Below are 57,054 nucleotides of genomic sequence, written 5' to 3'. Positions count from 1 at the left end.
GACCTCTACAAGAAATAACAACCAGTATTATAGAAGAAGATCACCATGAGAATGTAGAGTACGGTCCATAGTGTCCTGTGTACTATGATGACGAGGATACAATTTTAGAGGAGTATAGTTCTCCCGACAACATCGTTATTGAGACTAAAATCTCAGAAACGATGGAGCCCGATATTGAGATATCCTCTCATTGTATCGAACTTGAAATACATTCAGACCATAATGAAGAGTTCACTAGAGTTGAAGATGATTTGAAGTCGTTTGACTCAACTGAGGATGATGAATCATGGTTGACCAATTTGCTAAATGAGAGGATTGACTCGCCTGATTTAGGCGAAGATTTAGAATTCTTTAGGGACACCGATGATAACATGATAAAAGAAATTATAAAAGGACTATCTAACTCGACTTCTAGGGATTGTGAGTCTGATAGTAGGGTTTCTCCATTGAAGGAACCCGAAGTACCTGTTTTAGAGAACCCTAGTTTAAGTCCGGGTGTCATTGATAGTCCTCTAGATTGCTTTGTATTTTGTCCCTCAAAACCATGTGTAGATTTTGAAGCACTCACTCCCTCTGTTGATCATCCATATGAAGACCCATTCTATCCGGTTTGTGATCTCTCTGGTGCAGTACCAAACTTAACGACCTTATTGTCGTCTAAGTTTGGGGATTGCCCTTCTATCTTGATAGTCTCACTTACACTATCATCAATTTAAAAAAGTGTGAGACTATCATTCACTGAAAACTTTGTGTTTTGGGTGGACCCACAAATGTATCGGTTATTGGTTTACAGTTAATCACATATTTGTAATCCAGTAGGTATAATTTTTTTTTTTTCGAACCATTTGTATCGTCTGGCTGAAGACGTTAAACTTAGCGCTTTCTGGGAGGCAACCCACGGCTAGGACTTCCGAACCGGGTAATATCTTTCCTTCATCCTATTATTTTTGCATAGTCTTCAGAACATTGAGGACAATATTCGGTTTAAGTTTGGGGATAGGGGATTGAAATTTTTGCTAAGTCCTTATTTCAAAAATTCAAAAGGGTTCAAAATTTTTCAAAATTTTAAATTTTTGGATTGAAAAATGCGGAGTAGATTTTAGGCATAGACGATTAAATTTATTTTATTGAAAAAAATGGTACTCGAAAATTAATTTCTCTTCTTGTAGGAAAGAAGTTAATTGAGGCGAAATTCTCAAAACCAAATATAAACCAGATGGTCACGAGACATTTTCAAAGACAAATTAGTTGTGAAATAGTACGACGAAAAACCAGATTGATATGGAGGTTTTAAGTTGAAGAAGAAATGGCTAATACTTTTATTAGTCGTTGAAGGTCCATCCCTTTGTCAAGTTGCAGATCATAATGGGGATTATACCGTTTGAGTTTAAGGCAGGATGTTAAAATTTTAAACTCAAATTCTAGTTTGGCTGATGTTAGTATTTAAGAAATTAGTGAGTCAATTTAGTGGTAAGAGTGGTGTTAGTGGGATCATGCTAGTAGTTAGTGGGTTAAATTTTAGTTTATAAATAGATAAATCTTTGTAGTTTATTTTCTATCAAATTAAGTTAAGAGTAACCATCAAATTCAGTTTAGGATTATTTCCCAAATGACCCTTAACTTTGTGACCAGCTTCCTGCCTGGCCCCCTACTTTAGCAATAATTCTCATATGGCCCCCTTTTTCCATTATCTTTAACGACCCGTTACTCTCTCTCCTCCATCTCATTTTCTCTCTCTGCCAAGTCACCTATCACGCCACATCATCATCTTCTCCGGCATAGGTCGCCGGCCGGCGACCTTCAATTTTTTTTTATTCTCTCTTTCTAAATTTTTTTATTCTTTATTTATTTCCTCTCACATCTCTCTAAACTCCGGCGAAGGGGGTTTCCCTTCGCCGGAGGTCTGTTCATCACGAACAGACCTCCCTTCGCCGGAGTTTAGAGAGAGATGTGAGAGGAAATAAATTTTTTTTTATTATTTTTAGAGAGAGAGAGAGAAAAAAAATTGAAGGTCGCCGGCCGGAAATTTGGCCGGTGGGCGACTTATGCCGGAGAAGATGATGATGTGGCGTGATAGGTGACTTGGTAGAGAGAGAAAATGAGATGGAGGAGAGAGAGTAACGGACCGTTAAAGATAATGGAAAAATGGGGCCATATGAAAATTATTGCTAAAGTAGGGGGCCAGGCAGGAAGCTGGTCACAAAGTTGGGGGCCATTTGGAAAATAACCCTTCAGTTTAATATCTTCTTCATTCTTCTTTGTCTGTGCAAAACTAATGTTCCTTTATCATTCACAAATTAAAGTCTTTTAATTTCCATCATGATTTATCTTAAGGGAGTTTATTGGCACCCCTCATTTATATTACTAGCATAGTCTCAGTCCCTTCCACTCTGGTCAATTCATTTGGACCACCCACCCTATTAGCACCTCCCAAGCCCTTATTTTGGTTAAAAAAAAAAATTAATTTTTCTCTGACCTATTCCAACTTTGATAGTTATAATTGTTTATGGAGTTAGAATTAAATTTGAGAACCAAAAATAGTTCGACCCGACCTATGTCAATCAAAATTTCAAATTAGTTTGTTCATTTATAGGCATGTTGATTTGATTTTGTGAGTTAAATCATTTCGACCCTCAAATTCAGATCAAACCTAATAAGAGGAGTGGTTACTTTGAGATGGAACACATTTCGTTCTGAAACATGAGATCGACATTAGAGGGGAAAGTACTTAAAATATAGAGGGCTTCTGTAATGAAAAATGAGACTATGTCTGACCCGTCTCCCGTCCGAGTGACGTGACCAGACAAGATCTAGCTTGCCCGCAGGGCCGTGTGGTGAGGGGTGCGAGCCGTGCGCCCGCACAGGGCCTCCCACCACACGGGGCCCATTTTTAACTTTGAGAGGTGTAGGGAGAAGTGAATAAGTAAAAAGAGTGTCATGTTATAAGCATCTAAATGCAAGCAGCTTAGTTGGTTTGATGCTTCATTACCAATACGGGAAGTCCCAAGTTCAAGTCACACGATGACAATTTTTTTTTTTTTTACGACTTATGTGTTTTATTGCTTCTTTTTAAGAGCAAACCACTTCTTTGCTTTGCTAGTTGTTTCGTAAAGTCAAAGAATAGCTACGTTGCTGGGTGGACGATTTGGGTGTACAAATCCCACCTTATAGAGAAAGATGAATAAGGTAGAGTAGTTGGCGGATTCACAGAAAACCGGAAAGCGGCCCCCGGTTTGCCCCTTGCACCTCTCTCTCTCTCTCTCTCTCTCTCTCTCCATGTTGAGGTAAAAGAGAGAGCTTTGAAAATTTGAAGTTTTCTCCTGGGGACCTCGTTTTCTTTAATCTGTCTTTCTCTCTCTAAAATTTTGAGCTCTTATCCATCTTTCGTTTTTTCCTTTGACGAGGAATGCACTTGACAGGTAGGTGGATTTTGGATTCTCTCTATTATTCTATTTCCAAATTGGATCTTGGATCCTTTTGTTTCTCCTTTTATCTCATCTCTCTATCTCATTCTCGTTCTTTATTGTTCTACTTTTTAAGGTTTGGTTTCTTCCGTTGCTCAGATCTTTGGGCTTCTTCTCCTCCCCATTTAAACTTCTTTCCTTTTCGATTCTTTAATTTCTCTTTCTCTAAATTCTTGTGATTTCGGAGCTACATGTCGTCGTTTCCTAACGTGATTTTCGTTTTCTAGGGTTTCAAGTTCTTATTTTTCTCGTTTTCAGCTTTCTTTGAGCTTAATGCAATTTATCTTTGTTTCAATTTCCAGGTTAGGGATTTATTGTTCAAAAGTGAGAATTGAGGAGTAATTTTATCTTAGGTAAGGAGAAAGCTTATTAGAGTGTTGAAACCCTAGGGGACATTTTGTAGTTATTAATCAGAAGGTGACTGTTTTTCCCCTTTGGGATAGGCCGAATATATCAATTCATTGAGTAGTAACCATCAAATTTTGATCTCTTGGATGTGAAAGGGGGTTGTTTTAGATTGTGATGGCTTGAATCGCATTAAATGTGAGATTTGGGGATCAATTCTTGATTTTGAGAGTTTGGATTTGTCAAGTTTTAAACTTAGGTTATTTAAAAGGTAAAAGATATAAGCTTAGATTTTGATGGACAATATGGTTCTGAGAGAAAGAGATTATGAAATTGATCTTGAAAGTGGTGGGACAACCAGTGAAGAAGATAGAAGAACAGACCCTCTCCCAAGCATTACACAATCTAAGAATTTGTTGGGTAGGGTTTGGAATGGGTTTGCGAGGACCGATAGACCAAACAGAACTGATGGTGGTCTAAGTTCATCTGATCCTATTTCAAGTTCTTCTGAGAATGAACTGCTACTTCCAGAGAGGAAATCATCTGAAGGGGAAGAACAAACAATGGGGAATTTAGAGAAGAAGAAAATCAAGGAAAAAAGAAAGAAAACAATATCCAAAAAGCCTCCTCGACCTCCTAGAGGTCCATCTCTGGATGCTGCCGATAGGAAGATGGTAAAAGAGATTTCCGAGTTAGCTATGTTGAAGCGTGCAAGGATTGAGCGAATGAAAACAATGAAGAAGATGAAAGCAGCTAAGGCAGGTTCAACTAACACTAACCTGTTGGCTATGATGTTTACCGTTTTCTTCTGCCTTGTGATAATCTTTCATGGTAATTTTCTCATCCATCGCATATGTGTTACTTTCCTTATTTGAATATGTATAGCTATTTATTGTTTCCTCAAGGTCCATTAGTTCAGCCTCAAATAGTTAAATGTGAATAGAGTCATAGACATGACGTGCTCTCCCGTGCACGCTCGAACTCAGTTATAGATAATAACGAGTTAGACTTCATTGTTTGAAGGACATAAGGAATGACTTTGGATTTATTATTACGTATCCAATTCTATTGGGCCAATTACCAAAGGGTAATGAATTTATCCACATATTTTGTGAATCATTTTGGGCATATGAAAGGCTTACTTTATTATAATAGCTCGCTCTTTTATTATTTCCGACCATTGTGAGTTAAGACCTCATTATCTATAGGATTCAAAATATACATAATATGTTGTTATTTGCTATTAAACATTCAAATAACAGAGTTTATTGGTAACAACCCCTTTATAGTGTAGCCAGTGTTTTCCTGTCGGAGGTCAAATATGTACAAAGACGTGATCTTGAGATTTCCCGTACAGGTATGTTTGCTGGAGGGCGTTCACATACAACCTTGGAGGGGCCTGTTGAGTCAGAAATTGCAACTACTAGAAGATTAATTTCCGTTCAGTTTTATAATTCATCTGCTTAAGGAAGAAGGCACCCGGTTCAGCTGTCTCAAAGTTTTATAGTTCATCTGCTCGAGGAAGGCACCCGGTTCAGCTGCCTGCCCCGGTAACTGCTCATTTAGACACTTCCTCTTTCTGTATATAAGAATGTGACATAATTTTTTTTTTTTTCTGGTACGCCCCATGTATAACGAACCCACTGGGAAGATTTCCCTTGTACAATGTTGTTAATTGATTTGAGTATTTACTGGTTACATAGCAGACCCTTCATTTTTTTTTTTTCCAATTATCTTCAGCTGCTCCACTCATCTATGTATAGCAGTGACAACATGAGCCTGAATAATAATTATTTCCAGGAGTCAATACCCTTTCTATATTAAAATATAGAACCTCTCAGTTAAAGCCTAGACTTATTTTGCACAAGTTCTCCAGATTACAAACTGTTGGTACATCTAGAGTGATAAATTCATACGGTTATACCCCTACACATTACCAACTTGTGGTATACTTCGAGAATCAAATTTGTTCGAGAAAACTATGATATTTTAGATTCATTTTTGCAGTTCACAGTTTCAATTGGTGTCTTCTTAGTTTATCTTGTACATGTGAACCCCCTTGATTACCTAACAACAGCTGAACAGCAAGTGATGGAATAGTAACACTGAACATCATTTTTTTGTTTTTTGAGAATAACACGAGAACATCATTAAGTAAAAGAAATAACAACCAATAACGGCTAAGAATGTCTATGCCCATAAGCTACTCTTCTGACTATCTAATAGGATGATACATTTTAAATTTTACTTATATATCTCCTAGGTTGATTTTTGAACTGTTACTTGGGTATACTAGAATTAGATTTAGCTTCAACAATCACAGACATGAAATCATAAAAAACAGACTTTTGGAGAGGAGGTAAGATTAAACATCTTTTATTGAAATAGAGGAAGGAATCTTATGGACGATCAATCTTAAATTTCTGGTCTGGTTTAGACTTTGTTCCCTTTGGTTGGTTATCTCCTAAGCAGTTACCCTCTTTGTCTGGGGTCAGATGCATTTCCACAGATGAAGGCCCTGATCCCTTGAAATCATAGTGTAAAACTGTTTGATTACAATAACCTCCATCAACTGTGACACTGTGTTATAGCTAAATGTTGGTGCAATTATCGGTTTGCTTACGACAAATTTGGACCACTTAGTTTCCTAAATCCTTGGGAAATAGAGAGTAGTTAGGTACATCTAGAATTTATTTTTTGGACACCAAGTCAATTAGGCATTTACTAACCAAAAAAATGCTTATATGATATCTAACTTTCTCTGTCCTTTATTTTTTGCCTTGTTTTGTACATTTGTTGTGATTCCCAACATGTAAATTTCTTCACATTAATGAAAACAAATTTTTACACCTCTGATCACAATCTAGCAGAAGGACAGTGAACATTTATACCACATTTTAACTATTTTTATGCAGGGTCCCTCTCCTGCAAATTGGTGAAAATATTTAGTACTTAAATACATGCACCAAACACCTACAAATAAATGAAGATGCCAAAAAGATCAATACTCATAAGCATGCATTTTTGTTATTGAATTTAGTTTTTTTTCATACATTGTTTTTACTTTATTTTTTCTCCCCCTAAAAATCCTAATTACTTCCTGTTAGTAATTTATCTCTGAGTTCTGCAGTGTCATAAATATGTACAGTGTTGAGACATATACATGTGCATCCATGACTACACCATTAAAGAAGTACCTCACAATTCATACAAGAAGAAAGTAAATTAAGAGAAATAGATTTTATTTAGTGTGCTTGAATAAAAATAAACAAACAAATGAAACTAAAATTTTCATAAATGATAAAACTCCATGGGTCTCCAAGTAATCGCCTTTTTTTCTTCGGTAACTTAATTTGTTGAAGATTTGCTGATATCCTTGACAATACCTTCATTACCAGCTAATATCATGTACTTATCTTTCCTAGTAAGATTTGTGCATTCAAATCCTAATGCTTTACCAAGCTCTTTTTGAACTTGATTTGCTACTTCATAACTTGATTTCTTCTTCGTGCCAACTTTAATGGAAGCTTGTGTTTCTGATAATGATCTCTTCTCAAGTATCTTTATACTGTAACTAAGATAAGGATTCATATTGAAGAATATTGGGTCTAAGAATTTATACCCACTAGCTGTAGTTCCATAAAACATACTCACTTGAACATCAATGGCAACAGGAACAATTTCATCACTTACCTCTGCAAATAAAGGACTAAACCTTAACAAATAAGGCTCCCTACAAGTTGTTCCTTCAGGACAAACAACAACATCTCCTTGTTTTAACATCTTTTCCATCATTTCTGCATCTTTTTCTCTGTTTCTTGTTAATCGAACAGTTTTAATCGGCGCTATCATTTCACAAACTCTACTTAAACTGTATGTGACTGCTGTGAGTGGTTTTCTTACTGCACCACAAAGGTATATAGGATCAAGAAGTGTTCTGTGATTGCACACATATAGAAGACCCTTTCTGTTCTGTTTCTTGTTCTTTTTCTTTTTGGTAGGTGAAATTGAAGATGGAGTTGAATCTCTTATTGATTGAACAAGTCTCATTCCACTCAATGCCAACAGAGGAATGCTCATATTATAAGGTAATAAAATTCCAACTAGAAATCTGAAAATGAACAGGAAAAACCCAAACGGTATCCATATAAACATAGCTAATGTGCTTACTGAGGTTGGTTTGAAGGCTAATCTACCATCATGGAATACTAATGGCTTTGGGTATTTTTGCTTTGGTAAGTTCTTCCAGATCCTCTTCTCTGCTTCATTCACCAAGTAGATTTCCTGTTACAGAGTAGAATCATTAGAGAATCAATATTTGTTTTCATATTGTTCGTGCATGAATTTGCTATTCATTTTCTTACCTTGCAGAGAGAGAAATGATAATCTTCAAGAGATTTCTGAAAACTTCCAAATCCAACAGTGGTGTCTGAACCAAGAAATTTCCCCAAAAGAGTTTCCTGCAAATCCAATCTACCCTTCTTCTCTTCCATTAAACCTAAATAATACCCATGAAATACCTTTAGTTCTCTACCAACAACAAAATCAGCTCCTAAATATTCTTTCAGGAATCCTTCAATCATCACTGTAGGCAGTTCACTGACACCCATCTTTCTTTCATACCTCATTAACACCTCAAAACCATCAAACCCAACATCTTCTAAGAAGAATTTAGGTAAAACAGCTCTTCCAACTCTGAAACCTTCTTGTTTGATCCCAAAAAAACTAACCATGACCATAATTTTGATTCCAATATTTTGATTAACCAGCCAAATCAGAGGATAAAGAAGTAATAAAATAAGAGCTCTTATGAGTCCTCCAGCTTCAAATGCAACAATCATGAAGTAAGGAAACAAAGATGAAGACTTCAGTAAAGCTCCTTCAACGTCGAAAATCAGAGTTTGCTTTGAAAACTCCGATTCTGATCTAAGGTTGAGAGATGGGTACTTGTGAAATTTTAAGTTGAATGCATTTGTATTACAATCCAAGTTGCTTCTGTTTTGAAAACCTGTTCTCTTGATCAATCTTTTGTGAAAGATACTACAAATGTATAGAAGAGTTCTCATTGATATTATCTTTCCAACCATTTCTCTTCTTCTCCAAGTTCCTCTTCTGATAAATATTTGCTTCTGATAAGTGTCTTTTATAACTTAGAAAGCATATAATAGAAGGCCTCCACCTCATTCATGAAAAGGGGATTTTTCTAAAATAAACATAAATAAACAAATAGTTATGAATCATGATTTATTGAGCTTGGACCTCATATTGAGTTTGGCCTAATATGTCAGCAAATTTTTACATGTTGCGGTAGAATCCTTCCATGTCCAATAATATCATGTGGAGGTCTTTGGTTGCTATCTCGATCTCAAACAGTTTGATCTCGAGTTCATTAAATCATTTTCGATGAATTAATAAACCATGTCATTTTATTAGAAATCAGTTATAAGTTGCTATTATAAGCCAACCAAAATTAGTTTTGTTAACTTAAACAGTACTTTTCCACAAAAAGTAAGGTTACCCTTGCATTACACTGATTAAGACAAGCATAATATGAACATTAATTTTGGTGATTTTGATGGGACAAGGGGTGGGATTTTGGTCCGTGGCCCGGATCCGCTCACGGACGCCCGAGTCCGCCAGGGTCCGTGGACGCCCGATAACCGGCTCGGACAAATCCCGACCGTCCAGGAAGGGTTAAGTGGACGGACGCGGGCAACAACCCTTATCCGGCAGTCCGCCCGCGTCTGCCTGACCGAGAGACCGCCCGTTAGTCCGAATAGATTTCATCCCTTAGATTATCTAGGGTTTAATATGAATGGTTAGATTAATACCTAGGGTCACATATAAACATGTAACCCTAACCAACTCATTCTAGTCAACCGAACCCCCTCTCTCGCTGTTGCCTCTTTTCGTTTCCTCCTCCACTCTTCTTCTTCTTCAGTCGAAGATCTTCAGTTGCTAAAGCCTAAACATCTCATTCTAATCGACCGATCGAATCTCTTAGTCGAAGATCTTCACGAACTTGATCTCTTCGAGATTTCGACCCCTTTCATCTTTGAATCTCTGTAAGTATATTCATATTCTTCTTAGTCTATTACTTTCTTTTATTATTATTTTCATTCTAATCGACTGAATCCCTCTGTTCTTGTTCTTGAATCTCGACTAAATAACTATTTCCTAAACCCTAGTTCTTGTTCTCTAACCCTAGTACTTTTGATTATCTTTTTCTGTGCGAGGATTCGACCCCTTGAACTTGAAATCTTTGTAAGTATCTTCTTATTCTTTCTAGTCTATTACTTATCTTTTATTATTATTTTCATTTTCATCTTCTTCTTCGATTTCTTGCACATGTTCTAATTTTTTTTTCATCTTCTTCTTCGATTTCTTGCCTATGTGTAGTTGCAGTGTTGCTCCTTGCTGTTGCTACTCAATGCTGCTACTTGATGATGTTTTCTTGTGTAGAATTATGGATATTAAACTGTGTCAATGTGTAATCATTTTTTTGTAAAAAGGAGATCAAACTTCAGATTTGGATCTTCACGACTTCATTCTTATAGTTTAAAGTGAAGAAGAATTTTCAATACATTAATGTTTTGGGCTTTATACCCGGTCTGGTCCGGCAAGTCCGGCAAAACAAACGGTCATGGACGGACTTTTTCACCAAGTAATTTTCGCTTAGTCCGACCGTTTAGTCCGATTGTCCGAGTGGTCAATGGAAGCATGTGTCCGTTTCGCCCGGACCGGAGAGTAGTTGTCCGCGGACTGCCCATCTGGTCCGATTCTCACCCCTAGATGAGATTGAACCCCTCGTCTAACCCTAAAGAGGGTGTCTGAAGTAAAGTGTGGGAACTAATTACAAACTGGAGAATGGATCATGTTGATAGCTTTATGATTGTCAGAGCAACTCCAACCCCAGCCTGACTTAGGTCCAAAAAATCAATTTTTCAATCTAAAACTTTGAGTCTCAGCCCAGCCTAAAAAATCTGCTCTAACCACAGTCTCTCTTGAGGCCTAAAATTTGTGCATGTGGGAAACGCTTGCGTGACTTTTTCGTGGGCGCGCGAAAAACGTGTGTGATCTTGTGTATGTACGAAATACGTGTTTGAACTACTTTCGAAATAATTTTTTTCAAGATGGCGAAATTATTCGAGACCGAGACGTTGATGGGATGTGGTTTTTTTTTTTTTTGATGAATAGGCTTTTGCCTAATTTATTAATTAATTTCAGAGGTTACAAGATTGAGTTTAACTAACTCAAAATCAGTTACATTACTAGAATCAGGGAAATTCCCTATCCACCTCTTATTTAATCTATTATCGAAAGCAAAAACTGCAAGATTATGAGCCACTTGATTGGCTTGTCTTGGACAATGTTGGAATCTGATATTCTGAATATCTGTTGCTTCTTCTTGTACATGTGATATCACATTTCTGATGTTCCACGGTACTTGGTCTAAATCTGATGTACAAGCTTGTATCATTGTGATTGAATCACTCTCAATAATCAAACTATTTGTACGAGTAGTAACCGCCAATCGAACCCCAAGGAGAATTGCTTCTGCCTCAACTAATTAAAGTTTAAAAATAAAAAATTAAAGTAATTATATTTTGTTAAACTTTAAAGTAATCATCTTTAAGAAAAAAGTAATAATATATACAGGAAATTGGGCCGAAGGCCCAATTTTTTTGTTTTTTTGGTTAAAAGACAACCTATCTTTTTAACAAGCTAGGGCCCAAATAACTTTTTAAAATGTTCTTGAAGGACATTTTTACAGGCACTCACTTTTTAAGGGTCAAAATTACCCTTTAACTAATTGAAAATACCTAGAAACCCAATTTAAAAAACAGAAAGTTTTCTTAACGAATGAAATGGACGAGCTAGGGAACTTGGAGAAAACTGAGCTGAATCTCTAGGGGTTGAAATCGATTTTTTCTATAAGATAGGTTGATCTATTTTAGGTTTTGGTGATTTAATTTATTTGGTTGTTGTTTGAAGATGATTTTAAGGGTTTTGAGTTAGTTTTTTGTGAAGAATTCTAGAGAGAGAAAGTTACAATTTCATTCATAATTTGCTAGGGTTTCAAAAGTTTTATATACTTTCAATAAAAAGGTGAATCTGGTAGAGTTTCAAGGTATAATCTAACTTCTTCATTGCTTTAGTTTCATTGAACAATATATTATGAGTTATGAAAGATAATCATGAGTTTTGAATGACAAATTGTGGAAGTATAGTTGATGCAAGGAATATGTTTGATAAAATGCTTGAAAGAGATGCTGCTTGGAATGCAATGTTAGTTGGTTATACAATATTTAGGTTGGTTGAAATAGCTATAAAGTTGTTTGATAAATGTTAGTTCTCATTATGTCTTTTCTTGCTATTGTCTTCATTTTTTTTGATGAGTTATATTTATGTAATTGATTGTGACAGTAGATGAACTTGAGACCATTGTGGCATAAACTGCAACTTAAGTGCAAGGCTCTACAAGATGTTCGCAAGGTGTTCGCAAGGCTCTGCAAAGTGTTTGCAAGGCTCTGCAAGGTGTTTGCAAGGCTATGCAAAAACCATGCAAGGTGTTTGCAAGGATCTGCTAGGTGTTCGCAAGGCTCTGCAAAGTGTTTGGAAGGCTCTGCAAGGTGTTTGCAAGGCTTTGCAAGATATTTTCTTAGACTAGGGTTAGGTTGGTCTTTCCACTGAAATAGAAAATTACATAATTGCCACCAGGGAGGTGAAGCCTAAAAACTTTGATGAATTTTTTTAACCAAAGTCATATTTTCATAGGGAGTTTTGGCAAAATTCCCGAAATATATATTTTAACAAAAATGAATTATTGAATGTGATCCAACAGCCCAGATGTCACATGACTGTTGGAAATCTCAATGGTCATGATTGGGTCAGGTTAAGGGCAGAGTTGGGGCTGAGCCTCAGCTCAACCCCCTCCGACCCAAGCTGCAGGGTAGCAAAGTACTAGGCAAACATTGCAAGCGACTTTCATCGAGCAAAAGGTTTACGTGTTGTTCTCTTTCTAGAGTTAGATGTTTATAACTCTTTTTTCAAATAGATTTTACTTAAACTCCAAACAAGCTTGAATTTGACAAAAAGACTTGTTTTGAAATGTGATTTTATTAAATAAGTACATGAACAAAATAATTCATATGAGATATATATATATATAATCCGTATGTATTTGTATTTAGACTTCATACATAAAAAGAAGAAACACAACCATAATAACTCAAACATTTCTTATATAAGTCATAGTTTGTAGCATTCACTGGTAACTTGGTTGATAACTTTTTTTATTTGAGATTCAATGGAAGAGTGTATATCGCCAACAACTGATAGTCCAGTTGTTAGTGCATATACTCTGCAATACAGAGGTCTTAAGTTCGATTAATAGTATTAGAAATCTAGAATTTATTCAACTTGGGTATAATAAAGTAATTAGATGGGGTTTAGGCCACTAGTTTAGTCGAAATTATTAACATGTTTCTATTCCTTTTCAATTACTTGTTTTTCATTCTAGTCATTCTACTTAACTATCTTTCTCTTCTATATTATGTTTATTGATAACAACCCATGTCCATCTAACTATAATTTTCACCATAAGTAAGCAAAACGGAAAAAGAAAAGAATTTAATTAAAGAATGAAAGCTAAGCAAAGAAAGTACCAAAGACAATATTAAGGAACATAAATCTTTAGCCTAAAGGTTTTGATTTGGATTTTACATTAATTAAGATAGAGAAAGGAAGTGATTTAAAAAAACAAATTGATTAATCTTGTGATGGTTTAATGTCCACTTTAATAATCCATGAAATGAAAGCAAACAAGACACTTGACATGTGAATTTATGTGGTCTAACCACATTTCATCTATATGATCTACTCATCATTAATACTCCTTAAACTACATTATTTCACAAATTTCTGGTCACATCATGTCTGCGTGGTAATTTTGTATAAAAAAAAATATGTACTTGAAATTAGAATTACTTTTGCTTTAGTCAGAGGTATGTAAACATTCATGCTTTTCATATTAGATTATCATTTGCACAATGATAAAGAAGTTTGTATTTGACACATAATACATACAAATAGAATTTCGAAATTTTACCTATTCATTTTGCTGTTGAACAAGAATTATACATGAAAATTGTAAACACTCTATAACCAATAATACTATAAATAAGAAAAAGTAAAAAAATTGATTCCACCTAATATACATCGGATGATTCCTCAACTATTTCATGGCTCTTAGGGATAACGAGATGTAGAGAGTCTGTATATATAACGTGAAGAATAACACATTGTTTATGTCAAAGGTGTTTCTTATAAGTTAACATTTGACTAAGAAGTTGAATAATATTATAGATGTAAAAGAAAAATATATTAACCTAGCTAACGGCCTTGAAGGCAAGCTTTGTGTTTGTTATCTTCTCTTATTGAATAAAAAATGTTACCTTCTACAAACTCATACTATTTGACATATAAGGAGAGCTTCGACCGTCGTAGAGAAGTGTTAAAGTTATAGTGAATGAATTTGGATTAGAAGGAGGTTGAAGAAGTACATTACGTGTAGTATGAAGGAGCCCGCAACAATTAAACCGCTACGTACTATGTGTCGACTGCCCAATTAGATAAACTCAATTCAAAAGAAGTTCATTATCAAATTACCACTAGTATACATATGTACACTATCGTTCATATGAAAGGTATAAGGACAACAAGACTACTTTTCCTAGAAGACATTAAAACGTTATTGACAACGTCCACAATGAGCATTCTAGATGATTAGAAACAAATTGATTACAAATACTTCATTGGACTCCCAATCTCAACCTTGGTTATAAATGTTGTCAAAGTTGTTTGTCATTTTTGTAGAAAACTTAAAAATTCTCAAAAGAAAATTGCTTTACTCAAGTGAGAAATTGAAAGGGAAGACCTTTGGTTAGTGAATTTCATCTTGCTCAATAAGGTAATAGGTTGAAAAGATGAGGATTTTGACTGGCCCAACTCTTCCCAAAGCCCAAACAAAGCCTACCAAACTGCAACTTGGGTCTTGGGGTGTAAAGTAGCTGGGGCAGGTTCTTGCAATACTATATTTGCCAACTTCAATTCATTTCGAGCTAGATATGCAGTGTGTACCTATATATACATACATATATATATATATATATATATATATATATATATATATATATATATATATATATAATCCTGTATATCTTTCTGTTGGAAAAGTAATATAGTACTCGTGTCTAGAACTTGAGATCTAGAGGGTGGAAACCAACTTAGTAACCAATCCAACCAAGAATTGTTGACATTTTATCCCGCATATATCAAGGTGATTATTTTTGCAAAAGTTGATCCATTACATTATGTCTATGAGATCTAGTGTGAACCAAGTGTAAAAAACAAATTGAGTTTTAACTCCCACCCATCCTTAAATAACTATGTCTATCCAAAATTAGATACATGGAGAAAACTCTGGCCTTACATGTTTGTGAGTTTATGGAAATTGATGAATTTATTGCTCCAATTATGCTTGATTGATTGATTTGTCCAATTAGTCTATTAGCTTTGAGATTCCCATTAAGGTTGTACCATAAGTATGAAAATAAGTTATATTTGTGTCTGTTATCATTTTATGTTCTAACCTTTACACAATCACAACACTCCTTGTTTGATTGCATCTCCTCTACTTCAAAATTCCAAAGACTTCATTTTAGAATTTGTATGCTTCTTGCTAAACCGCCTCAATCCCAAATTATGGATAACTAGGTTACATGTTTGTTTGTAGTTACTTAAACCATTCGACGTTGACATTTTGTGAAAATGCAACCATTCATTCACTTAAAATTTCAGATCTACAATGCAATGGTTTGAACTAAGAAGTTAGAAAGGAAGTTCGTATAGTTTTATTCAAAGGGAAAGGAACAATCTATCTAAAAAATCATCATAAAAGGAGGAAAAAAAAAATCTGCATTGGGAAACTTATAAGCACTCAAGGTAGCCCATCTGATTTTGAAAATTTGATTGTGTAGCCTGTTCTCCAATCCACTGAACTACACTCCAACTTCACTAGGGACCTAGGGTGCTTCCATGAGTACAAGTCAAAAGTGCTGGAGGTGCCTATGAACCAGATAAATTGTGCTTGGGATGCCCTATCGCCCAATTGAAGGTGTTCAATGGAATTTTCCAAAAAATATAACACTGTTTGGCCCGACAATAAGTAGCCCGAATAGATCAAGAAAGCAAAATTGTTGATGTTATGCTGACGTCATGTGAGTGTTTTGCCTTCTCATGCCATTATGGGTCATCGGTTGTCGAACAGAAAAAAACTACAGTTGGGAATAGAGGACCAGGCCTCCAACATATTGGAGGGTACCAAAAGCTATAAAATATACCTCACTAGCTGTGAACTTGCCTAATTGAATCCACATAAAGGATTGTTAACATGTGGTTTGCAGAAAAACAAATAAAGAAGTGGTCCATTTTCATATAAGAATGATCACCTAATTTCTGGTTTATGTTCGAAGCTCTGCATTTTGTATTTATCTTATTCTTATTTGTACAGTTTTAGGACGACCATAGTTGTATGTGTAACTAACTCTTAGGTATTTCTTCGTGTCCTTCGTAGTGTGGGTTGTTTCTATTAAAAAAAAAAGTGAAGTGGTCCATTTAGAACTCTTTTTTTTTCTACAAGAAATTCTACCTCTAAATATAAAAAATCATTTTGAAATAATGGGGTTTGTGAACATCCAAAATAGGCAGGCAAGCAATAGGTGGGCATTTGTCCAAGTTTTCTGTAATAGAAGACATTTCTTAAAGATGAATAGGTTACTTGTCAATCAATTTAGGGTTATTTCTCAAATGGTCTCCAACTATGTGACCAGCTTCCTGCCTAGCCCCCTACTTTAACAAAAATACCCATATGGCTCCCTTTTCAGTTACTGTTAACTCTCCGTTAACTAGTGATCATTTTTCTCTCCTCCATCTCATTATCTCTATCTGCCACCTCACCTTCTCGCCACCTAATCATCTTCACCGGCGAAGGTCGCCGACCGACCAATTTTTCGGCCGACGACCTTCAAACTTTGAAAAAAAAAAAAACTTTTTTCCCTCTCTCCTTTCTCTCTCTCTCTCTCTCTCTAAAAAAGTGTTTTTTTCCTCTCTCTAGATCTGGTTCTTGAAGATGATTAGGTAGCGGGAAGGTGAGGTAGCAGAGAGAGGTAATGAGATGGAGGAGAGAGAAATGATGACTAGTTAACGGTAACTGAAAAAAGTCATATGAGTATTTTTGTTAAAATAAGGGACTAGGCAGGAAGCTGGTCACAAAGTTGGGGGCTATTTGAGAAATAACCCATCAATTTACAACCCCCTGTCCCAAAGATATTTTTCTTAACAAATTGAGAATTGAAGTTCAACAAAAAAAAAAAAAAAACAAATTGAGAATTGAGATTGATATAGCAGGGACAATCAAAACATAAACTCCTTCACTTTTTTTTTGTTGAACTTATAAACTCCTTCACTTGAACACCCTTTTTGAGCTACCCAACTTAAATACTAACAAATGTTATTCTCGTGGGATAATCACAGAATTGTTAATAAATAAATAAACAAATAGACAATGCTAGCTGCACGATGAAGGAAGAAATTCCCCTTATCGAAGACCATTGGGAGATTTTTTTTTTTCGATAAAGATAACCATTCCGAGATTATATTACTAGTACTAGTACATTTAACCCTTTCAACAAAAAAAAAAAAAAGTACTAGTACATTTTTTTTTTTTTTGTTGAAAGAAGTACTAGTACATTTAACAAGTCACATCTACCCTCATTTCCTTTCTTACTAGAATGTCCTATAAATATGACAAGTCCGTGACCCCAGCACCCCACCCGCGCATATTAGCATTTACCAGCATATTCCGAATGTTAAAAAAGTTTACCCATTCACAACTAGAAAGAACCTTGTTCATCAAGATCCAAGTGAAACAACATAAACCGATATAAATGAAATAAAACCCTAGAATTTTTGTGAATCTCAATACATACAACAACAAATCAAAACTTAAGGGAAAATGAAAATGAAAACCCTAATTTGCATAATACATACTGATTTTCAGACGCCGGACTGATTCAAACGATTCTTTGAAGTTGGCTTGCCTGTATCATCAGATTCCTGTTGGAATTTTAGAAAGTACAACCACAAAAGAGGAAGAAGAAACAAAGCATAGTAACTAAAGCTAATGATTCAAAAGCAGTAACGAAACTCCAAATCACGTTATCAACGATCGATAAGTAAGATTCAGGTAATCTTAGGTAATCTGAAACTGTCCACCATGACCTTAAATACGAGAACTCAAATCCAAATCCCGGCCACCTGAAAACTGAAGACGTCCATATCCTCCCCATCTTTCTATCTCTCTCTCTCTCTCTCTCTAGAATTTCGCTCTTTTTTCTCTCTCTCTAGATCGAATTCTTCTTGTCTGAGAAAATTTGGGGATATTTGTTTATGAAGATTGTGTATAGTGACCAAACAGTCGTGCTTTTTAAAAATGACTAAAATGTCAACTGACGTTCTTGATTTCTTCTTCTAATGGCCCACCAACAGATAGATCCGACAGTTGAGAATGTATACTCAAATTTAATTTTGTTTGTGGGTCTCGATGCATCATTTCCTGTGTCCCTGTGTAACATCGGATACTTTTTTCTGTTAGAATTTTGTGAATCTTGGAAAAGATTTGTTTCGAGTTAAAAATTATGTACTCCCGCCCAACATGTAATAGAAAATACTCAGTATAGATCTTCCTTTTAAGTCATTGGGGTGGAATGGTGGATTGACTAAAAAAAATAAGTCATAGGGGTGGGTGGATGATCTTGGGACTATTTGAATTTGGTTAAGATTAAATCTAACGGTCGAATAGGGGTTCTGTTTGTTACGTGGGAAATTGTCTGGATACCAGTTTTTCTGACTGAAAAAACAATCTGTAATTTCAGCATTTCACATGTGAAACTCAAATTTCAACTGTCTATTTGTGAAGTGGTGGAGGAAAAGGCGCCTATAAAAATCCTTGCCGGAGGAGTGCCTTTACAAAATCCAACACTAACCCTTTGTTCATCATAAAATCCCAAGTCCATTTCAAATCCAGTCCGATTCTCTCGTTCTAGTCATCATAAGGGCTTCGTCTTCTTAAACTAATTGATGGTTTTCATAGAGAAATGCAAAAAAGCAAGATTAACTAGTTAGTGAACTATGAATTGTCAAACTACAACTAGTTCGCAACTACCGAGAATCATTAACATCGTCATCAAAGGCAACTTAAATGAAAAATCTCCGGGCAAATTTGATGATTAAAGATCAAGAATCAAGATAAGTACTTAACTTAGATCGTGTACTAAAACTGAACAAGTTATTGCTAATTTACAACTAGTTTAGATCAGTTGTCATTTAATCTATTCTTAAGCGATTTGGATAAGTCCGATCCTGGACCAAAGCAAGCAAAGCCTTGCTTTAGGCCACCAATTTTAGGGGCCTCTGGTGGGATGAATTTGATAGAGGTAGTCAGGTGGCGCCCACATAAGACAGGAAAAATTGGGCCACTTAAACCGACTCGTTGGGCCTCTCCCTTCATCCTCCAGTTCCCTTGTCTTTAGAGTAAATACTGGGGCCCATTTTAAGTGTTTATTTCTACCATTCCCACTCATTCTCCGTACTATTCATCTTTTTCTCTATTTTTTTTTTTGGTTGAATAATCTTTTTCTCTATTTACAAACACGTATACGTTGTTATACACTATGATAATTGAGATTTCTATAATCGTTAATTATTTTCTTTGCCATAGGCGAAAAAAAAATTTCTCAAAAAATTTAACCATAAAACTCAGAACTTTAATCTATTTTGTTTGACAACGCGGTTATCCTTAACAATCAAGGTCGACGTTTTTGGGTAATATAAATTTCTAGAGATCTTAAGATTTTTTAGTGGAAATTTTTTTGTTTCTATGAAACTCACTTCTTTTGTTCTCGCCCAAAAGGATTGGAGGTGGACTTCCATCGTCGATGACCTTTTAAAAGTTCAGATCATCTTATCTTTCCTCTACTCCTTCCATAGACACCCACGACCACCTCTGACCACCACCATTTTTCCTTCCCCCTCTCTCTCCCTCTCTATCATCTTGTCTCTCCCGTCTTCCCTCACCCTCCCCTCTTTCTCCCTCTATTTGTTCTGGCGAAAAAGAAGATCATTTTGTCAGGATGTTGATCTAGTTTGAGGGATTTCCCTCAAACAACCAACCGGTTTGGTTTGAACGGGAGGACATCTGGTCTGGAGGGATTCTAAATCATATTGCCGTTCTGACAAATAAGACCTTCCCCTTCGTCGAACGAGATAGAGAAAGGAAGAGAGAAAAGATTGTGGTGGTGGAAGGAGACAATGAAGAAGAAAATCTAATTTTTTCAAAAGGGTTGTCGGTGACGGAATTATGTTGGTGACCCTTGCGGGTGTGAAGATCAAAAGTGGCGGTGGGAGTTTGCATGGGAAAATAAATTTTTTTTTTTCACCTAAAAATTTGTATAACTAGAAAAAAAAAATTCTCCAACGCAACAACCAAAATTAATTAAAATTTTGTGTAGTAGAAAAAATTTTTGATTCACCAAAATGGCTCCCAAAATCAATTAAGAATTTGAGTTCTAGCCATTATTATACTAGAAGTATAAACATTTGAATATTTATATAGTTCAAAAAAAAAAAAGTCAAAGTCGGCCCCGAATAAAAAGATAATAATAGAATTTAGTGAATGTGACAAATTTCTTTCATTTCTTCAAAATTTGAAATCACTAATTTAAACTTATGCCATAATTGAAACTGGAGATGAAGAAACCTCACAAGGAACTTGAATTAAACAACTTAAAAGAAGATCTTCACTTTCAATTTGAAGTTGTAAACGGATAATGCCAAAGATTTTATAGATTTTATTCATATCTATAATCGACTATTTCTCTGACTAAAGAGAGATGCAAATGTTGGGTTTAGAGAGAGAGAGAGTTACAAGAGAATGAAGGAGAGACGATTTCTTGGGCTAAAGAGCGATGCAACTGCTGTATTTACAGAGAGAGAGAGAGGGAGTAACGAAAGAATGAAGGAGTGAGAACATTTTTCTAGGAAATGAGAAATCAGTTTTACCAGCTCTTTTATGGTAAAACGTTTAAAGTTTTTTCCGGTCCTCTTTTAGTACGAGAAGTCGATTTTCAAACTTTTTTTGGTCTAACCAAAGAGTGCAAAGTCGATTTTGCGGCGTAAACGACTCTCAGACTTATTTTCCCACATAATAAATGGACCTTTGGTAAAAACTAGAGTAATATATAGGTGGGGGTTTTGGGTTCCTTAAAGTCTATAGGGCATCCAAAGAAAAGCTTTGGATGTCCCTCGCCATCTTTCTTCTTTTGCTCTTGTAATGGTCGCTGACGTAGTGACATCGCCTGTAATTATTCCAACTATTTTGATTTTTTTTTTTTTTTGTTTTTTCATCTAACCACCACCTACATCTCTACTTACTTCCTCTTTCTCCTCTCTTTGGCGAAGAAAAACATTCTCTGGGCAAGAATTCTCTTCATTTGAGACAAAAGGGTCCTCTATCGAAGGTTTCAGGTACTCTCTATCTTTTTAAGGATATCAGGTTAAAACAATTTTTGGACCAAATGGACATATTTTTAAAAGGAGGAAGCATTTGGAGTCTCGACGGTACAATATCTCTTCGTAAACTCACATTTTTCTCGACCTAGTTTGAATCATCTCATTTTTCCCTTCATAAACAAATTATTGTAATCTCTTATCTCTTCTTTTTTCTTCCCACAAACATCATTCTTCATTTCAGTGCCGTGGCTGAGATTTTGGAGGCTCGGTGCGAACTTTTAACCGGGGCCCTTCATATGATGTAAGAACCGAAAAATACTTACATGCGATATATTAGTAAAGCTAAAATTAACTGAAGACAAAGTTATCATGACTAAAATACATTATGCAGAAATATTAATGTGTTGCATAATACTATTAAGATTATTTAAATTATATTTGATGTAAGTAAATAAGTCCAACAACACAATATAAATATTTGAAAGATGCAATTATATGAATTAAGTATGACATGGAGAACCCAATTCAACACGTAAAGCCTATACTTTATGCATAAGAAATTATTGAAAAAAGACATACAATCCTATTGTATTTTAAAAAGAGAGAAAGAGAAACAAAGAAAAATAAAGACAATAGTAGAGAGTGAAAAGAAATGAGAAACATAGACTCATAGAGATAAAGTTAAATAAAATATAAAAGACCAAATAGAGAAAGAGATTGGAGATGCCTTTAGAATAGTTAAAGAGATATGGGCTATATATATTGGGTTTGGTGCCCTTAAGTATCATATCCTATAAAAACATCTGAAAAAAATGATTTTAGCTGTGTGTGTATATGAGGGGACTCGAATATGAGACCTCGCAGGCGCGTGATTATGTTCCAAACCATCTGAGCTACAGACATTTCCTTGCTTATTTTCCAACGCTCTTCCTTCTATACTCAGAAAAGCTTGGAGATTATTAAAATGGGGCCCTTAGATGAAGAGGGGTCCTGTGCGACCGCACCGGTCGCACCCCCTCTCCCACACCCCTGCTTCATTTCATTGCCTCCAAATTTTAGACTTAAAATTTTGTATTTTTTTCTTGTCCTTCCTCATCCTCCTACTTTAGTTCTGCAAGAATAAGGAGGAAAAGCCCCAAAAATAGGGGGTTCTCAAAGACCTGATAAATACCACGCCATTGACTAAAGTCAGGATTTTGTGGCTCGGTCATTCCTTAATAAGAAATAAGACCGTGCATAAGGAAATTCTAGGCGCCCCCAATTGGGTATACACAGCCCAATGCGGCCTGTCACAGCCCACTCATTTTGACCCATTTTGAGCACCCAAACAGCAGCTAAAGAAGGCCCGGACAGCAGCTAAGAGGGCCGGACAGAGAGCTCAACAGCAGCCCAAACAGCACCTATACACTAGGCTGCTTTGTGCATAGTTGGATAACTCATTTTGTGCACTCTTTGGCCCAGCCCAAGGAGTTTTCTAGAGATTGGCAAGGAGATATTTCCTAGAGATACTTGGAGCCCAAGTAATCTAGAGATTTCCATCACCCTTAGATGTGTTACATGTGGGTAAATCCTAGCCATCCATTGTATATAGGAACTAGTATAAATAGGAGATCACCCCTCATTTGTAAGACATCCAAGCAAGGATTCAAGAAGTGTTAGAGAGAGATTGAGTGACTTGGGAGACGTGCCCAAAAGCTTTCTTGTAATCTTTAAGTTTCATCAACAAAGATCATCTTCTCTCAAACTTGTGCATACTTTGATAACTTCCTTTTCTTGGAGTTATAGTGCTAGATCTTGCCTAATAAGTCAAGGTTACTTAGGCATTTTAGTGAAGAAGGCTTAGACTTGTGCTAAGACAAGTGCCGCACGGTGTTAAAGCATAGGCCGAAACTTTACTCCGTGACAGTTGGTATCAGAGCCACGCCGGAACTATGTCGAGTGAAATTGAGAATGTTCCACAGGAGGGACGTCCAAAAGCCAAGAGGGCTGCCCGGGAGAAGTCAAGAGACCGGGAAGCTTCCCTGGAGGCAAGGTTGGTTGCAGCTGAAGAAAAGCTAGACATGCTGCTGGAACGTATAGAGAAGCAAGAGGAATTTGCTAATGATGCTACTGGCATCTTATCACGCCAGCAAGATGCTTTCGATGGAATGGAGAAGTCGGTAGAGGCGACATTGGATGTGATGAAAAGGGAGATGGCCAGCAAGCTTAGAGCATCGGAGAAGATGCTTGCCGAGTTCGAGGACTTCAAGACTCGATACTTATTGATGGAGAAAGCCGTGGCCAATAGTGGGAGTAGCTCGGCTCAAGTAGGAGCTAGGGTCAAGGTGCCAGACCCTATGAGCTTTAGTGGAGCTAGGAGTGCCAAGGAAGTTGACAACTTCCTATGGAACATGGAGAGGTACTTCAAGGCCCTCCATCTTGAAGACGAGGATGCTATGGTGGATGCAGCAGCCATGTACCTCGTGGAAGATGCAATGCTGTGGTGGCGACGCAAAACCGTGGAAGTCGAGAGAGGGCTATGTCGGATCGATACATGGGAGGACTTCAAGAGGGAGTTCAAGGCGCAGTTCTTCCCGGAGAACGTGGAGTTCCGAGCAAGAGACAAGCTCATGACCCTCAAGCATATAGGTACCATCACTGATTATGTGAAACAATTTAACACTCTTATGCTTGATATTCCAGATATGCACGAGAAGGATAGGCTGTACCACTTCCTTCATGGCCTCAAGCCATGGGCAGCAACTGAACTACGAAGAAGAGGTGTCGAAGATCTGCCCACAGCCTTGTGCACGGTGGAGAAGCTAGAAGACTACTCGTATAGTAGGCCGGAGCAATTCAAACCAAAGAGTAGTCTGAGCAAAAGTGGGGGAGAGAGGCCACCACCGAAGGAGTCAAGGAAGGATGCACCCAAGGAGACTCAGAAAGGTCCCAAAGAATGGAAGGCACGGTGGAGGAGCGGAGGAGATCGCCCAAGGAAATGCTTTATCTGCACGGGAGATCACTATGCATACGAATGCCCGAACCGGACCAAAGTCAATGCCATGTTCACAAAGGAGGCGGAACCGCATCTCGAAGAGGAAGAAGAGAATGAGCCACAGATGGGAGCACTCAGCTTGAATGCTCTAAAGGGGACAGAAGCTGCCATGCCAAAGAAGAGAAGGTCCCTCATGTACGTAAGCATAACATTAAACGGGAAGGAGGCTAAAGCCATGGTTGATTGCGGAGCCACAGACAATTTCATCAGGCCGGAAGAAGCAAAGAGGCTCGGACTTAAGTTTGAAGAGGACCAGAGTAAGATGAAGTCAGTAAATGCCCCCCCCTAAGGCCGTACACGGCATAGCACGGAGCGTACCCCTGAAGATTGGCACATGGGGTGGTGTAGTGGACTTCATGGTAGCCGAGATGGACGACTTCAAAATCGTGTTGGGACTAGAGTTCATGGAAGCTGCCAGAGCTGCAATCATTCCATATCTCAATGTGGTGAGCATCAACGATGAAAAAAGTCCGTGCATGGTCCAAGCTACTAGAAGTGTCTCAAAGCAAGGTACTCTTTCTGCTATTCAACTTAGTAGAGGGCTTGCAAAAGGGGAAGAGACCTTCCTAGCTACCTTGAAGGAGGAAGATGAAGGGACTGATGCCTTAGTCCCACTCGAGGTTGATGTAGTCCTTGCAGAGTACAAGGACGTCATGCCCGCTGAGTTACCAAAGCAATTACCACCTAGGAGGGAGGTGGATCATGAGATTGAGCTGGAACCCGGGGCCAAACCACCTGCATTGGCACCATACAGAATGACCCCACCTGAGTTGGCAGAGTTAAGGAAGCAACTCAAGGAGCTCTTAGATGCAGGGTTCATTCAGCCGTCAAAGTCACCTTATGGAGCACCAGTCCTGTTCCAGAAGAAGCATGATGGAAGCCTTCGTCTCTGCATAGACTATAGAGCTTTAAACAAGGTGACAGTAAAGAATAAATATCCCATCCCACGAGTGGAAGACTTGTTCGATCAACTAGGAGGCGCCAAGGTCTTTTCCAAACTTGACTTGAGATCGGGATACTATCAAGTCAGGATAGCCGAAGGAGATGAACCAAAGACTACATGCGTCACCAGGTACGGAGCTTATGAATTCCTTGTGATGCCTTTTGGTCTAACAAATGCTCCAGCTACATTTTGTACTTTGATGAACAAGGTATTCCACCCATACTTAGACAAGTTCGTAGTAGTATATCTCGATGACATTGTTATATATAGCCGGACTATGGAGGAGCACATCGACCACCTACGAACTGTCTTCCAAGCCTTAAGGGAAAACTCTCTCTTTGTCAAAAGGGAGAAGTGCTCATTTGCTTCTAGCAAGGTGTCCTTTCTTGGACATTGGATCGGGGATGGGCAGATTTGGATGGATGGAAAGAAGGTGCAGGCCATCCAAGGTTGGGAGGAGCCAACTAAGGTAACTCAGCTTAGGTCCTTCTTGGGCCTTGTGAACTACTACAGGAGATTCATTGAAGGGTATTCAAAAAGGGCCGCCCCTTTGACGGATCTTCTAAAGAAGAACCATGCTTGGTCGTGGACGGACGAGTGCCAAGCCGCTTTTGATGATCTTAAGCATGCAATAATAAAGGAGCCTGTTCTTAAGTTGCCAAACCATTTGCTGCCATACGAGGTATATACTGATGCTTCTGACTTTGCCATAGGAGGTGTTCTTATGCTGGAAGGTCATCCCATTGCCTATGAAAGCCGAAAGCTCAATGACACGGAGAGACGGTACACGGTGCAAGAGAAGGAAATGACAGCCGTAGTACATTGTCTAAGGACTTGGAGGCACTATCTACTGGGGACTTCCTTCACCGTCTATACTGATAACGTGGCAACAAGCTACTTCCAAACTCAGAAGAAGCTAAGTCCCAAGCAAGCAAGGTGGCAGGATTTCTTGGCCGAATTCGACATGAAGATGGAGTACAAGCCCGGACGCACCAACAATGTAGCTGATGCACTAAGCCGGAAAGCCGAACTTGCATCCATGGAGTTCCATGCCACAGTTAGTAAGCCGGACTCTACCATCTTGGATCGGATTAGAGAGGGTCTTCAACAAGATCCCCATGCTAAGGGACTTATACAGGCATCCTTAGAGAGAAAGACCAAGAAATTCATGATGTATAATGGTCTTCTCTTCACCCGGAGGAACCAACTTTATGTGCCAAAGGTTGGTGATCTCAGGAGAGCACTCATGAAAGAGTGTCATGATAGCAAGTGGGCTGGACACCCTGGCCAAAGGAGAACCATGGCCTTGCTCGAGCTTAAATATTATTGGCCCAGGATGAAGGATGACATAGATGCGTATGTGAGAACCTGCCTTATATGTCAACAAGATAAGGTGGAACAGAAGAAGGCGGCGGGACTGTTGGAACCACTTCCCATCGCTGAAAAACCATGGGCAAGTGTTTCTTTGGATTTCATATCTGCCTTACCAAAAGTTGATGGTTTGGGTTCCATTCTAGTGGTAGTGGACAGATTCACAAAATATGCAACTTTCATAGCTGCCCCCGTTGATTGCACAGCAGAGCAGGCAGCACGGTTGTTTGTCAAGCATGTCGTGAAGTATTGGGGTGTCCCAGCCAACATAGTAAGCGACCGAGACCCAAGGTTCACCGGGAAGTTTTGGACCGAGATCTTCAGGCTACTTGGGTCGGAGTTGAGCTTTTCTACGAGCTTCCATCCTCAAACCGATGGCCAGACGGAACGGGTCAATGCATTGTTGGAATTATACTTGAGGCATTTTGTGACCGCTAACCAAAGGAATTGGGTGGAGCTCTTAGACATCGCCCAGTTTAGCTATAACTTGCAGAGGAGTGAATCTACTGGGCATAGTCCTTTCGAGTTGGCTATAGGCCAACAGCCACTTACTCCCCCTACTGTTGTAGGTGGGTATAGGGGAGCTAGCCCGGCAGCTTATCAAGTTGCCAAAGGATGGCAAGAGGAACTCGACGTTGCCAGGTCATACTTAGAGAAGGCAGCCAAGAAGATGAAGAAATGGGCCGATCAAAAGAGGCGTCCTTTGGAGTTTCAGGATGGAGACTTGGTAATGCTCAAGTTCAATCAAAATCAGTTCAAGTCCCTTAGGAAGGTACACAAGGGGCTGATCAGGAGGTATGAGGGACCATTCCCTATACTTAAGAAAGTCGGGAAGGCATCTTATAGGTTGGAGCTTCCAGCACATCTCAAAATCCATCCCGTCTTTCATGTGAGCTGCCTAAAGCCGTATCATGCAGATCCAGAAGATGCAACCAGAGGCCAAAGCAGTAGAGCACCTGTCACTATGACTACCTCATTTGACAAAGAGATAGAAAGCATTGAGTCACATAGGCGGATTTCCAGAGCCGGGCGCATCTACAAGGAGTACTTGGTACGATGGAAGGGGCTACCAGATAGTGAAGCAAGCTGGGAGCATGAAGACACTCTGTGGCAGCACAAGGATCTTATCAGCAAGTACCACGTGGATATCGCGACGAGGACGTCCGCGGCTTAAGTGGGGGAGAATGTCACAGCCCACTCATTTTGACCCATTTTGAGCACCCAAACAGCAGCTAAAGAAGGCCCGGACAGCAGCTAAGAGGGCCGGACAGAGAGCTCAACAGCAGCCCAAACAGCACCTATACACTAGGCTGCTTTGTGCATAGTTGGATAACTCATTTTGTGCACTCTTTGGCCCAGCCCAAGGAGTTTTCTAGAGATTGGCAAGGAGATATTTCCTAGAGATACTTGGAGCCCAAGTAATCTAGAGATTTCCATCACCCTTAGATGTGTTACATGTGGGTAAATCCTAGCCATCCATTGTATATAGGAACTAGTATAAATAGGAGATCACCCCTCATTTGTAAGACATCCAAGCAAGGATTCAAGAAGTGTTAGAGAGAGATTGAGTGACTTGGGAGACGTGCCCAAAAGCTTTCTTGTAATCTTTAAGTTTCATCAACAAAGATCATCTTCTCTCAAACTTGTGCATACTTTGATAACTTCCTTTTCTTGGAGTTATAGTGCTAGATCTTGCCTAATAAGTCAAGGTTACTTAGGCATTTTAGTGAAGAAGGCTTAGACTTGTGCTAAGACAAGTGCCGCACGGTGTTAAAGCATAGGCCGAAACTTTACTCCGTGACAGGCCGCTAGTTGGAAGTGCATTATGAAGTGGGCGGCCGTAGCCAATCTGTGACCCTTATAGGCAAATCCATGAGGCGCTTAGGAAGCTTCTCGTGCGCATGAAAGGGCGCTTAGAAAGTGTTCGCTTTTTAATCTCTAATTTCCATATGTAACTTTACCTTCGACCACCACCACTTTCAATCACCACAACCACCACCAGTCACCACAACCACCAACAGTATTCTCTCTCTATCTCTCCTGAAGGTCTTAGTTTGTCGAAACAGAGAAAGATAGTGGTTGGATTAGTCTCTCCTCCACTTCGGAAGGTTTTTGTTCGCCGAAACAGAGATAGACAATGGTTGGATTAGTAATAAATGTGAGTGAAAATTGGCTTGGTCCAAGTAATTGACCAAGTCAAATGTTATGTGAGTGTGGCAAGTAGAATTCATGAGTGTATATAAAATTTCCTATCGGACAACTCCCCCCAATTAGGTTTGTATTCTACAGTTCTGCTTGTTTCTTTCCTTTATTGCAGAGATTCACAAAAAACATTTAATAGATTAAAATTGGATAGAATATTGTGTATTTTTATTTAGAGATGTGTTTTTTTTTTTTGTTAAGGAATTTAGAGATGTGTTTGATTGCAAGAAAGTATATTGTTATTCCGTATTTATAAACAATTTTTTTTTTGTAAGGTAGAAACAATATTTTCTTTCACAATTTTGTGTTATTTGATGGATATTCCTAAGAACACAAAATTGCAATCAAACAAAAAAAACAAACCTTCTTTTCTTTGAACACAAAAGAAGTAGAGATACACGAGTGATGCTACATTGCCTTCCAATTACACCTCCAGGCTCCAGTTACATCTTTTTGTACCACCTCACAGTTTATTAACTGTCTTCTTACAAAGATACTTGTGTAGTGTATCACTTTTCATTACAAAACTCTCCCCTTGTCATACAAGGGTTCTAATACTATTTTTTTTTTTTGTTGAAAGAGGGGGTTCTAATACTAGTGTGGTGGTTTTGGGCATCTCTCCCCCAAGAGCTAGCTCGAAAGGTAAGATTTCTCATTCACTTATTAACTCACCCCTGCCCCTTCCACAATTCATGGGTGTGGGCGAGGGGGTGCAGCCGGTGCGGTCGCACCGGCCCCCCCTCTACTTAGGGGCCCCGTTTTGAATAGTGTTAAAGAGCCAACTTTTACATTATATGTGTATCTACATTTCAACGTGGTATGCACTTCAGTTAGTTAGAAACTTGTCCTACACAGCGAAGGTCTCACTAAATTCTAACCTCTATAGGCGCCTCCATACTGGTTCAAGTCTAGGGCTGTGAAAAAAGTCCGTAAACCCGAAACGAGTATCTGAGACCGTTAGAGTCCGCGGGTCCTCGAAATCCGAAGGCGGGTTTAGCCCGACCGACCCGATGAAATCAACAGGTCGGGTACGGGTTTTGAAGTGCTACCCGGCATCCCGCCCGAGCCCGCCCGATAATCTTTACCTAACATAACCCGCTTAATAATGTCATCCATTTATTCTATAATACCTATGCACATTATATGTATGCTTGCTTGTATGTATTTATGTATGCATGCATAACATATATATAGATGTATTTTTAAAGTATTTGAAGTGTATAATATAGATATATATATATATATATATATATATACATATATTGTTGTCCAAATGGAGAGTGCCCTTGACACAACATTGTTAAGAGAAACTTAATTAAATTTTAGTTTCGATAGAAATTTCGGTACCATTGAAATAGAAATATTTTGGTCGTTTCGACCAAAATATTTTGAAATTTTGGTGAAAACCCGATACTCGACCGCCCGATACCCGAGAAACCCGAAAATTTGACGGACTTAGACGAGTTTTGGACACTAGGATTTCTTAAATAACCCGGCCGATTAAACCCGAATGGACAGAGAGCTTCAAAGCTCGACCGACCCGACCCTATGAATGAAATGAACCCGGCCGGCCTGACCCGGACCGATTCCCACCCCTATTCAAGCCTCTACATGCCACGTACAAGATAAAAAACCCACTATAATGATTTCATGACTCTTATAAATAGATATACTAAAGGCCACTATAGCCTCTAATTTCTAATTTCTACCTCTAGTCTCTATAGGCACCCCATGCCATTGTAAGGTTTGGGTTCCAGTTTCTAAAGACGCCCCCATACCCAAGGCCACTTTAGTTTCCAATTGTTACCTCTAGTTAGGGGTGGCAATGGGTACCCGTTTACCCGAGAACCGAACCGACCCCGAGTCTTAATGGGTAGGTACTGGGTATAGGTTTTAGATCCATTAAGGAAATCGGGTCTTAAATGGGTATACCCGAAAGGACCCGACTAGGAGGCGGGTCCTTATCGGGTATATCCGCCGGGTACCCGACGGGTAATGGGTACCCGAGATAATACGAAAAAATACCCTAGATTATATAGTATTCTTGTACGTCAGGGTTTTTCTCACCAAGTTATGAAATTTCTTAAATCCTCTTTTCCTTGGTTGAAAACTAATTTATAAAACACAAAAGTGAGCGAGTTAATATAACATAAAGGTTCATTTCTTCTTTCTTGATTCCCCTAATCTCTAATTTTTTATACTCATCAACTATTGTACCCGAGATATTTGCTTATTTAAGGATCTATGTCGTTTATGATATTTCTTTTCACTAGATTCATGCAAATTCTTCTACTTTAAGAAATATTTGATATACTTTTGTGAATACCCAATGGGTACCCGATACCCGATGGGTACCCGAGAATTTTAAAGGTTCCGGTTCTGGATCCTTTGATTGAGGTACCGGTACCGGAACCGTCAAGAACCGAAACCGTTACGATTTATAGGTTCCGGTTCTGGATAGTTAAATACCCGAACCGGAACCGACCCGTTGACACCCCTACCTCTAGTCTGCTTTCTCTTTCCATTTCCCTCCAATATGTAATAGGTTTCCTTCCGTATCTTGCTAAAAAAAAATATATTATTCTATCTTTTTGTGATAATTTTTCTCATGCAAAACATCATTTGTTTTCTACTTACTGCACCAAATTTTCTTTATCGTAATTATTTTTTGTGAATATTTGTTATAATTTGTATTTTTAGACTTATATAATTACATCGACGACATCGAGTATAGTTTAAATATTTTTAATGGAGTTAGTTATGTAATTACTGGAGACATTAGTACTTTGTCTTTTGCATAAACATATATTTTCATGAGAATTTATAAGAAATTTTTCAGATAACTTATTTAGATATTCATCTATTATATCACACGTAATTTTTTAGTTCTCACATCATCATAAGAACTCCGGATAAAATTTTGCACCGGCCCTCCAAAATCTCGGCCACGCCATTGCCAACGGTTTCCACATAAATAGATGAGAAGTGCTAGAATCACAAAAGATTTTGACAACAGAAGTTACCCGGCTGATGTGGCGGTTGTGATATTCACCTCTCAACGGCCTAGATTTAGTCAAACTTTCAAACCACAACCGCAACATCAGCTGGGTAATTACTTTTGTCAACTTTTTTTTTTTTTTTTTTTTTTGTGATTTTAGCATTTCCCTAAATAGATACAGTCTATACAGTTTTTTTGTTAGAAGTCTACGCAATCTTATTTGATCTCTCCAAAAACAATTCTAGGCACCTACATATGCAAATCAAACAAACCCTAAAATCATTTAAAGGGTCAAGAACTACCTGTGGAAATTGGAATATCAAAATGTTAAAAGAGGGGAGGTGTATACAATGTGCTAATGATATATCATTTCCACTGTCTGTTTGTTATTTTTCCTCCCTTTTCCAACTCACCACCAATTATATACTAGGTATGGTGTACTTGCAACAACTTACTGGTTTTCACATCCACAATCTTAATCTGTTAGTGGGAATCTATCTGGTTTAATAAGCCATCACTACACTCTTACTTCCACCATAGAGAACCCATATTCACTGCAAATAATGGGAACAACTACAGTCTGGATAAAGGTGAATAAGAAGTGGCAAAATTTGGCTACATCCAGAATCGCATCCACTTGACATTTCCATGATTGCATTCTTACTTATCATCTTATTTTTTTAAAGCTTGATAGTTATTTTACAAACAAAAAGAACATCGCCCGACAACCACAGTAACACTTTGAACAAGAAAAATATGAAAACCAAAAACAATGTTTATTTCCACAAACATAGTTTTGAGATAGATAGGAGTGGGCGAGTTCCGTGCACATTTATGATCCAGCTCAATTTTCTTCGTCTCAAAAATCTCAAACTTCCCATGATTCTCCGGTATGTTCAGACAAATTAAAATATTTTACAAAAAATCTGTCACGATTCATGAACACAAACTTATTGGGCAATAGAGATCTAACTTTAGACATCGTGCGGGCTTAGCTCACTTTTGGGCATAACATAACCTGTTTTCTTAGTAATGACATTTAATCGTGTTATTTGAGAAAATAAAAATAAAATTTCCACCTCAAGTAACTTAAGGATATAATTGTATTTTGAGTCTATAAACGCCAACAGGGCAAGAAGAGATGGGGCATCACCAATTCAAGGCAGAGGTGGGTCATGGGTTATTTTATTTTAAGTATAATCCTACTTGTTGTACAATTCATCTAATCAATAGTTTGTTTCTCCCTTCCAACTCATACCAACAACACTTTCTCTCTATCTTCCTCTTTTCCCTTTCCCCTTCTCTCTCTCTCTCTCTCTTAATTCACTTTCTCTCTCTCTAACTAATAACTCAAAGGCAAGGCAAGAATGTCTCTTCGACCAACATCAAGAACAGAGGTTCGGAAAAAATCATACAAAACAGGAGTAGATGCAGATGAAGCCAGACGTAGGAGAGAAGATAATCTTGTTGAGATCAGGAAAAACAAAAGAGAAGATAGTCTTCTTAAGAAAAGGAGAGAAGGTCTTGTTCATCTTCAACAATCCTCTGATCCTTCTTCTGGGATCGACAAAAAGGTGATCCTTATCTTATATCTCTTATTCCAAATCTATCAAATATTATTATCTTGTTGATTCCTTTTCCTGATTTCCTCAATTTTATAGTGCATTTATAAGATCCTGATCTTTGGGTCGAATCGATTTGTTTTCTATTAAGAATTAGGGAAACAGAGCAACAAAATAGTTTGGGTTTGACATCAATTATTGATTATCAACGTAATGGTTTAAATTTTTCTACTTTTAGTCGAAAAAACTAATTTTGGTGGTGTAATATTATAGATTTGCAGATAAATTTGGTTACTCTTATCTATTTTTATTCATAATTTGACAAGATGAGAAATGTCTAGACGATCAATTAGGATTTTAGTGAAATGACCAACTTACTATTGGTTTATTTGTTGTTCTTTATAGTTGGAAAGTCTTCCTGTTATGGTACAAGGAGTTTGGTCTGAGAACCCCATTTTGCAATTGGAATCGACAACTCAATTTAGAAAGCTTTTGTCTATCGGTATGTTTACTTATGCTTATTTTCAACACCCAATTTTCGTTTGTGGATTCCACGTAAGGATAATCTTACATGAACAAAACAAAGTCCCCTCGCTAACACTATAGTACCTATGGCTTTGCCAATTGGTTTTAAGTCCACTGACTCAATATAGTATAAGTGCCGAGCCTATATGTAGGCCCAATGGTTCTGCACATCCAACAAAAAGAAGGCCACATGTTGGGTGTGTAAGCATAGTCCCACCCACATGGTCAAGGGAAGTCGCGCTAGTGTTTTGAGTAGGACCTCTACAAACTAGCATACTTCAATTGAAATTTTGTTCGCTTGTGTTTTCAGAGCGCAGCCCTCCAATTGAGGAAGTAATCAAAGCTGGTGTCGTGCCTAGGTTTGTCGAATTTCTTGAAAAGCATGATCAACCTCAATTACAAGTATGTACTCATAGATTTTTGTTATTCATCAAAAAGAAAGCATATTATTTGAAAATTTGTGAGGTTAAAACTTGCGTTTTGAATTCAGTTTGAGGCTGCGTGGGCCTTGACCAATATTGCTTCTGGGACATCAGAACACACTCGGGTCGTTATTGAGCATGGTGCTGTCCCAAAGTTTGTTAAGCTTCTTAGCTCCTCAAGTGATGATGTTCGAGAACAAGTAATGTTGTAGACTCTAGTAACTCTTTATGTACCCTTCCAGCGCTATTGATTTTTCTTTCTTCATTTGCAAAATTAATTATTGATTTTTTTCTTTATCGCCTCCTCTTTCTATGACAGGCTGTGTGGGCATTGGGTAATGTGGCTGGTGATTCACCGAATTGTAGGGATCTTGTTCTTAGTGAAGGTGCACTCATCCCACTGCTCAGTCAGTTAAATGAACACTCAAAATTGTCCATGCTAAGGAATGCAACATGGACTTTGTCGAACTTTTGTCGCGGGAAGCCACCAGCTCCATTTGATCAGGTGTGCATTCTTTTGAATGTCTTTAGTTTGGTAATCGATGTTTAAGATGTCTCTGAATTGTCTTTGATTTACGTTAGGTGAAACCTGCTTTGCCTGCGCTTCAACACCTTATCCACTCGACGGATGAAGAAGTCTTAACAGATGCTTGTTGGGCTCTCTCTTATCTCTCTGATGGCACAAACGATAAAATCCAAGCCGTAATTGAGTCCGGTGTTTGTCCGCGTCTTGTTGAACTTCTACTGTAAGATGTTATGTTTTGTGTATATTCTGTTCCATATTTTTGTTTAAGTCACATGTAAAAAAATAAATTCTTCTTCCTTTCGTCTTCTTCTCCGTCTATTTAGGTAGTTATCGATTAGTTTAGATATTATTAATCACTAAGATTTGTTTCCTATAGTCATCCATCAGCTACAGTTCTCATTCCCGCTCTCCGGACAGTCGGAAATATTGTCACAGGCGATGATACCCAAACTCAGGTATTTTTGTGTGAAACATATATATATATATGTTTATCTAATCTTAGTGTATACTTTTTACACATGTTCGAAATCAAATGTCACTTTTGATTCCTTGTCGTTTTCTCATTGTTTCAGTTTGTAATTGACAATCAAGTGCTCCCATGTCTTTATCAACTTCTCACACAAAATCACAAGAAAAGCATAAAAAAGGAAGCATGCTGGACGATCTCAAATATTACAGCTGGGAATAAAGAACAAATACAGGTAAAAGGGACATTAATGTTTCGTGTTTCCCGATTATTAATTTATACGCATCAATATGTCAATGTATATCTTTGAATGATGAAAAAAATTGTCACAAAAAGTTACTATATGCAAACAAGTAAATAAAACTACAACATGGAAAAATTGCCTCCCAATTAAGTGTGAAATCTTTAAAGGACAAATTGAGATTCCTTTCTTTTAGCTCAAAAGTAGATAGTAGTGAGACTGTTAAGCTTTGTATTTTCAAAATTTTATGTTTCTCGTTTGACTGTTGCTCGATTCCTTGCCTTTCAAATACCCCACAAAATCGCATGAGTTTTTAATCTTCAATTCTCTATAACTTCCTCCGGTCAATGTGAACGGGAAAGAATAACAAGATCTTAATAGAGCATTGTGTTTAAGAGTCATCCGTCGAATCAAGATAGCTTCACCAAAAATCATTCAAATCTTCCATGTAAAATCACAATGTCACAAAAGGTGATTTACCAATTGAAATTTTTTGCAAAAATTTCAATGGTTAGCCCAAATACCTCCTCGCCTAGTAAGGTAATTAATACGTCAAAATTTAGTGTTTAATGTGTGTATTTATGTATTTAAGTAGCTGATTTATACGATAGCTTCGGGCTTTGGTAGAATTGTTATGTGATAGTAGAAATCATATTACTTATTACAACTATTTTCACTATTTGCTTGAAACAGGCAGTTATTGAAGCAAACATTGTTCTTCCTCTAGTTCATCTACTCCAACATGCAGAATTTGACATAAAAAAGGAGGCGGCATGGGCCATCTCAAATGCTACCTCTGGTGGATCCCACGAGCAAATCCAGTAAATTTTTTCTTTTCTTTTCTCTCCATCTTAAAATCTTCTCCTTAGTCCAATAGATCTTATGTTGTATTTAGTGACTGCCTTCTACCTTCAAATGCGAATATAGTAGCAAAAGAGAAGGCCTCTATGGTAAGGGAAACAACTGTTCACACACAAACAGATATTCTTTTGTTTCATATATTAGGTCCTTTAGCTGTTAAAAAAATCATTAGGTCTTCTCTGGTCAACCATTAATACATTATACGCGAAAGGTGCTAATTGCTAAATTAGAGTAGTATTTTGTGGTCCTCACACGATTATGTGTGAGTATATATACAAGATGTGGACACAGCTCACTGAATATCCACTGAAAAGGAGTAACAACATCAAATGGGAGTTGACCCCCTTTTTTCAGGGGGGAGAGAGAGAGATAGAGGAGAATCAAGTATGGCAAACAGTCTAATTTTTCACTCAGCATTGCTACTTTGCTTTGTACTAATAAACTTGAGCGTTCTTTGTCCAGGTTTTTGGCGAGTCAAGGCTGCATTAAACCTCTTTGTGACCTTCTAGCCTGCCCTGACCCTAGAATTGTGACGGTTTGCCTCGAGGGACTTGAGAACATTCTTAAGGTGGGCGAGGCTGATAAAGAAGCAGGGAAAAATGGTGGGGTAAATCTCTACGCTCAGCTCATCGATGAATGTGAAGGATTGGATAAAATAGAGAATTTGCAGAGCCACGACAACAATGAGATCTACGAGAAGGCTGTGAAGATCTTGGAAAAATATTGGGTTGAAGATGAGGAGGAAGAACAAAATATTCAAGATGGTGATGGAATTGCTCAACAAGGGTTCAATTTCGGAAGTAACCAACCTAACGTTCCATCAGGCGGTTTCAAGTTCGGCTGAGCTGGGTGACAGTATTCTGGTAGTATGATATTATAATCTTCCTTTTTTAGCATTTTCGGCTTTATAGTGTTTATGTTGAAATTGTTATTTGTTCAATCAGAATTCAAAGTGTTTTGGTTTACTTGTATTTCACAGTGCAAGGGTCAGGGTTTTGGTATCTGGCTCCTAGGTCCATTCATCTAGGGAACCCTTTATAAAAGTTGTAAACCTTTCTTTGTGGTTTTCATTTTTATTGTTTTATTTCCATGAAATGTTTTAATTGCCTTTGAATGGAATTATGGTTTTGTCGATGTTAGGAGTTTGTTGGTTCATTACTTTTTCTTAGGTGGTTAGGGGTGGGATCAATCCGGAGAACCCATAATCTATCATTAAAACTTGGCGGAACCTAAGGTTAACTTTTACCCATTTCGCCAAAACTTTGAAATCCTCCATCTGGAATAAAAGTAGATTGATTCTTGCATCTAAATTTTAAGAGAGCAAAGAGACTGAGTGCAATGGTGCATATATCTGTTGAGTTTGACTTATCAAACCCAGGGCCGGCCCTGACTTTTGTGAGGCCCGAAGCGGATTATCTAAGTGTGGCCCTATACTTTATATATACTGCAAAATTACTTTGGCCAAATTTTTTTTCATTAAAGATTGATTAGTCATTTAGCATAAATTTTGTATATAAGTTTGGATGAATTTGCAGAAGTCATGTTTATGCAAGATTTACACGCACATTTGCACACGTTAACACATAGTTGTATAGCTTGACAAATAGTTGAAGTTTGAAAAGTGTTCACAAGATTTTTAACCAGTACCAATAGAAAAATCGACTCAATTTAATGTATGTATATATATACAAAAAATTATTGATCAAACATGCATTATAAATCCTATTGAAAAAATCTTGAGAGCCTCGCCAAGGAATTAATCCATAAATTTTCGAGAATGAAAGAAAAAGTGGGAGGAGAGAGACATAAAGTGAAGATGGATAAGTCATAAGAGAGAAAAAAGAAAGAAAAAGAGAGGTGAGAGCAATGTGTTCGTGAGACACACCTACAAATGACCGACTTACACTTCTCTACAACACATGTTTTAAACATTAATATAGTTTTGAACATAGAAATATTAATGAGGAAAATACTTTGAAAAGAAAGAGTAAAAAACGAAAAGAAAAAGACCTAATCAGTGAAATTATAATTTTGGGGTAAATATGAGTATTAGATTACATATGGGGGAAATTCTATAGTTGGCTACATTTTTGGCCCAAAGTGTAAGTAACATTCCTAAAAGGAATGGAACACGCCCCGTGAAACTCAAATGCGGAAGAAAAGTGGGCCTGTGTGGGATTTAAGAATGGGTTTTAGTTGGTTAATTCGTTTTACAGGCACCCCTCATTTCTAAAGGCTGAAAATAAAAATGTGGCCCCCAAAATTTTGTGGCCCAAAGCGAGGCTTTGCTCGCTTTGGGCCAGGGCCGGCCTTGATCAAACCGACCCGAAATCGACTCAGGTTCCAACAAATTTCATAATACAAAGATTAACTAATAGAAAATAGTTCATCCAAAATAAGTTGGAATTTTAGAGGTAACTCTTACTTTTTTACTTTTGTGCAGTAGTTTGTATTTTTTCACCATACTTTTCCTTTATATAAGGTTTCATGATTTTAGAGTTATCCTATTGACATGCCAAGAACAAAATGAATGAACATAGATTACATGTTACGGATGTGATAGATGTAACATACAAAGTGACTAAGAGATTTCGAACAGGCATCACGTTTGTTCTGACGATTGGTGAACAAACACAATGTATCAGAAAAATCTTTTGTCAGCTGTTATTTCGTTCTTAGGCAGGAAGAATGCAGGCTGTCAAATTTCCACTCGTGCTCGAAAATAATTTAAAGCTAAAAAATTCGGGATATAGGCAACCACTTTGACGATCCGTTAAATCATAACATATGCGGATTATCGTTTAATCTCTAACGGATCTTGGTTAACTTTCACCAATTTTGCTAAAACCTTAAGCTAAAATACTTCATCCATCCCAAATAAAGTTTGAGTGATTCTTGACTCTAAACTTTAAGAGCCCCGGAATAAATTTTGAGTCTTTAAGAGCGCGATGAGACGAATGCAATAGTCCGTTTATCTCTTAAGTTTGACGAATCAACCCAATTCAAAATCATCTTCAATTCCAATAAATTTGGTAATATAAAGATTAATAACTAATTGAAAAATTGTAATATTAATTTCAAACTAGAAACACTGTGAAGTTGCCAAATCCAAATCATACGAATTAGTAGCTATTTTAAGATCACAGAAGATACTTTCCACTTTGGTGCCTCTTATAATAGTATTTATTTAGGGTATAGGGTATATAACCAATTGAGGAAGAGGTAGTGAATTAAGCAATCAAAGAAACCGAATAGAGGCAATGAAGATGTTCTGGAAGAAGTATAGTGGTGGTTCGTCAATCGAAAGCCTACCCACAGATCTAACTTCAGAAATATTATCTCGCGTATACAAAGACGACGACGAGGCTTCTATTTGCAAATGCAAATTGGTATGCAAAACCTGGTTAAATATTATTAGACGTCAAATAGTAAGTGGTAATGTTGGTTTGCTTTCTTCGTTTTGGTTGAACAGAGAAACTGTCCCTCTTAGGTATTCAAAAATTTCTATGAATACTAATAGTGACTATCATTACGAAACTCTCGTTCCAACTATTGTCCAACTTCCTTGGCCTAATCGTTTACCTACCATAACTTTGGTTGGTTCTTGCAATGGTTTAGTTTGTTTCTCATTAGATACCCGTATTCCTAATCCCAACTGGTTTACACACCCTTCTCCTTCCAAAGAGGGGAATGCTCTTTACATATGTAATCCTTTTACAGGAGAATCCACTTTTCTACCACAAATATCAGATGATAAGTTGGTGTTTGGATTTGGTTATAGTCGTCCGACTAACGAATATAAGATTGTTCGAATCCTATACCGTAAACAGGACAGCTGGTTAGGAAACGTTGCAGTATATACACTTGGTAGCGGAACTGGATGGAGAAATATAGGAGACATTCCCAACATATTCTCTTTTCCCGGCGTCTATGCAGATAGTGCTCTTCATTGGATAGACCTTGGTGATCAAGTTAAGATTATGGCGTTCGATTTGACAGAAGAAGTGTTCAATATCTTACCATCACCTCCGTGTTTAAGCCTGGTTAAGGTCTTTACCCGTTGGACACTTCTTGAGTTTGAAGATGGCTTGTGTTTTGTTTATCACAAGGTATATGAATTTCTTCATATATGGTCGTTGAAGAAGAAGAAGAATAAGGATTACCAATCTTGGAGTTGGAATAAAGACGACTACGGTTTTGAAAACGAGCAAAGAAGTTTAGGTTGTCAAGTAGTAATTATGACAAAAACCAAAGAGTTTTTACTACGCAAGGGAATAACATATTTCTATCGTTATGATTCCAAAACTGCAACTTTGAAAGAGCATCCTATGGAGAAGTCAAATGACTACTTTGAAACAATCCAGCAGAGAAACACCTTTGCGGCAATCCCTCACAGAAACAGTTTTGTGTCATTGAAAGCTCTAGGAGAAAAATGTGAGGTAGCAACAACCACCACATATCAATTAGTCAAAAAGAAAAAAACCAACTTCCTCAATATTGTCACCAACATTGTGGCAACAGTTAACCGAAACATCAACTGGTCACATGAAATACGTATAAATACTTTTACCTTTGTCTTTCTTCTTCTTATCTTATTCTTCTCTTTGTCTTTGAACATAACAGTGGTTTCACGGAGGACCATAAATCCAGAATCGCATCCTCTCTGAAAATGATCAATGACAAATGTCACACCAAAACATATTACTTTCTTAATATCTTCTTGGTCAGTTTGTCTCATTTCTTGCCTTTAGGCATTCCCTTTAATTAGCTATGAATTATGGTGATGCAAATCGCTGATTATCTTTTTTTGTGTGGTGTCTGGGTAGGACTTAAAGATTGTTGAATGAAATTATTTCTGATCAAGTTAGAAGTAATGAGTAACTGGTCGATATTTATTGTTGATAGTTTTGTATCATTGTAGATTTGTAGTCTCTTACATCAATATTTTTTTAGTTTTGGCATCCATGTACTAAACTCTGCATGCTATTATTGTGAGAATAGAGAATAGTCCCACATGGAAGAATGGGTAACTAGCAACCAAGAATATAAAGTATAGGTCCTCTCCACTCTTTGCCAATTGGTTTTGAGTTTTTTTTTTTTTTTTTTTTTTGAAAGGAAACCAAAACGAAGGAATTACAAATTAAGATCCCACTTCATATTGTCCATAGACCGCCACGTCCTGTTGACCCTGTGTTTCCTACCCCACTTCGCTAGAGCGTCTGCCAGGACATTCGTTTTCCTCGGGCTAAACTGAAATTGTATTTGCTCGAAATGGTTTAGGCGGGCCCTGATCTGTTCTATGTTGTGTAGTGACTGCCAGTTGATGGCTTTGTTTCTGTCCCGAATTTTCATAATCAAATTGTTGTTGTCACTTTCAATTATGATGTGGTTAAGGTGAAGCTCCTCTGCCCATTTGACTGCATTCAGGATAGCTACACTTTCACATTCTTCCGCTGTCTGTCCCCTGATGCTTTCTGCTCTAGCAATCATGAATTCGCCGTTTGCATCGTGGATAATGTTTCCGATACCTGCCGGGACTGTGTAGGTTTTGAAAGAAGCATCAACATTTATTTTGAGAAAGGGTGGTGGAGGTGGCAGCCACTGTGGCTTGACTGCGTTACTTTTAGCAATCTTTTGCTCTGGTAGGTTTGTAGCATAGCTTTGAATCTGCCGAATAAGCTGCATAGGCTCTGATACCATGTTAAGTTGGATGACCACAAACTTAACATGGTATCAGAGCTAGGCCCACACGTGATAGGCTTAAAAGTCACACGTGCTCCACGCCACCCAGGGGCGGCCCTTTTATGTATAATGAGAAGTAAAAACATAAATCCAAAAATATTCATTTGATGATATTTCAATTTGGAGAAGAAGAGAAATTTTATGAAGGGGTGATGAAGATGCAGTTTAATTTTCCAGGAAATTGAAGAAAAAATGAGTGAAAAACCCAAAAATCTAGACCCTAATAAGAAAAAAACCCACTCAAAAATAATAATGTCAAAAAAACCCATTTTTTGAACATTTTTCAAAATGTTCACAATATATGTAATTATGTTGTTAACAAGACAACATATTTTTTTCATAATTCCATTTTTACCCTTATATGTTGACAACATATATCATTGTGTTGTTATAAAATGTTGACAATATCTATAATAATGTCCCGATTTATTATAAAATGTTGGCGTCATATATAATGTTCTTAACAACATATATAATGTATTAGTCAAAATATTATTTGTTCGTTAACGGATTTGTTAAATACAAAGGATAATATGCATAACATTTTAATTTTTGTAAAGGACAAATAAATAAATGCTTTAGTCTTTATATTTATGTCGAAGGCAAAACAAAAAATGCCCAAACCATTTATTTTTTCACAAGACAAATCGAAAAATGTTGTAGCCAAAATGTTTGTGTTAGTTTGTCTATGTAAAATGCAAAAGAAAAAAATGCGAAATATTTTGGCAAAACAATGTCTAAGCAAGAGCGAATTTGTTCAAAAATTTACAAATTGTTGAGACAAACTAAGATTTGTTCAGAAATTTACAAAATTGTCGAGAGCAAACAAAAGATTGTTCAGAAATGTTCAAAATTGTTTTTTGACGTTGATTTGGGCGGAAAATTTCATTTTGGAGGGTAAAATTGTATTTTTACCTACTGGGTTTTTTCCTCATTATTATTTAGTATTGGGCCTGATTCTCTTTAACTTCCCCATTTTGGGCCTTATAATTATCAGGGGTGATGAAGATCCAATCGTTGAACAGGAAGAAGGATATTTTGTGTGAAGTTGTTTATTGCTTATTTTGTCTTTGATTCTTCGTGTCTCTGTTGTTTCTGAATCTTTACGAACTGATCTACAAAATGCTTTTCTCCAACCCATAATCTGATCAATTATTAACCTACAAATTAGAACTTCTCTTTCCCTCTCTAAAAACCTTTGAATCTGCTTGGATCTTCTTCATCCTTTTTAGATAGAAATTCTTTTCTCTTGTGACAGAAGACAAACAAGACGAATTGAAACTTGGGTGATTTAGGAATTCCATCCCAACTAGATGAGATTCATTAGATTTCATAAAGTTTTTTCTGATAAACCATAATGTCTTTCATATCAACGAAATTAATCCAATACATTACATGGCTAAGAGTGTTTGAAAGAAGAAGATAGAAACTTCAAAAAAAAAAAGGTAGAAGAAGCAAGCGAATGTGAGCGTCACCCATATTAAAAACCGGTGCTTATAGAGAATTCGGGTCAATGATCATTGACCCGAGTCAATAAAATTTCCGGATGCTAATAGCCTTTTGGTCCGGTGCCTTTAGAAGCACCCAAATCCTAATAGTCTTTGAAGAGGAATCGAAACTTTGACTACTTGAACATGAACCATATCTTCATAGCTAAGCTACATTCCAAACTTTGCACAAACTTTACTTAAAATATTGGTAAAAAGAAAGAGTCCGGACCAGTCTATGAGTATTTGATTACGAATGGACGCACAACTAGTATAATCAATTTGGGATTGATCTAATGCTACAACAATTGTAACTCATATTTGAAATAAATGTAAAATTTGTAAATGATAAGCTCGAAAAACTTTGTTTTCTAAAAACAAAGTTTGTAAATGCTACACTTGCTTTTCAATAATGTCTTTCATATATAATTTTTTTTCTAAAAACACACTAGCTAGAGATATAAAATTATAATGTTTGATGTGCACTTTGTGCTTCTTTAAAGACTGAAAATAATTTATTGTCAATGGGTTAGCTTGTGCAAACACACTAAGTATAGACCAGAACCAACCCAAAATTGGATGAGCCTAAAGGGTACTTCGCAATAGAGGCTTTTATATTAAATTTTTTTAGAAAAACGTTATATGACTTCCCTATCTTACCCTAGGTCTATGATAAACGGTATTTTTATTGAAATACAAATATATTAAAGAAATTAGGGGCAAACAAAGGGTTGTACAGTTGATTTAATTACATGGCATAAGTGAACAAAACCATATAGCTTATATAATGATACTTTATAAGATTGCCATAGGGACAACCTAATATTGGGTATCAAGTTGTTTTAATGTTATGATCATTTATCACACATAAAGAACAAACTGAGATATCAATTTGGACGTAAATAATTTCGTACAACAAAGTATAATCAATCGAAGAATATTAAAGGAAACTAAAACTGACTAAAAAAATATGAATGTGATACAAGAGGGATGGTGTTTCTGAACCCATGACCTCTTGAGCTGTATGAAGGGAAGTTACCAGTTGAGCTAACTTCTTTAATCGTAATATGGTGTATGATTTTCTTATTACTTGATTAAAGCAGATTTGGGGGTCCTCAATTACCTCTGAAAGATGTGGGCCCAAAGTCACCGCTTTGGTGGCTTTGGGCCTAGGCCGGCCCTGACGCCACCCGAATAGAGAATAGTCCCACATGGAAGAATGGGTAACTAGCAACCAAGAATATAAGGTATAGGTCCTCTCCACTCATGGCCAATTGGTTTTGAGTTGGATGGCCACAAATTTAACAATTATGTGCAGAATTTTCGAAGAAATCAATATACAATCACAAACAATATCAAATCAAGAAAAAGCTAGAAAATTTAGTAATTCTTGTAGAAAGTATATATCACAAGAAAAAGTCTTGATTGCTTTTCTCTGAAAATTGATAGAGATTCATTAAACACATTTGATTGGAGTCAAATAAACACATTCTTTCATAAAGAAGATTATGACAACTTTCGGATTTTTTGCATATTAGAACAATAGTACTAAACTAATAACACAAAAAAGAACTACCAAGAAACTGACCTAAAGTATATTTACTAAGTAGGAACACTATTATTAGTCTGTGTATGACAAGTTGTGGGGGGAGGGTCTGTCCTAGACTATATGAGAGGAAACATTTAAGTCTGGCATTTATAACTTGTTCTTTTGATAGAACAGTTGAATCCCAGTTACAATCAATCCCAAGAGCAAAAGGAAGCCGGTGAAAATCACCAATCCAACTACCAGCCTGTTGAAAATAATGTCTTTGAGATGAGAACTTTATCTTTGAAATGTATACTTTTATTTCTCAAAGATAATTACAAACACTTTGCTTTATATACTTATGACTCACAACTCAAACACTCTTTTTAACTACACCCATACTCACTCTTTATATACTCTCACTTATACACAACCTCTCAAGTTGCTTGATCTTGTGATGATCAAATGAGAAGGGTTACATAGGTATTTATACTAGGTGGCCAATATATGGACAACCAAGTTTTCTGTGTGGACAACAATTTTAAGTGGACAAATGATGAAAATAGACTTTTTATATGGACAACAACTTTAAGGGGGGACATTAATCTAATAAACTTCACTAACGTCCTCTAAAAATCATAGTTTTTACTTCAAACCCTCCCCATTTTTTCTTCCATAAACCCTAAACAACACATTCTTCTTCATCAACAACTAATTTGTAGCCAGAAAAATCTGTGGAGAGATTGTTCTATCATGACAAGACAAAGAAAATCAAAAGATTTTGATGAAGAATCTTCCACTCATTCCAACATAAAACTTATATATGATTGATTTTTTCATTTAATTTCTTAAATAATTTCTTATTTGAATTGTTCCAACTATAGTTAGTTGAAGAAAATCGAGTCAATCCACGGCAGTCTATTCGTATCTGGAAACCTAGGAACCCCAAAGATAAACTTTGTTTATACAAGAGAATATCTACTTGTGTTCGGTGAAAAACCTACTGCTCGTGTTCCGTGGGTTTCTGTCGAAACAGTAGCAATGATCAGTCATGGAGTTCCACTGTGGAGAATGTTACTTTTTTTGTGGGTAAAAAGTTGTAAGTAATTTTTTTTTGTTAAATGTGTATGAACTATGCACTTTGAAGGGTGGTTTATTGGGATATGATAGATCTAACTTTCTGATCTACACAAAGTGAAATTAACAGGAAGAAGATGGGATTGATGAGAGAGAAATAAGGAAACAAAGAAAAGAAGCTTTGATGAGGATGGGTATATCAAAAATTTGAACAGTTGAAAGCTTAAATTTGTTCCACAGAGAGAAAGAGATGGTTGGTTTAAAAAAGAAAGAGATGGGTTGTTGCAGAAAAAAAAAAGCTTAATAAATGGTGGTGGTACATAGAACTTGATTGCTTTAACCCTTCTTCCTTTTCTTTGTACCCATCTAACCATCTTCTTTCTCTCTTGGTTCTTTTGCTTTAATTTAACCCTCACCCTTTCTTGAATTGATTAAACCATTTTTCTCTATCTTGTTTATTTCTTCACCCTCGGAACAAAATAAGATCAGGTATAGAGGTTGGTGGATAAAAAGAAGAAAGATGGATTTGTGTTTTTAATTTTTTGTTTTTGTTTATGATCCCTATATTAGTTGTTGTTTTAATATTAAGTCCTTATAATTTGGTGCCCTTATTGAATAATAAGTCAACTAAGTCACACATAGTTGACTTGTATCGGGCCCGAAAATTGTTGTCCACATAAGATATATGGTTGTCCATATATTGGCCACCTTTATACTAGTCCTAAGATATTTTTAGAGTATGTAAGATACTTTCTAGAAGCTTCTCTAGAAAGTTGTAGAACCATTATTCTAGAAGTAGTTTTCTAGAATACACTAATAAAATAATAATCTAGATACTAGATATTTTTATAGTTAAGGATAATCTAGAGAAATAATTCTCTAGAAAGAACCTTCTAGAAGATGAAGGAGAGTTTGATGGTGATACTTTCAACACTCCCCCTCAACATCAACTCTCCTGGCTTTGCTCAGCTCTTGAAGTCATACCAAGCTTCTTTCGAAAATCGCCAAGCTTTGCAACGCCTAGTCCTTTCGTGAATATATCTGCTACCTGGTTCTCTGTATTGATTGCTCTCATCTCTATCTCACCTTGAAGTACCTTCTCTCTAATAAAGTGATAGTATACCTCCACATGTTTAGTTCTTGCATGGAATACTGGATTTTCAGCTAGGCGTACGGCTGACTGATTATCACAGTATAATGTTACTGCAGAATCTGTAATCTGATGTAAATCTCTCATTAGCTGCATCAGCCATGTGCTTTCTTGAGCTGCCATAGTTGCTGCTCTATATTCTGCCTCTGTGGTTGACAGAGATACAGTTGGTTGCCTTTTGCTGCACCAAGATATGGCTCCTGAACCAAGGCTAAATGTATATCCTGTAGGTGACCTTCGTGTGTCATGATCTCCTGCATAATCTGCATCGCAATAGCCAACTACTTTACAAGCTTCGCCTTTCTTGTATAAAATACCGTAGTCAATAGTACCCTTCACGTATCTCAAAATTCTTTTCACTGCTTCCAAGTGAGGCTTATTTGGATCCTGCATAAACCGACTTGCAACTCCGACGGAAAATGCTATATCAGGTCGTGTCAGTGTCAGGTAGATTAAACTTCCTACCAATTGTCGGTACATTGTTGTGTCAGTGAGGTCCTTGCCTTCTTTTGCACACAACTTAGTATTAGGCTCCATCGGTGTTGAGAAAGGCTTGCAATCTTGCATTCCATACTTTTGTAGTAAATCTTTGGCGTACTTGTGTTGACAGACAAATATGCCATGGTTAGTTCGATCTACCTCAAGCCCAAGAAAGTGTTTCAATTCTCCAAGCTCCTTCATCTGAAATCTTACTGATAAGTTTTCTCTTGTTTGATGGATTTCTTCTTTGTCGTCTCCTGTGATGATTAAATCATCTACATAGACTAGTATAATTGTTAGTCTTCTTTCTCGTACTTTTATGAACAAGCTTGAATCAGCATGTGTAACCGAATATCCACTTTGAACTAAGAACTCTGCTATTTTGCCATACCAAGCTCTCGGGGCTTGTTTCAATCCATATAATGCCTTCTTCAGTTTGCAAACATAGGCTGGTTGGGCTTTGCTCTCAAATCCCCTTGGTTGCTCCATGTATATCTCTTTGTCTAATTCTCCGTGAAGGAACGCATTTTTGACGTCGATCTGCCACATCTTCCAGGACTTACTTGCTGCTAGTGCTATTAGGACTCTTATGGTTGTCATCTTAGACACTGGACTAAATGTCTCATCATAGTCTAGTCCATATTGTTGTGAGAATCCCCGAGCTACCAGTCTAGCCTTATATCTATCAATAGATCCATCAGGACGAGTTTTTACCTTATAAACCAATTTGCAAGATATTGGGTTCACATCCTTTGGCTTAGGAACTAGCTCCCAGGTTGATTTTGCTTCAGTGCAGAAATTTCTTCTTCCATTGCTTTCTGCCACTCGACCCTTTGTGAAGCTTCTTCATAACACGTCGGTTCTATGTCCTCGGCTAAATTTGCATTATGATACTTAGGGTTAGGTTTTCTTTGCCTGCTTGACCTTCTAAGTGTTGTCTCTGCTTCTTTATTTTGTTGATTTGTTTGCCTTCCTTCTGAAGTCTCTGAGTGTACCCCAGTTTTCCGTGGACTATGTAATCTTTCTGGACTAAGTTCAGCGTCTCTGATTCCTTCTAGAGGACTTAGATCCTCCTCCTCCTCAAGTTGTACTTCCTTTTGTTTATCTTCTCCTAACTTTTTTTGGAGCTTTTCTTCTAAGCCCTCGGAGTCTGGAAGCACCACCTGTTGTGTCATCCACCAACTTGCAGCTTCATCAAATACTACATTTCTTGATGTATGACAACGACCGGTCGTAGGTTCGCAACATTTCCATCCTTTTCTTTCATTATCATATCCTACGAAGATACATCGTATTGCTTTCTTATCGAACTTGCTACGTAGATGATCAGGTATAAACACGTAGCACACACATCCAAAAACTCTAAAGTGACTTACTGCAGGCTTAGTTTTCCGCAACTTCTGATAAGGTGATACAAACCCTAACTTTGCTTGTGGAAGTCTATTTATTATATCTGCAGTTGTTTTCATGCACTCTGCCCAAAAACGACTAGGAACATTTTTGGCATGTAACATGCTTCGACATATTTCTGCAAGGTGCCTATTTTTCCTCTCTGCCACACCATTTTGTTGTGGGGTATTTGAGCAAGTTAGTTGTCTTCGAATGTGACATTCTTTAAGGTAGTTTGAGAACTCTTCGGAGGTATACTCTCCCCCATTATCAGTGCGTAAGCACTTGATTTTCTTTCCTACTTCGTTTTCTATCTTTTCTCGAAACTCCCTAAATATGTTGAAGACATCAGACTTATTTTTTAAGAAATATACCCATACATACCTTGAGTAATCGTCGATGAAGGTCACCATTTATCGTTTCCCACTGATGGATGCTTGCTTCACTTTTCCAAACACATCTGAATGAACTAGCTCCAGAGGCTCCTTAGCCCTGAACTTTGATTCTTTGTATGGTAGTTGATGTGCTTTACCATATTGGCACCCCGCACAGATGATATCTCCTCGAATATCTAATTGTGGGAGACCTTTCAACATTGATTTTTCCATCATTATCTTCAGTTTTTGATAGCTCACATGTCCTAATCGTGCATGCCATAAGTCTGGAGTCTCATTCTTTCGTGTCTTATCTACGTATGCTGATTCTGCTGAGAATACGTAAATAGATTCTAGTCGTTGCCCCTTCATTATTGGTGTCCCTGAATTTTTAAGGTCGTGATATACCTTTACATCTTCAGGACCAAACAATACATAGTTACCTGATGATGTCATTTGTGACACTGATACTAAGTTCTTCTTTATTCCTGGAACATGGAAGACGTTTTGTAACTGCACTTGTTGAGGACTGAGACGAGAACTTACTATTGACTTTCCTACATGTGCAATTGGCAATCTTGAGTTACTGGCTGTAAGTACCACTCTGCCACCTGTGTACTCACACATATTTGACAGCTTCTTCTTGTCACCGGTCATATGATTGGAGCACCCAGAATCAAGGATCCAATCTTCATCATAATTTACTCTTTTTGGGTCAGATGCTGCAACTACTGCAAGCTCTTCTTCATTTGTACTTGGATTTATCTTCTCTCCAACACTCGATTCTTGGGCAGACCCAGTTACTGCCACAGTAGCATGGAAGTCCCATTCATCTTCACTACTATCTTTTTGACCACTCGAAGTTACTACATTGCCTTCGAATGATTTCTTTTTGTACCAACAGTCTCTGGCAAAATGACCCTTTTTTCCGCAATTGAAACATTCATTATTGCGTCTTTGATCTCCCTTAGTAGACTGATATTTTTCCTTGGGAATTTGAGTACCCTTTGATCTTAAACTCGTATCATGTGACTTCTCTGTCTTTCTTTCATATTTTGTAAAGTTTTTCCTTCCATATTTTCCTTTACTCTTGTTGTTGAAGAGTGCCTCCTCTTCATTCCTTGTTGAGACACCAAAATCTTGTTTGGACAATGTCTCCTCTTCAGCTAATAGGTTCTCTAACTCTAGTAGAGATGGTTGAGTGGCCCAGCCACGAACTGCTGTGATTGTTTGCTTGTATTCAGGTTTCAAACCCAGAACAATCAATCTTTTCATCCGATCTTCGTCGATTTTTGCCTTTGGATCTAACTCATTAATCTCTCGACAAATATTTTTTATTTTAAGAAAATATTGATTGAGCGACATTTTGCCTTGCGTGGTACTCATCAACTCATTTTCTAAGAGTTGGAGACGAGCTAAGTTAGTTTTAGAGAAAAGGGATGCAAACCTGTCCCATGCTGCCTTAGGTGTATCCGCGTCTTCAATATGCTCAAGTAGTTCATCCTCGATTGTAGTCTTCAGCACATATAATGCTCTTCCAGCTTTGATTCGCCATTTTCTAAGTTCATTAATATTATCTTTTGGTGGAGTAGTGTCAATACCACCAACCACTTCCCACAAGTCTTGCCCTTCCAAGTAAGACTTGATACGTGTCTGCCAGTATCTGTAGTTACTGTTGTTGAGTTTAGTGAGTCCACCAGTTGAGCTAGCAAGATCCGCCATTGCTTTGATGATGCAAAATTACCAAACTTGGTCCCAGACCAATTTTCTTCACAGTCCCAGACTGTTCTCCAAATGTTGAATAGCACTTAGCGAGCCTTAACGGATAAAGAACGATCCTTGATCGTCTAGCTCTGATACCAGATTGTTGAAAAATAATGTCTTTGAGATGAGAACTTTATCTTTGAAATGTATACTTTTATTTCTCAAAGATAATTACAAACACTTTGCTTTATATACTTATGACTCATAACTCAAACACTCTTTTTAACTACACCCACACTCACTCTTTATATACTCTCACTTATACACAACCTCTCAAGTTGCTTGATCTTGTGATGATCAAATGAGAAGGGTTACATAGGTATTTATACTAGTCCTAGGATATTTCTAGAGTATGTAAGATACTTTCTAGAAGCTTCTCTAGAAAGTTGTAGAACCATTATTCTAGAAGTAGTTTTCTAGAATACACTAATAAAATAATAATCTAGATACTAGATATTTTTATAGTTAAGGATAATTCTAGAGAAATAATTCTCTAGAAAGAACCTTCTAGAAGATGAAGGAGAGTTTGATGGTGATACTTTCAACACAACCATGTACTCTTACGAAGTACCTTGAAAACTTGAATTTCTATTTCGACTAAATGCCTCATCTAGTTCTATTGATTGGCGTACAAATGTACGAAGACTTGAGAATCCAAGTTGGTTCTTTTTGGCACATTCACACCCACAAATAAATGACGAGTCGAACCAAAGAAGTAAACAAGTGCAGGTGGAATCTTAGTTTGAACATTTACTCTGAAAATCAAACAATGATTCGAAATACAGAGTCCAACCCAGGAAATGTTATTCTGACCCTAATTGGTGAAGGGAAGACACCAATTCCTATCTTCCAAACCCCCAATGAACTTCTCATAAAGTGCGTACGAACACCATTTAACAATGACCCTAATTGTTGATATGTAAAAACTACTAAAACATACTTCCTACATTATTCGCGTAGTGGTTGAGTTGAAGATTAGCTTACATGTGGGTACATTACTAGTGGTGCTCAAAAGGCCGGGCCGGCCTGAAATAGAACGGTCCAGGTCGGGTTGCGGGCCGGCCCCAAGTAACCCGGGCCGGCCCGGGTTGCCAAAACCTATGGTCCAACCGGGGACCGTGACTTGACCCAGTCCAGGCCGGTCCAAACCCGTGTTTGACCGGGCTAACTTTTTTTTTTTCCTGTTTTTTAATATAAAATTCTATCAAAACTTAACAAATCCTAAACGTAAATTAAAATGAAACATTACAAATATAAAAATATTTGTAATAGAACTTACTTAACAGAAAATAAGGTTTATCACGTAATATTAAAGTAATGACTATTTACCTAAAAAAATTGAACTTACCTAATACTAAAAGTAAATTAATAAATGGAACTTACATACAAAAATATAGTATTTACTAAAAATTTCTTCTCTTACTCGAAAAGAAAAGATTTTCTAGATCTTACACAAAAATGGTTTAATGAATATTTCTTTCTAACTCAACAACTTACCAAAATTTATTGTTAGATAAGATTTTTTGAAGCTTACCAAAAATTTCTTCTACAACTTAAGTTTGTTATATTTTCTAAATAGAACATAAATGATTTGGAGGAATATAAATATTCAAAGAAAGAAGGAAAAATAGAAAAAGGAAAAAAAAAAACACATTGTCGGGCTTAACCCGGACTTTTCTGGACCGGGCCTAGCCCGACGGGCTCAACATAGAGGCCCGGCCCGAGACAGAACCCGGGTTGACCTGGCCCGTTTTCCGTACGGGCCAGGCCTGTACGGAACGGGCCGGCCCGGCCTTTTGAGCACCTCTATACATTACTACTGCTAAGCTCTTCGACTCTTCTTTTCATTTCATTTATGTTTTTGTATGCTTGAATCATACAGGCAGCAAAATAAAACATTAGAGTGAAGAGAAGACCATTCCATTGCCCTTCATAATTAACCTCCTAGAAATTCGATCTATCAAATAAAACACCACTAGAATAAGAAAGATTATTTTGTGGACAAAATTTAACATTTTTCTCCTCCTATTTTTGAATGTCAAGTGATTCAAAGAAAGTAAGGAAACTAGTAGATTAGAAACAGGAGGAGAGTAATAATAAAAGGGATAGCAGAATAGAAAACGAAGGAGAGTAATAATAAAAGGTTATTTGTTGTTATCTACCACATTTACTATTCTCACACCTTATTACTGTCATCTACCCGATCTACATCCTCATTTACATCTTAGTTACCACTAAGGACACCTCTCATCAAAGACATGATTGGAGCCAAATAAACACATTCATTCATAAAGAAGATTAGGACAACTTCTTGATTTCTTGCATATTAGAATAATAGTACTATACTAATAACACACAAAACAAAAAACAACCGGAGAAACTAAACTAAAGTATATCTACCTAGTAAGAACATTCCTTAGCACGATCCCGGTATTGTTATTTATTTTCACTACCTCCCCGTGTTAAGATTGGGTAATTTGTGCGTCTGCTGCCTTCCTTGGATGTGGTAGCCGTTTCTCAGGCTCCCTCTCCGGAATCGAACCCTAATTCTCCGTCACCCGTCACCACCATAGTAGGCCACTATCCAAGCATTTAAAGTTGATAGGATATAAGTTTGAATGATGCGTCGTCGGCACGATGGTCGTGCGATCCGTCGAGTTATCATGAATCATCAAAGCAATGGGCAAAGACCTCATCGATCTTTTATCTAATGAATGCGTCCCTTCCTGATGTCGGGGTCTGTTGCACCTATTAGCTCTAGAATTACTACGCTTATCCGACTAGCATGTACCTTTTATAAAAAAAACTATAACTGGTTTAATGAGTCATTCGCAGTTACAAAATCTGAAGTAGTTCATACTTACACATGCATGGCTTAAACTGTGAGACAAGTATATGGCTACTAAAAGGATCGACTAGGTGGCATTCCTTCTCGAGAGGCCCCGCGCCTCCGGGTCGTCTCGAAAACTCTACAAATCTTGGCCCAACCAAACATGCACACTCCTAGATATGAAAATCCATTAATAAGCATATCAACCCAATCAAGGAGTTCACTCATTGGGAAGTTCACTGTGGGAATAACATACATATTTGGAGTCACTATTGGATCCCTGATCATCCCTCCCATAGATAATCCACACAACTTTAATTGAACCCATGTCTCACAACTCATCTCAAATAATCAATGGAACGAGTGTACTCTTAATAATACTTTTTCCTCCATTATATGCAATTACATTCGAACCATTGTGATTCAACCTAACGGTAATGATACCATACATCACAAAGTCAGGTAAATTTCTCAGTAGGATTTAGGTACCGACAACTATGCACACAGCACATTTCAACTCCCCAGTCAGACGCTCAGTGTTATTTTATCTGGAATATTAAAACAATCCCTCGGATAAATCTTTTTCTTTGGAAATGTTGCACGCATAGTCTTCCAGTAAAACACTGCATTGGTAAATTCATAAGAACTGATGTAAACTGCCCTCGACGTAACCAACAGAATCTATTGAACATACTTTACTCCGCTGCCCCTTTGCAGAAAATATATAGTTTTACTTTTATATTATTTCTAGAAATATATCTTCCCTTATAGATTGGATCATTTCGTGGAAACCAATGATGTTGGTAAGTAACAATGCTCATATAACTTTCCATGCGACTATTCTTTTGTTCATTTGGAAAGCTAGATGCGAATCTTGCTTTCAACCAACTATAGTATCCACTGATCTAGTGATCAACCAAATTTTTGTCTTCCCCATCCTCAAGGCGACTCCAAAACATCAGAGCAAGACTTCAAAACCAAATAAATGGTCCCTTCCATAGTATTTGTATGTCAAACTAAACACAGATGCGTCTTTTCACAAATATAAATGAAATCATTGGAACCAGTTGTATTATTCATGATTACGAGCGAGATATATCATAGCTTTAACTAACACAGGTAGAGCAAGAAATGTCGAAAAAAGTGAAGCAATTGCTATCCTAACCAGTATTTAATGAGCAATAGATAATAACTACAAATTCATCCACGTGAAAAGTGGCAACGAAGCTATCGTTAGTCATCTCACAGACTCAGGAAAAATATCCAGTGGAAATCTCATTCACACGTCATCAGCATTAGAAAGTTTCTTCCTCAATTCCACAACATTAAATTCACTTATATCTCAAGAAGATGCAACTCTCCAGCAGACTATTTGGCTAAATGGGCTACAACTAATAGATGTAATAGATCTTTTAAAGTTATTCCAAACTTTCTTATCGCACTTATATTGTAATAGTACTCTTCAGTTCTAACATAAATGTATTTGCAACAAAAAAAGTGGTGCAAAGTCTTGACATAAACTCCAGGAATCCCTCGAGGTTCCGGGTTCGATCTACAGAGTAGGTGGAATCTTTGGGTTATTGAATTTGAATTATATTAGGGTATAAATAATTTCGATGCGCTTTAGGTCACAGTTTAGTTAGGCTTTAGGCATGTTCTTGTTAACAATCTGACGGTTATTATGCTTATGTGATGTATCAGTGCCATTGTAATGACTATCGTGCATCGTAGTCAATTTTCAAAAATATAAAATAAGAGAGTTGTATTTAATGTGGGCACTGTACAATAGTAATAATATTAATATTTGATAGTGACTTGTATAAAACTGCATCCAATTATATTTCTATGTTGACTTAACCGGTTTTAGCAATCATGAGATAAAAATCATGTTTAAAGAAAAACAAATTATTACTAGTATTTATTGGTTTTCTTGGATACAACATGCTTTTTTTTAGTTAAACGGATACAACAAGTATTGCCATTTGAACTGCTATTAGCTATTTTATTTGTAACCCAAATGCCATTTGAACTGTTTAGCAATTACATTTCTTGTTCACAACGAGAAACCAAGTAAAAGGATGGGTAGTTCAACAAAAAAAAAAAAAAAGTAAAAGGATGGGTTATTCTTATATAAAATGAGGCACCAACCACCAAGCTAACTCATTAGGCTTTGCTTTCATTCTCTGTAACCAACACTGACGAGATGTAGTTCAACAAAAAAAAAGAAAAAACAAAAAAAAAAGCACTGACGAAATGTGGAAGGAAATTGACAAAAAAAGAATAATAAAACAAGGCCGCGGCTTTGAGAAATAAAGAAAATTTTCGGGAGAATAAAGACTTTTCTTAAAATTAGTCAAATAAGATTGACTTTTATGTTTCTTGTTATTGCTAAGGGGCTTCTAATTTTGGGAGTTCAAAATAAAACAAATTTTAGAAGGCTCCTCCATCTCATCACCTCTCTCTACCACCTCATCATCTTCTCCGGCGAAGGTCGCCGGCCGGTCAATCAAACATAAAAAAAAAATATTTATTTTTTTCTCTCTTCCTCATCTCTCCACCAACCCACAAATCCCGAATTCCCTAAAACTCTATCTGCTTTACGTGAACGTCTAGCATTAGAATCTCCATCTCTCTCTGATTTT

At 37.1% G+C, this 57,054-nt stretch overlaps 5 protein-coding genes across 14 annotated transcripts; 3 read left to right on the top strand and 2 right to left on the bottom strand.

The window, feature by feature from the left end:
- Window positions 1-3,188: 3,188 nt before the first annotated feature.
- LOC147569092 (uncharacterized) lies at window positions 3,189-8,895 on the top strand. Of its 10 annotated transcripts, none has more exons than XR_015231182.1 (4): window positions 3,189-3,419; window positions 3,767-4,640; window positions 5,167-8,044; window positions 8,181-8,895. XR_015231182.1 is itself a non-coding variant. In XM_086655542.1 (3 exons), the coding sequence occupies exons 2-3, from the start codon at window positions 4,106-4,108 to the stop codon at window positions 5,274-5,276; spliced, it is 645 nt and encodes a 214-aa protein (XP_086511668.1). In that variant the 5' UTR covers window positions 3,198-3,419; window positions 3,767-4,105; the 3' UTR covers window positions 5,277-8,895. The 10 variants fall into 10 exon arrangements, 4 of the variants coding, with proteins under 4 accessions (XP_086511668.1, XP_086511670.1, XP_086511669.1 ...); XR_015231184.1 differs by having other exon boundaries at window positions 3,209-3,419; window positions 3,818-4,640; XR_015231185.1 differs by having other exon boundaries at window positions 3,212-3,419; window positions 3,767-4,567.
- On the bottom strand, window positions 7,035-8,896 carry LOC147569091 (putative glycerol-3-phosphate acyltransferase 3). The gene is made up of 2 exons (XM_086655541.1): window positions 8,174-8,896; window positions 7,035-8,093 (listed from the first exon to the last, which is right to left on the bottom strand). The coding sequence occupies exons 1-2, from the start codon at window positions 8,894-8,896 to the stop codon at window positions 7,158-7,160; spliced, it is 1,659 nt and encodes a 552-aa protein (XP_086511667.1). The 3' UTR covers window positions 7,035-7,157.
- Window positions 8,897-32,116: 23,220 nt separating this feature from the next.
- LOC147569090 (importin subunit alpha-4-like) lies at window positions 32,117-37,725 on the top strand. Its single transcript, XM_086655540.1, has 10 exons — window positions 32,117-33,562; window positions 33,956-34,052; window positions 34,386-34,477; window positions 34,566-34,697; window positions 34,817-35,002; window positions 35,080-35,243; window positions 35,400-35,478; window positions 35,596-35,724; window positions 36,424-36,551; window positions 37,054-37,725. The coding sequence occupies exons 1-10, from the start codon at window positions 33,356-33,358 to the stop codon at window positions 37,433-37,435; spliced, it is 1,596 nt and encodes a 531-aa protein (XP_086511666.1). The 5' UTR covers window positions 32,117-33,355; the 3' UTR covers window positions 37,436-37,725.
- A 2,126-nt stretch (window positions 37,726-39,851) lies between these two features.
- Window positions 39,852-41,258, top strand: LOC147569089 (F-box protein At3g07870-like). The gene has a single exon (XM_086661853.1). It carries the CDS (start codon window positions 39,852-39,854, stop codon window positions 41,256-41,258), a length of 1,407 nt encoding a protein of 468 aa, XP_086517979.1.
- Window positions 41,259-41,724: 466 nt separating this feature from the next.
- LOC147569088 (uncharacterized) lies at window positions 41,725-42,291 on the bottom strand. The gene has a single exon (XM_086661840.1). It carries the CDS (start codon window positions 42,289-42,291, stop codon window positions 41,725-41,727), a length of 567 nt encoding a protein of 188 aa, XP_086517966.1.
- Window positions 42,292-57,054: the final 14,763 nt, after the last annotated feature.

Source organism: Eschscholzia californica, unplaced genomic scaffold (genome assembly GCF_041429995.1).
Source record: "Eschscholzia californica isolate CP2 unplaced genomic scaffold, dmEscCali1.0.p SCAF_1, whole genome shotgun sequence".
In the NCBI taxonomy this organism is placed as follows: domain Eukaryota; kingdom Viridiplantae; phylum Streptophyta; class Magnoliopsida; order Ranunculales; family Papaveraceae; genus Eschscholzia; species Eschscholzia californica.
This window is presented reverse-complemented; position numbering and strand designations above follow the sequence as displayed.

Coding starts and splice junctions, on each gene's coding strand:
- LOC147569091 (XM_086655541.1), bottom strand. CDS start 8,896: ATGGTTGGAAAGATAATATCAATGAGAACTCTTCTATACATTTGTAGT. Junction 8,094..8,173: donor ATCATTTCTCTCTCTGCAAG/GTAAGAAAATGA, acceptor ACTCTGTAACAG/GAAATCTACTTGGTGAATGA.
- LOC147569092 (XM_086655542.1), top strand. CDS start 4,106: ATGGACAATATGGTTCTGAGAGAAAGAGATTATGAAATTGATCTTGAA. Junction 4,641..5,166: donor CCTTGTGATAATCTTTCATG/GTAATTTTCTCA, acceptor TTTCCCGTACAG/GTATGTTTGCTGGAGGGCGT.
- LOC147569090 (XM_086655540.1), top strand. CDS start 33,356: ATGTCTCTTCGACCAACATCAAGAACAGAGGTTCGGAAAAAATCATAC. Junction 33,563..33,955: donor CTTCTGGGATCGACAAAAAG/GTGATCCTTATC, acceptor TGTTCTTTATAG/TTGGAAAGTCTTCCTGTTAT. Junction 35,725..36,423: donor GGAATAAAGAACAAATACAG/GTAAAAGGGACA, acceptor TGCTTGAAACAG/GCAGTTATTGAAGCAAACAT.
- LOC147569089 (XM_086661853.1), top strand. CDS start 39,852: ATGAAGATGTTCTGGAAGAAGTATAGTGGTGGTTCGTCAATCGAAAGC.
- LOC147569088 (XM_086661840.1), bottom strand. CDS start 42,291: ATGGTATCAGAGCCTATGCAGCTTATTCGGCAGATTCAAAGCTATGCT.